This window comes from Macrosteles quadrilineatus, unplaced genomic scaffold, assembly GCF_028750875.1.
Source record: "Macrosteles quadrilineatus isolate MER2022 unplaced genomic scaffold, UCM_ALF_1.0 Scaffold_7__1_contigs__length_78375512, whole genome shotgun sequence".
Taxonomy (NCBI): domain Eukaryota; kingdom Metazoa; phylum Arthropoda; class Insecta; order Hemiptera; family Cicadellidae; genus Macrosteles; species Macrosteles quadrilineatus.
The window spans coordinates 53,484,596-53,556,684 of NW_026542600.1; the positions used below are offsets into that span (position 1 = coordinate 53,484,596).

Here is a 72,089-nt window from a genome sequence, read left to right on the forward strand (position 1 = left end):
TGTCCCGTGACCAAGGTAGACGTCCAAGATATCTTTTTACCTCGAATGTTGCTCATGATTTCATCTTGACTACTGAAGATGTTCTCATTTGTGCAATGACTACAGAATATGTTTATGATTTTGCTGTGATCGTGGACGATGTACTCTATATCACACTAACCGTGGAAGACGTTCATGATTTCACTGCAACTACTGAAGATGTTATCAAGTTTGCTGTGACCGCAGAGTATGTTCTAGATTTTACCATGACCATGGAAGATGTTTACGGTTTCACCAAGATCGTTGATTATGTTCTCAAACTTACCTTGACCGCGGAATATGTTCTTGATTTTGCCATGACTACTAAAGGTGTTCTCAATTTTGGCGTGACTGCAGAAGACGTTTATGATTTTGCCGTGATAACTGAAGATGTTATCTATTTTTCCGTGACCACAGAAGATGTTCCCGTTCTTGCCGTGACCGCGGAAGACGTTCTCAAACTTACCTTGACCGCGGAAGATGTTTTTGATCTTGCCTTGACCTCGAAAGATGTTCTTGAATTTTGCCGCGACCTCGAAAGGTGTTGATGATTTCACCATGTTCACGGATGACGATCATAATTTTACCTTGATCGCAGACGGTAAAAAAGGTTTTCCCAGCGTGAGTTCAAAATTCTCGCATAGTTCCTGATTCAAGAAATTTATGCAAACTTCCCGTAATCCTCAGCCTGTATGGTCACCCTGGTAGGATCTTAAAGGGGGGGGGGGCTCGAGCCCCTTCTTGCCCATATGGATGGACGCCCATGGGTGAGAAGTATATCTTAGAAGAAAATTAATTTTATAACAATAATTTCTTACGATAACATATTTGTTAATGAATGTTAAAAATAAATGTTTTGGTTATCTGATGGAAAAATGTTCATAGCAAAAACATTTGTATCTTGAAGACCAATGGATCACCTAATTTTATTACTTCAGAACAAAGCTTGAAAGAATACATTTGATATAAAATCCATATTTGCTCATTATTTAGTAATGAAAAATTAAAAATTGCACTGGTTTGTTATTCAGTATCTGTTTTCAATTATTGTGTAAAAACACTGCAAACATTTGTATTGCACAATGTAATTGTAAATACTCTTGATTTGGGTTTATTGTGTTGAGTATAAAAGTTAATAAATTTTGAAATTAGTTCTGTAACTATATTGTATCATATTTATCAATAACTAACCTTTGCTTTTATATTTCTCACTTGTAAGAAATTATTCTAGTGGTTTGGATTTAAAATGATTGTAGCAGCAATTGATTGTAATGTGTTGTTTGAAACAACACCGAATTAGATGAGTACCAGAATGTACAACTATTTTGTTTGAGTGAGTTGGTACCACTGGCCGGTGGTGTGACCTAAATGCAGGCACCTGATTCGTGGAGAGTTTTACAGGTGATTCACCTACACTACTTGTTCCTACTGCAACGTTTATTTTTAAGAAATGAAATTTGCAAGTTATCGAATAAAACACATTTACATTTTATGGGATAAGAGAAATGTTGGTTGAATTAGAGTTATGGACTAACACCCCTACCAACCACGCCCGTGATACTCACAGGTGTTCAGTTGAAAACTTAGATCTCATTCTTGACCAATAAGTTTTCTCCTAAAAGTGTACACCTAGGCCGTTTATTTTTTCTTAAACATGTAGCTAAATGTCAATTTCAATTTAACCAACAATTGGGTATAATTAAAATATATATAAGGATGGTTTAAGCTCTGTTTAAATTTCTAATTCATTTCAATAGAAACAAAATGATTAGATTTTGATTGTAGTTTATTGAAACACACTGTTGCCTGATGATAAAATAATAAATTATGTTTAGAAAAGAATGTGAATATTTGATGGAGTTTTTAGAGTATGTTTATTTTCTATAAAATAAATTACATTTTTGTTAAATAATCTCTTAGTGACTTTCCTAGATGAAGTTGGGGATGGATCTTAAATTTTATAGTTTAGACCTCTATATATTTTTTTTTATGTTCGCATTAGGTAGTAATTGTATTGCTATTTCTCACCTAAACAATACTTGTACTTATTAGTCTTGAGTCTGCCTGTATGTTTTCGAGTTGTTATATTTTTGAAAATCTGTTTTGTTTTGTCAAGCTATTCCTGTAAATTGAAAATTAAAATGATGTATGTCGTGTAACAAATAAATAAATAATGTTTTTCATAAAACAACACCAAATTAGATTAGTATCAGAATATACAAATATATTGTTTGAGTGAGTTGGTAGCAATGCCGGGTGGCGTGATACGAACACAGGCACCTGATTCGTGGATAGTTTTGCACTTACTCAGCATGAGTCATCTACTACAACACTCTATTCCTAGCCAAAGTTGATTCTCAAAAGATGAGTTTTGCAAATGATGTTGTAATAACATTTTTACTTAATTAGAGTAATTTTGGTGTGTGGAAGGGCTAACGCTCTTTCCAGCTTTCCCTGCTCAAAATTAAAACTCAATCATGACAAATAATGAATATTTCCTCCAAAATGTCTTTAACACTCAGATTTTTCTAAACATAGCTAAATTTAATTTTTTAATTTTTAATTTTAACCAACAGTAAGCTATGGTTTAAAAATATATAAAGGTGATTTGAATGAATGAATGGTTTACTACACTTTTCAAGTTTTAACCAATTTCAATATAAGAACATAATTCATATACATTTTATATTTGTATTTGGAAAACAGTTTGATTATATTGATTGGGTCTTTTTGAACTTGTTTACTAAAATCTATAAAAAAGTTTAATTACTGTTCATGAAAAATATATCTAGGTGGTTTTTCCTAAATGGAGTTTGATGGTAGGTTACAAATAATAGTTTGGATATCTGTAATCTTTTATCAGTGTAAGGTGTGTGTGGATTTAATAGATTCTATTCATGTTCTATTCATGTGTTGTGTTGAGGATCAGCAAATAATTAAAAAAATGTATTTCTTCACATTTTTATTGTAAAAATACAAATATTTTATAATGAAAATAACACCAAACTGAAATATACTTAATTGTAAGTTTTGCAAACGAACCTAAATGTGTACAAGAATCACTATTTACTTTTTAATTTTACATCTGTAGGAATTGTAATCTTAATCACTACTATGTTATTGTTGTTCTTAAATAAATGTTTAAGAATACTAAAACTCTATTATTTTCTTAGAACCCGCTTGAAATCAAATGGAAAGGTCCTCTGTTGTGTTTTGTATATTTTTCATCTCTAAGAGTAAAGGGTACAATACTCAAGGACCCAGTATTTTTTTTTTTGTATTTATTTATTTATTTGTGTATATCTGTTCTTTATTGTTCCAAACCTCAGCTTTATAACTTTTTTCATATCCCTTTTAGCCTTAAAAAACGTTGGAAGTTATTTACAATACTTGAGATAGATGTCAAATTCTATTAACTTTTATGATTTACAATCATATTCAAGTAAATCAAATTGGGTATACTGAAAAACATTTCTTTTCTCTGTTACACTACATCTATCTTTATTCCGAGCATGGTACCAACTACCAGCCATATGTAATAGAAAATATTTGGGGCAAGTGGGGTAAGTTTGTTCTTTAGCGTGTAATAAAAAAATATATAATAAACACTATCAACAAACGGACACATACTTTCTCTTATTAGCTTATCAAAAACCCTTTTAATGGGTAAGCAGTGGGAGTAACTATACACAGACATAATTTCCAAAAAAGTTTTTTGGGTTCAGGGAGACCCAAAACGAATATTTTCCACCCAAAAACTCATAGTTGTAGCGATATTTTTTAAGTTTTTTAAGTCAAAGTGGACGTAGATGATAACAAAGACATTGGCCAACAGGAAATTTACTGCATTAAAGCCCATCAAAGTTAAAAATGGAAAAGCAATAGTAAATGAAGAGACCCAAATGGAAAGATGGAAAGAATTCTTCCAAGAATTGCTTAATAGGGATGTAGAAATATAAACAGAAGAAGATCAAGGATAAGAAGAAAATATGAGCCAAAAGCAAATAGAAAACCAAAGCAAATAGAAGCAAATAGAAATAGAATGTGGAAGACCCTAGAATAAGCACAGCCACACCCACAAGAGTAGAAATATTAGTTTCACTCAAAGACTCGAAGAATGGGAAAGCATCTGGTGTAGACAGCTTAAATTGAAGCCCCCAGAGATGCTTAAATTGAATGCATTTAAACATTGTTAAAATTGTAACAGAATTTTTTTCAATGCTACCTGTTTTTTTTTACATGATTCAACTGGTAAGAGGTTTTTAAAAGAATTTTTCATGTTTGTTTGTTTTTTTAATAACAGAACAATGTTTTTTATTAAATAATTTACAACAGCCGGTCTAAAAAAATTGGCAACAGATGGGATGTCTATTTCAGGATTAAAAATTTAATGCTGAAAGTGATTTCTTTCAGGTTCTACAAGACGGGTAAGTCTTGGAAGGACAATATTTGTTTGTATTCTCTTAGGCTACTAATGCCTCATTGTAGAAGATATTGAGAAGATGACTTCACTGGGAGCCAGGGAATAGTAGACATTTAAATGTCACTATTCTCCTCACTACCCTACTTGTGCATTCACAATTTTAACATAGAAACACTATTCAGTCTGATGGGAGCAGGATATTCAGTTGCTAAGAATACCAGAGGCAAAGATGATGTACATAAAACGTTCACTAGCTTTCCATAACCAACCAGCTTGATTCTGCAATACTGTATATTGATCCATTATTACTTACCCAAGAGTTTTCAAAAGACAGTAAGTCTGTGGTCTGAATGGTTTGCTGTTATACTAGTCTGTGATCGATACAAAAAAGTTGTTTTAATATGGTCAGATATAGAATAAATAATTGTCATCTAAGCCTACTAAGTAATTTGCACCTCTCATTTAGTATTTCCAGTAGATTTGTAGTTTCCCTTGCACAGTAGTAAAATATTATAATTCTTAGAATAGAATCCTCCATTAAAACTTAACTGTTTTTATATTTACTGCTTGGATTTTTACTTTGGATACTATGAAATTGAAAAAAAATACCCCCGCCGCAGCAAACCTGCTGACTAAGCGAATTTCCATTTGTCTGAATTGATTTGTTATCAAATCTATTAAAATAACATAAGGTTTAACGAGTACCTAGGTTTGCTGCTACCTTACAAGGAATAAAGCAAGTTTTTAGTAAAATATTAATAGCTCAGTATAAAATAAATAAATTGGCCAAGTTTGATCCAAATATATCAATAAACAAGCAAACTACATCATTTTACATATTCGATATGATACATAGCTCGATACCTTTTTTATATATTCTCCATAAGAATAACATGGGAATTTTAAATTTACAATTTTTTGAATTTTCTCCGTTACCAATAACCGTACAAAAACACTTAGATATACTTAATTATTTGTTATTTATGCTCTTTAAAAAGATCTAGAGATAAATTGGGAAATTTTGTGTTTTGAGGGTCAAAAATTAGAAAAACCATTATTTACACCATATAAGCCCCCGTAAAACCCCGTTCCCATGATCCAATCATGCTGGTTCGCAAATTCATTCAAGTTTATCCTGCCTTACACCTTTACACCAAATTTAATTAAAATCGGACAAAAATTACTCAAGTTCAATTCAATTCAATTCAATTCAATTCGTTTATTCACGGCAGAAGCCATTGTACAATAATGCCATTACATACGGGAGATAACAAGCAATAATAAATACTAAATAATACCACAAGCAATAACAAATACTAAATAATACAATAGGTGAATACAAGATGCATAAGGATAGTAATACTACTGAATAGAACATACAAAATTAGTAACAGGTGGACTATGAACAAAAGAAGCTAGCATTACAAAAAGATATGCAAGAGGATATCAGGTGACGTGCGAAAGGCATAATAATAATACTGAAAGAGAAACAAGATGCATACAAATCATAATAGCAAGACATGTAATAATATTAATAAATAGTGCCATACAATAGTGAGTAAAAATCAGACTCTGGACAAACCAAAAAAGAAAGAAGCTAGCATTGCAAGTAAAAGTACAGATGGTTAACGAGCAAAGAGATATAACTGAGAATGAGACACAAGATGCATACGATATATAATAACAAGACATAATAACAATAATAATAATAGTGCATACAATGGTAATAAGTAGCTCTGACCAAGACAAACACAATAACAGGATCGACATGAATGAGAGGTGATGTATAATTAGACCAAGCATGGTCATGATTAAAAAAATAAAAATTCAAAAAAAATAAAAATTCAAGGTGCAACACTACATTGACTCACTACACGCTAGGCTCACAACACTCAAAAATGCATCTCTTCTGAAGGCAGTAGGACGAACCCCGAAGTTATTGCGTTCACGGACGTATATATATATATATATATATATATATATATAAATCTATATATATTATTACTATTTATATATATATATATATATATATATATACATATATAAAAATTTGATCGATTGGTGTTTTTGGACTCTGGGGACATCAAAATGAAAAAGTAAATCGGTCCCGGACCTAGGTCTTACCGTGCCACCTACGGTAATAGCTACTTCCCTATAAGGAAATTCGCTAAAATTACCTCGAAGAGAGAATAACTTAGTTTTACGCAGTTGGAATATATTGCTTTGAATCTAAAATCAGAAAATAAAGCAAATAAGGAACCCCTTGTCATAGCAAGCTAGTCCTCCCAAAATCGTCCCATAATAACTGAAGCTATTAAGCTATGCTTCAGCACGTGAAGTACACCATAAATAGATTAGTAGAACTGATTTTAAATCCAATAAGTCTCCAAACAAAATTACAAAAGTGGTTATGATAGTTCCTACTTGAGGGACCTCGATACCTTTTACTTGATACTTGTTTTTATCGTCAATAACAACTAATACTCCAGTTCAATTTGTTGGTAACATTACTAGATAGGTACTTGTTTTTTAGTGGTTGTTAGCGATTCTTGTTTTCAATTGTTTTTATTAATAATTTTTCAATTGTCGATAGCAATGATTATGTTTACTGTCAGCAACAATATTCATTTACTGTCAGCAACAATATTCATTTTAGATTACCTTTTATTGTTGTTGCTTGAGTTATTGTAGATAAGATGTCTTCAAGGATCTTCTTCTTGTCACTTCTTCTTATCTTCTTATCACAGTAAATAGTCTATACTGTATTTAGAAGAATACTAGCTGCTGTACCCGGAGAGGACACTGAAGCGAAAATTTTGATCTTTAATTTTGTTGTATAAAATAGTTACATATTCCCCTTTGGTTTCAGGAACATAACTCAATTGAAACTCTTAGTTTGAACAAATATCTTTTTTAAGGCTAGGCTAACTTATAAGGCTACCTAGTGCGAATGATACATATAAAGTAAATAAGGAAAAATAATCGCACTACATAAGGCAATCTAGTAAAGCAAAAAGTCAGTTTATATTGATTTCACATATAATTGATTTGTTTTACCGTGGCTACTGAGATATGCAAAGTTCAAACTTGATCTGCAGATCAGTGTGTATATATCACAATAATAAGCAAAAATAAACTAATGGAAAACTTGTATTACCTTTTGTTAGAAAGCCAACCACTAACTATTGTTAATCAGGGCACAAATGTCATCAACAATTTTAATATAAATCAACAACAATACATAACAGTTATTATTTTAACTTGTTCCACACCGTAGTTCAAAACGTGTATGCATTTACATTAATTTACATAATCATTTAAAACATTGAGTAAAGAAACATAGTTAGTTTCAGATATTTAATTGATTTTAGAAACAAAAGTCAATTGCGTGCAGCTTAGTTTTGTGCTTTTCTCCATAGTCTAATTAAGGCAAAAACACAATTAAGGTAAAAACACAACTACTAAGGAGGTTTCTGCAAATGTAAAAAAAGTGAATGTGAAGTAATTGATAGAAGAAAATATAAGTAGTAGTCACAGAATAAAAGTAGGTATAGTTGAAATTTAGTTTGTAAATTGAATTAAAACACAAATAAAAGTACAAACATTGAGTCAGTTAATTTTTAAAACTGTACCAGTACATATATCTCTGTATAAGTTTTTAAACCTATAAAAATCCTGATCCAAACATTTGTTTATCAGTTCAAATTTGTAAACAAAAAGCTACCATATCAAAATGGACATATTTTGTGGACTTGTTCCCTGGGCTAAGACAAACATAAAACACCGTATAAGTATGGGTCTAAAGTGCCTAGATTTCTGTCTGTCAGTCTGTTTGTGATTTTTATAAATTATTTTATATCTTGGGAATTTTTCAAGATAGAGATTTAAAATTTCGTAGGAATGTGTAGTTCTGAAATTAAAAAAAACAACTGTGAAAATTTAGTTCCAATATCTTTAGCCCTTTCAATATGGTGGCCATTTAAAATCTTTAATGCCAAATTTCATGAAAACCTTAAATATTAAAAAAAAATCTTTACCTGACCAAAAGGATAGAGGATTTTAATACAAATCAAATGAGACCTTGTTTGGTTAATTTCGGTTGAAAAATAACTGAGTTATCAGTTTTTTTCTACATTCGGATACGCAATTTAATAGGACTACCATACAGTACTTGAGTACATGGTAGTCCATTTTGCGTATCCGAATGTAGAAAAAACTGATAACTCAGTTATTTTTCATCCGATTTTAACAAAAAAGGTCTCATTTGATTTGTATTAAAATTCTCTATCCTTTTATAAAGGCAAGATAAACATTAAAAATGTGGAATAAAAAGTTTTTGCATATTAAACAACGGCTGAAACGGCTTAAGATATTGGAATAAAATTTTCACAGTTCATTTTACTTTCAGAACTACACATTCATACGGAATTTTAAATCTCTATCTTAAAAAACTCCCAAGATATAAAATAATTTATAAAAATCACAAACAGACCGACAGACAGAAATCTAGGCACTTTAGACCCATACTTATACGGTGTTTTATGTTTGTCTTAGCCCAGGGAACAAGTTCACAAAATATGTCAAGACAATTCGGAAACACCCTGTATATTAGTATAGATTTATACTTGTGTGCCACTATAGCAATGCGATGACGTACACGCGACTGAGTCACGGGAGGTCTTTCTTCTTCCAAAACGGAGGAAGAAAGGCAGATGAAATGAATAGGGTGACACAAACATCTTACCTACTCAAGAACTACAGGCTACAACAACAAAGGTTATTTAATATAATTCAAGCTCTCGAAACTGGGATAGGAAAAATATATATTAATATTTATCAAACACATACCTCAGTAAATGTTCCTTTCTTGGTTTGTTCCCAGTTGGAGGATGTTTCTCTAAGAATCCAAAGGAACACCAGACTAATGATGGACTACCAAAGACACAATCGCGTGAAGGAGACGCATGGACGTAAACAAGCCGAACATCTCAACTATATGGTGCTGTTGTGGTCTTCTGTCGTTACTATTTCCATATTACTCGTATCTGTAGTTCAAGTCTTGATCCTTAAAAAACTATTCGATGGTATTATAAACGGGCGTGGAAAAGAGCCAAAGCTGAGGTCTTTTATAATGAGCGATTATCATTGATTGTTTTCTAATTGTAACAAACCCTTGTTTCTTTAAATTGATTTGTGTTTGTGATCGTAATAAAATTATAATATAACAATTTCAGCATCTTCTATTATTAATATGTTGCACCTGTTTATTTCATGAAGAGTGTGTATTGTGTGATTGATAGGAAACTTATTTTTTGGTTATCCTAATTCTTGTTGCAAATTGGGTATGTTAATTAAACATCATTAGCAATCTAACTTCTTTAAGGGATAAAACTAAAATTGTAAAAACTATGATTTAAATGATTTAAATTACTGAATGAATTTAATCTATAGCTCTTTAATTTTATGTGCTTTCCTTGGAAAAAAAATAATCTTAAGTAGGTGACAGTTTGGAATAATTTGCAGGGGGCAGCTCATCACAAAATTGTATCAAGATACAACAGACTTTAAAGCTGCCTCCAAACTGTCTATGGTTCAGTTTTTCTAGTCTGCAACAAAAATTTTATATTAACGGAAAAAATGATATCTTACAAATAATTTGGCATGATCACATTTGGTGTAAAGTAAACTATTAATTTAATAGTGTGCAACTGGTGTTATAATCATGATAACAATTGTTTGAGTTTGTATGAGTATTATATTATATTATTGTAACAGTATATATTTGTATATTAGTATTAGTTGATGTCAGTATTTTAGCAACATTGAGTGTTGCACATTTGATCTGTCACTATCTACTGAAATGAAATTAGAACATACTTTTGATTAAATTAAATGATTAAATTGATCTTTATTTTATGGGATTTTAAATATTCTTTGATTTTTATAAATCACAACTTTATGGCAAATGTTATTCCTATGTATGTAATAGATACATTACTGAGAAATTGTCTAAAACCCTAAATCAATCCATATCTAATCATATAGAGAAAGACTAAACATAGTTTACATAATGTTTTTGGTAAGCTATGTTTACAAATCATACAAGTTAGAAAATGGTTTTGCTTGCTGATTATGAGTTTGAAGACTGATTATAGGTTGTTTAACTGGGATTTTTTTTTAGTTGTTCCATCCTTGAACTGGTTTTTGAGGTGAATGACTTTTGCTTCAGTTGATCAGCTGCTAGCCTGCTAACCTCTCCGTTAAACATTGTTCAGCACTGAAATATATGGTTTTACTTATAAAAATTGAAAATTATAATGCTCTCAAATGATATTCAGGGTTATATTCAGGGTTTCATGAATATTATATTCAAATCTAATCAATAAACATCAATGGGAATTTTATTGGTGAGTAGAAGAGTAGATTTTTGGTTATGTTTAAGGAATTCCCCTGTAGATGTAATTGTTCTCTTATACATTTAGTTTTAAAAGGTTCTGTTAATAATAACAACTTATAAGTGCTTTCTGCTTAGTATCAATTTATATTCTAAGACATTGTTATGAGTAAGGAAGACTTTTAAAATAATATTCCGGCATGTTATTGACTTATAAGAAAGTACAAATTAATTTAATTTGATATGTTTTTTTTATATGAAGGGGCTTCAATTGCTTCTAATAATAAGAATCAAAATAGTATCATAACAAAGATTTAAATGATCAATAATTCATTAAACATAGCCAGTTTCCGGGTTGTTACAGTGCTCGCCTTACAATCAAAAGGTTGCTAGTTCGGAGCTGAGAACAATCATTAGCTTTTTGATGGCTCGAAAACAAGTCCAGTTGTCTTTGATCGAGTTTTTAACCAATAGTCCTGGCTAACAAAACAGCTGATCTTAGTAACAAAGGTAAATAATAAGGCAAGACATCTCATGTGAAACTACCGCTTAAACATTTGCATTCAATTTAAATTAAAGTACCACCTAGATACGGTACCCGATTGGACACACTAACTTGCTTCAGTAAAGTACTGCATTTAAGATTTCGGCTACAATCCCAGCTTTTGAAAAAAGCATGCTTGAGCAATCGAGCCCACAACATGTTGAATGTAAAAAGACATTTAAAATATTATCAGTTGGTTTTTACTAGAAGAAGTTCTTCATGTATGTACTCCATATTTAAGTACCGGTAACCTTTACCTTAATTGTTATTTTTATATAGCTCTTAAAGCTAAACTTGCTAAACGTTGGCTTTGAACAAATGAGACTTGGCATTATCACTCAATTGGTGATTGACAGGATCTTAACCTTGATTTTAATGACTCAAGTCAAATGACTAGAGCAGCTACCTTTAAAGGTCCTTTAAAATATTGCAATTATTTTTTTTACTATTTTGTAGAGCTTGACATAAAATAATCTAGTATTTCGGATCATTGTTTTACGCTTAGTGGTTATGAAATATTCCAAAATATAACTTACATTTAAAACTAAAGTTATTCTTATCCCCAATAAATAGAATGTTTTTGTAATGTAAGCCTACCGGTATGGAAAATATACAGTATTTAATGAATTTATAAGAAATAGTTTGAAATGCATCTCAAATTTTCCTGGACCAACAAACTTGCAAGTATAAAGCAAATTTAATTTTCATTTTATTGCATTTAAATGCTATAAATCGGTAAATACTCATGCTATCTCGAGTGTTACTTCTATTGGCATGTCTTGCAGCTTCATTTGAAGGTCATCAAGAAATGAAGAGGCCAGACATCTAGTACTGGCCTCATGATTCAGATGAGAGTTGAAACTAGTTTCCTGCAAGGTCCTAGATTACATGAATGCAGGTATTTACACCAATTTATTTAATTTCTTATGTGGATGGAGCTCTTATTTTAAAATGTTCAAAAGGAAATAAAACCATACTTAGCTTAGTCAACATAATTTTTATCAATGAACAAGTATTTGAATAACTAGATGATTTACTAAAAAAATACGTCCAATGAATAGATTGCGGTTAACGTTGGAATTTGGAGTCCAACGGAAACTGGTAGCAACTAATATCCAAACTGTACAAAATGTATGACTTGTATTACAATTTAATCTTTGATATTATACTTCGTGGGTGTGCTAATTTATTAAAATCTTACTTTCTATTCCAGGGATCTTTTTTCTAATATGAAAAAGTGAATGTTATAATAATCATGATTAAAGTGAAAGTAACTTTGATTTCGTTGGTATTATTGATGACTGAAGTGGATCCAGCTCGTATTCTTATAGTACTTCCATTCCCAGCCCACAGCCACCATATATTTAGCACGGCTATAATGAAGGCATTGGTGCAAAGAGGACACCATATTGTAGAGTACAGCCCTATACCTCCTGTGAAGCCCATAATTAATCATACGTATGTGGAAATTCACACCAGATTTGAAAAAGAGTTGTGTAAGTATGGTAAAATATACTCTTACAGTAGTTTGATACTTTTTTCAAGCAATTACATACATTTTGATGTGTCTAAAATTGGCGATATGGTTTTGGAGATATATGTCAAGGATTGAACGGTAGATTCCCTTTTGCTTTGTGTCTTTTTGGTTGATACTTCAGATGATACAATGCTTACGAATAACACATGTATAATATACATCGATGATCACACCACAGGCAAGAGAAACGACACTGTGTTCTCTTGGCTGTGCTCACACAACACACACACACACAAACATGTGCTGTTTTGTCGAAAGTTATGTAAACAAAAAAGTCAGAACTCATCTGCATGTAGTATCATTGACTATTGGATACTGACGAAGTAGACATCCCATATATGGACCAGCTGTCACCATTTTTTTATTAAAAAAAAGAGTATAGTTGTGTGAGCCAGTCACAAAATTCACTACTGTCGAACATAGTTGATGGGTCATAACAGTCTCTACAGCTCACAATAAGTTGTTCCATCAGTTTGACTAGTTAAAAAAACATTGTTTATTCGTTTTTTTTATTTTTAAGAGGTTGGCGGCTTCTTTTAACCTTGCATATGCCCGTCCACATATACTAACTGCCCGTACGTAGAACGTATCCAGCAAAGCAAGGGGTGAGCCGGTACAGTACAAAGGTGAACTGTACTGATAAAAATCAATCATATTTAAATCAACCCAATCTGTTGGTGGCTTACATTAACTAGAATGTTTTTGATTAAAAAAACTAGGTAGCGATAACTTTAATACAGGGATAGAATGTCTGGTGGTATCAATAATCAAAGCTAGTATGTACAGATTTCACTTGCGGTTTTCCATTTTGTATAGTATAGTTCTGTAGTATCGCACATATGATGTGTAGTTTTTAAGATTAGCCATTCTTTTTGGTATTCACTGATAGGTTAATTTGTTTTTAGGGGCGTTGGGTTTTAGGTCTCTGAATGTATGGGAGACTACTGCACAACTCCATGAAATATATTTATGAACTAAACAGAAAGTAGTAGGCTACCCTGATTTGGAAATGACCGAATTTGAATTTTAAAATAGTAAACAGATAGTTTACCCTGTAGATTATAAAATTTAAAACATTAGTAGAAAGTGTAGTTGAATGAACAAGTAAGATAATAAAGCGGTTTTTAATGAGAAGAGACATTATTTTTAGATGTACGATAACATTTAAATATCCAGCAGTGTATTTTCACTAATAATAAAACAATCAATTTATACAACTAATATAGTATCTATTAGTACATTACTAATAAATAATGAAAGCATAGATATCTGTATAGGAACAATCAGCTTAATTTTACAGTTTGTTATGTGTTATTTAGTGTTTTTGTATATTTTGTTGGATGCGTATAAAAATAAAATAAAGTTGAAGTTCTTACAATTTGCCTAGGACTGTGAACTTACTCTTACAAGCAGAGTTTGAAAAGGACCAAATTGTGTCAAATCCTTCTATTTACTATTAATTCAAGGATGGTTGCTACTACACAAAACTCAGACTAATATACTTCTCAAAGCCCAGACAAAATAACTTAGTTATTTAAACAAAACAAAAAAATCTATCTGTTAAATTATCCTTTTGCTAGTCTTTCCAGAACTCTTCTTTTTCCTTGAATGGCCGGAAAAGCAGATCATAAGCAAGGAAGTGATTGTGAAGTATTGTGGATTGGGTTCGTTCAGACTCTTGGTTAAGCAACGGTCTATCTTATTAATACTACAAGAGGTTGTTTAATATGCAAAAACTTTTTATTCCACATTTTTAATGTTTATCTTCAAAAATTACTTATTTTAGTCTATTAACGTTAAATCATAATGGCACATCATTAAACTGTAAAATTAAACCGTTGAAGATGATAATGTAATTTAGTGTTTTCCATTTCAGCTGGATGGAGCTACGAGGGTTTCATACATCAAACAACACATTTGGACAAAAGTTTCTTCGGATGTAAATTTAGGAGAATATGGGAGATGAACTACCCAATTTGTGAAGACACATTTAGCCATCCCAACATACAGAAGTTATTGAAGTCCCAAGAAGCCTTTGATTTAGTCATGGTCGAATCGACATTCGGACAAGAATCGTTGCTAGCACTTGGGCACAGATTTTCAGCACCAACAATCGCAATAGAGACTCTACTCCCTTTCAGTATTCTCAACAGACAAGCTGGGAACTCGTTAGATATCTCTTCAGTACCTGATCTAACATCCCCTGTTTTTGAAAATGATCCAATGTCATTTATGGACAGAGTTTTAAATTTAATTTCCGTGTCATTGACATTGTTCCAGCATCATTATATCCACTTGCCATTGCAAGAAGAAATTGTAAAAAAGTACTTCAACGAACCCTTACCACCCTTGGCTGATATGGTATTGAATGTTTCTCTCTATCTCTCAAATTCTTATCCCACGACTATAAGTCATGTGCGACCCTATACTCAGAACATTGTTCACATAGGAGGAATCACAATTTCACCAGACAGGGCTGATCTTCCTCAGGTAAAAAGGAGTTTTTAAATTGCCGATACAGTAGACTCACTCTTATCCAGACTCCTTAACCGGACATCAGTTTAACCGGACTACAGTCGGCGCAGCACATCGGTTTAACTGGACTAGATCAGCAGAAAGTGGACGGTACTGAAACGACTGTCCTCGTGGGAAAGATTTGAGACCAATGATCACGTGTCTAAATATGTAATAATCATTTTGGCTTATACGGTATGCATTTAAACAGTCCGTTTTAACAATTCTTTGGGGTGCAGGTTTAACCGGAAAACACGTTATCCGGACTGGCCTCAGTCCTTAGGAGTCCGAATAAGAGGGAGTCTACTGTAGTCAACAATTTTTATTTACACAGAAAATTCTATGGATCCAGTGAAGCTTGGAAACAGATAAAGTAGACAGAATAGTAAAAGTACTCATCTAAAATTAAAAATATACTGAATAACCATAAAACCACCTCTCTGATAAAATTTATATTTTAATCAATTTTGTACCTTTTTACCCAATCCAATCTTCAACCCAAGTTCCTATAAAGTTTTACCCAAGTTGTTCACCAATGTTTCTCAACCCAAGTTTCTACTGTGTTGATAGTCACACAATTTATCACACATCTTTTCTCCTTGGTACTGTGTAACAGTTTCAAGTGAGGAAAACATATGAATAGAAAGTTGTAAATCATTTTGATGTCTTGTTAAGGTTACAGTTTTCATTAGTTAAAATATATATATATATGCTTTCAAGAGTAATATTTGTAGGATATGCAGTTTATGCAATAATAGTTATAAGAGTGTAAGACTAAGTTAGAGGCAAATGAGGTAAAGTTGTCAACTGTTGTACAAAAGCAACTTAGTATAGTTAATTAGATCAGAACATCATACGGAATTACTCTTTATTTTGAAATCTTTTTTTAGGACATATTGAGGTTCATGGACAACGCTAAAGAAGGAGTTGTATTCTTCAGCCTTGGAACAGTTGTTCCCCTCCATCTCATGCCAAAAGACATAATACAGATTTTCATAAACGTGTTCAAGAAAATGCCGCAGAGAATAATATGGAAAATATCCCAGTTAGATCCTTCTTTTGATGTACCTAAGAACGTAATGGTTAAAAAGTGGGCCCCACAAGCTGGAATATTAGGTAAATTTAAGATTAAGTAAAGATTTAAGAAATTAATTTAGTTCATTTAATTTTAAGATTTAAGTTTAATTCAAGCAACGCTCATTTACTGGCGTTTTTTTTTCTTGTTTTCAAGGGAAGACTCTAGGTCAGGATTTAAATTGTAAATAAGCAGGATAGTAGCTATAGCTACCCTTACTTTTAAAGAAGTATTCATAGAGATAGATGGAAATGGAAGTTTGGTTTTGTTAGTCTTGATGGTCCTTAGGTCTCAAAGAGCTAAAAACACAAGTAACTAACACAGTGCAGGCAACCCTTCTAGACATATTTGATTACCCAAAATATTATTTTTCTAAAGTTCATCAAGTATCATCTAGTTTTTAATAATTCAGATTAATGTGCTGATGACAGAAGACAAAGTTTAATTGTACATAACCCCTGAACAGATTAATTATAAAAGTAATTCCCAAACTGGTACATGGTCATTTTATAGTGAAATTCCTTAATATATCCTCTGGGGGAGTGAGCTGGTCTGATGGTAGAGCGCAGGACTTCGGTCCCTGAGGTCCCGGGGTCAAATCCTGCCAACCACCAATGGATTTTATCTAAGTGATAATGCCATAACCTCTAGGTCTAGCCAGAAGTAATGTGACAAACAATCCCAGGCTCGTGCCTAGCGTCCTAAGACAAAAAATCTAAATTATCCTCTAACAAAAGTAAAGCTGTTATAGTTTATCTTTAAAAACTACATATTTATCATTTTGGTGACTGTTTCAGCACATCCGAACTGTAAAGCCTTTATTACTCATGGAGGTCTGATGAGTACCCATGAAGCCTTACATTCTGGTGTACCGACTGTGGGAATCCCCTTCTTCGCCGACCAACCCTTCAATGTAAAATTCATGGAACATCGAGGAGTTGGAAAACAAGTTAACTTTTTCTCCCTTTCAGAAGAAACGCTCAGCAAGGCTTTGAATTTGATTTTGAGCGACCCTAAGTAAGTAATATAAATATTTTTCTTTGGGAAAATTATAATATAGCCTACATGTATAAATATCCAATGTTGCTTAATAAAAAAATCTAATACCTATATAAAAATATGATTACCTTTTATTAAATTGTTTGTCAGATACTTTTATGGCGTGGGTGGTTTAGGACAGTAGTTAAGAGCTGAACTAGCCTGGGGAATTAGATTCAAATCCCACTATTCACTGAAGTATTTTAACAATATCATGATATTACAGTTACAGCCTAGCTTAACCTGAAGGTCTACCCATCTTTTGAAAAATGATAGACCTCTCAAACATAGATAATTTTCTTTGTATTGAGATTTCCTTCCACTAAAATCATATTTTAATAATGTATTTATTACACAGTAATTCCAGGAATACAAACTTTTAACACATTTAATTTGAAAATCTATCATTAATATTTACTAACAAAAACACCTTAGTTTGATATTTGAGTTAACTTATATATCAATGTGTTTTTATAAATATACTGATTAAGAGGTTAACTGTATAATCATAAGTCAACTTACTGTCAAGTACTGTCAGTGTCTCTGATAGTAATTGTATGATTTTCTTTCCAAGTTCAGAGGCTTTTGTGTCTTAAAGAGACAGGAAAAAGGAACCAAGATGTAAGAGAAGTTGCACGAAAATGATTTTCAAATAATTAATCAGTTGATTTTGGTTTATACCTAGCGACTACCCTATATTTTAAAATACAAAATAGACATTGATAAGCAATTTTGTAACAGATGCCCTATCAATAGCTTTCATTTATTTACTTTTTCTAGGGCCACTTTACGAACTTATACTATCTTATCGATTTCCAGGTACAAACAGAACGCTATGAAACTCTCTAAGGTTTACCGAGACCGACCATATACAGCAGATGAATCAGCAGTGTTTTGGGTAGAGTATGTTCTGAAGTACAGAGGAGCTCAGCATCTTAGACCAACATCAGCAACTATGTCATTTCTTCAGCTTTATCTGCTTGACATAATGGCAGCCATTATTGTTATATTGTTGTGTGCAGGATTCATCATATATTCAACTGTTAAAGCATTGTTAACCATGATTCAAAGGAATCGTAAAACACAAAGCAATAAAAAGAAATTGAGAAAATAAAGTAATATAATATTTTACAATTTTGTTTCAGTGCAAAACTACCATCTATTCTGTACTGTTAAGGTAGATATAATGTTTTTAGTGTAAGTAGCTCTTAAATAATCCCTAACTGGGAGAGGGATAGGTAATAGTGCACTTATACAACATAAAATATTAAATCAAAATCAATACACAAAAAAGTTTATTTATACAACAAATTAAATGTAAAAAAATCGTAGCTTAGAGAGATAAATTTATGAAATATTTTATTCAGATGAAATTTTATGAAAACAAAAGTTAACAGACAAAAATGGCAATAATTCCCTTAACAAAAAGAATTATCTTTTATGCATGATTGTGCTTTGTAAAGAAAAATTAGATTTTTGTAACCAAAATACAAATACTACATCACAAAATACTTTTGATATACAGGGTGACAAAAAAGTCTGGAAACGGCTTAATATCTTTTTAACTAAATCCGTTAGAAAATTCAAAACTTTTACATAAACTTACATATATGAAAACTACTGTTTGCAAGCATTACCATTTTTTTACCTTCACCAGGGGACGGCCCATGAGGAGTAGGTACATAATCTTTAATGTAAGCATAGGTTTATATGCACATCATTTTAAAGGTCTGGTCAAGTGGAGTTCATTTCCGTAAACCGCGTCAAAAAAGGTTCATCCGTTACAAAATGGCGGCAGTCCAAAGTTCTTGCGGGAAATACTTTCACAGGCCTTTGTATTGGTAAATACTCGTATTAAACATTACCTTGAGAGCTGATATTGTATTTTAAAGTCAACTAGCTCACAGACTAAGTTTATTCAATCTTCAAAACTAATTTAACCGGTTTTCAGATTTCCCGGCTAATGTTGACTAAGAGTATTTTACCTGTGCAGGTATATTCCGCAAGAACTTTGGACTGCCACCATTTTGTAACGAATGAACCGTTATTGACGCGGTTTCCGGCAATGAACTCCACTTGACCAGACCGTTAAAATGGTGTGCATATCAACCTATGCTTACATTAAAAATTATGTACCTACTCCTCATGGGCCGTCCCCTGATGAAGTGAAAAAAATTGTAATGCTTGCAAAAAGTAGTTTTCATTCATATAAGTTGATGTAAAAAGGTTAGAATTTTCTAATGAATTTAGTTTAAAAGATATCAAGCCGTTTCCAGACTTTTTTGTCACCCTGTATATACAAAACACGTATTAATAGAGAACAATAATCATTGGACATTATTCAAATTAATCAAGTGAAGAACACGATGAATAGTACACTGTATAAGCATTAACTATACATTTTTCACTAGGACCGTATTTAGAATACAGTTGGCCACCGGCTGCTAACATCAGAGAGGCCCTTCTATGATTTGTCAGTAGGCCTATGTAGTTGGAACCTGGAACTGCAGTGGTTTAAATACATGTTGTGTTGCTTAAACCACAGAAAACGTACTATACGTTTTCTGTGCTTAAACTGGAAGACCTTTTTTGCTAAGCCTCTTGTTTTCCACGATCAGATCGGTGAATATAAATAAGAGGTCCATTTTATTTTTCAATAATTATATTAGGGGTCTGGGGGCCAATCTTGTTTATTTCAGGTCAGGTAAAAATCTTGACCTTCGGGTATCGGGCAAAAATCAGGTTGGGTTTAAATCGGGTTGCTAAAATCGGGTTGCTTTGAAAAGTATTGTTTTTAACATTAATTTTGTTTAATAATCGGTCCAAAAAACTTGCTGTGAAAATGAATGATACTGTCCTCGGTCACGACGAAATCGTGGACAAGAAACATTTAAAACCGTTATTGATCACGGAGTTCTACGCGTCCTTTTATCACTAAGAAATCGTGGCTATCTTCTGAGATCGCGGAGTAAGCGTAAACATCTCCTCGTCCACGGCGGAATAGTGAACAACTTTCGCGATCGCGGGGACAACATTATCGTCTCCCGCGTTCGTGGCAAAATCGTGAACACGAAACGAAATAAACAAATCATGCCATGAACAAATAAATTGAATTAATGACATTGCGTATTAATATCTTTGGTGGTTAGGTGGAAGAATGATTGTAAGCAGTTCCAAAAAATAAAAGTTATCAAATTTATACTCATGAAAAATCTTTTTTTTACTCAAGTCTTCATATTACTAGCGAGTTGTGATTATTAGACCACCCGTTAGTAAAGTTGACTGTTAGTGGCCTACTATCCACGAGTGACATAGTAATAACAATACTAAAACTATGAGGTTTTGATTATAAACATTTTTATTTCGTTAAGAATAGTATAATTATTTTTGAGCTGGATCGCAATCCTTCTACCACTTAATCATAAAATATATTGGTGTTGAATTAATTAATCTATATAATCCATTCATGGCACGAATTACTACCACGAATCTGTCGTGGTCTGCATATTGAATCTGTTTGAATTATTAAAACAAACATGCCTTTGACTGGCTTATTAGTTTAGCCGTGTAGTATATTTATTATGTAATTTAGTCAAATCTGTATCAGAAACTCATTTTCTCTTCATGCATTTTCACTCCGTATGAACATACAGTCTTCACTTTGTGAAATAACGGCCACGACAAGAATGTTCTCTGGCCCAAAAAAATCATGCAGACTGAATGAGTCTTTATTTACTAGATGTATTACAATACTATGTTAGTATTTGAAAATAGAGGCATAACTTTTAAATTTTAAAATTTGATTTTAAAGCAAAACAAGTTATTTTAATTTTTAAGTGTTAAATAATAATAGTTGTCGATGAACTAAAAACAAATTAAAGCTGCCTAGAAGCCAGATTTCTCCTTTAAACCAATTGCAATGCACTTATTGCCATCTCTTACAGGTTTCTAACTAATCAGAAAACCTACAAAACAGATATTAGTGTGACAATTTAACACATTTAGTAAATAAGGTATGTTATTAAATCTCCGCTATCCACTTCAAAGGCTTATTTATACAGGGTGACAAAAAAGTCTGGAAACGGCTTAATATATTTTTAACCAAATCCGTTAGAAAATTCAAACCTTTCACATAAACTTACATGTTTGAAAACTACCTTTTCAAAGCATTATCATTTTTTACCTCTACCAGGGGACGACCCATGAGGAGTAGGTTTATAATCTTTAATGTAAGCATAGTTTAAAATGCACATCATTTTAAATGTCTGGTCAAGTGGAGTTCATTGCCGGAAACCGCGTCAAAAAAGGTTCATCCGTTACAAAATGGCGGCAGTCCAAAGTTGTTGCGGAATATACCTGCACAGGCCTTAGTATTGGTAAATACTAATAATCAACATTAGCCGGGAAATCTGAAACCCGGTGAAATTTTTTTTGAAGATTGAATAAACTTAGTCTATGAGCTAGTTGACTTTAAAATACAATTTTAGCTCTCAAGCTAATGTTTAATACGAGTATTTACCAATACTAAGGCCTGTGCAGGTATATTCCGCAAGAACTTTGGACTGCCGCCATTTTGTAACGGATGAACCTTTTTTGACGCGGTTTCCAGCAATGAACTCCATTTGACCAGCCCTTTAAAATGATGTGCATATAAACCTATGCTTACATTAAAGATTACATACCTACTCCTCATGGGCCGTCCCCTAGTGAAGGTAAAAAAATGGTAATGCTTGCAAAAAGTAGTTTACATACATATAAGTTGATGTAAAAGTTTAGGATTTTCTAACGAGTTTAGTTAAAAAGTTATTAAGCCGTTTCCAGACTTTTTTATCACCCTGTATATATATATATATTATGTTTATTATGCAAGTCCTTTTTGTTGTTTTACTGTATTCAGGTAAATAATGACGATATACTAAGACTAAGACCGCTAAGACGATCATTTGACACATTTCAAGTAGACGATCATTGTAGCAGAACTTATGATTTATTGAGGTTCCTGTTAAACTTTTTACTAGTGTACATGACGCTCGAATTCGAAAAATTGCGAAGTATTACAGGCGTTATTTTAAAAGGAATAACAGTCATAATTTCCGATGACTTTAAAGAGTCAACTCAAAGATTATGGAATACTCACGATGTACATAACAGTTCGATATAATCAACATTGATTGTGTATATATTATCATAATTTTCAAAAGCTTATCTGGTTTTTTAGTGTTTCTACAAATGTTTCCCACTCATAGTCGCATTAGGTTGTCTATAATAACGATTATAAATTCTAAAAAAATCTATTTCTTCTACTTGGTAGTGTGATATGACATTCCTATGTTTCCATAGTTTGCAAATCGGCTCTTTCAATGATTGCTCAAGAAATGCAGCACAGTGTTAGTTCAGTTTTTTAGTATATCAAATAGTCCAGGCTTTCTCGCTTTCTTCCAGTATAATATTTACGCCAACAAAAATTCAAATAGCAAATACTTCATTTCAACCAAATCAGTAAATGTTTGTAGTACACGTTTCCTTAAATTTCAACCAAAATATTAACAGCAATTAAATAATAAAGCTGATCATAATGTAAACAAATATGTTCTTCATAAGGATAACATAGGAACTTTAAAAGCCACGGAGGCAGAGCCCAAAGGGACTTTTTCAAAAATGTAAGGTCAGTTTGCAAATCTACTCACCTTAACGAGCATTTTGGCAAAACATGTGGGGTTAAATCTTAAAACAAAAAAGCCTTATTGTTTACAAAGTTTCATGTAGGGTATTAATAATATAGATGTTTGTTTTGTTTAAGCATTACATTAAATTTTTTATATACAGATACACAAAACGACAAAGATTTATGTTGGCGCCTGTCTAAAACCTTCGAACACTTTATTCTAAAACTTAGTTCTTTATTGGCTGTCATTTTGCCTAACTCGTTCGTCGTGTCGTTTGTCGTTGTTCTACTTTTACATTTGTCTAATGTTTACTGTTCCACTTTTAAGTTTCATCGTTCGTATTTAAGTCGGTTGGTCAGCCGTCTTCTGATTTTCATCAGTTATTTGTTTGTTTGTTTATTTAAGTATATACTTATTTTTATTAAATGCCAGCAACAGAGCCCGTTGTGGTTAAATACAGCGATCTCTAGGAAGATGATGGTAATGAAATCCATACACCAGTTTACTCACTAATAATTATTGGTTACAGATTAAGCACATAGCTTTAGGAACACACAAAAAATAAGGAACACACTTTAACCACAAATGCGAAATGTGAACAACAACATGTAAATAAATAAAGAAAGATCATTGAAACAACAATACAACAAATCAGCTGTTTATTAACAAATGTTTCATATGATCAGATGATGCATACCGGCAAACCCATAACTGTTACAAATCTTTAAAAAAATTTTACTTTTATAATTATTTGCAAATCTACAATAGAATCTACAATACGGTACAGTAGAACTGCAGATTTAGCTTTACAAAATTTAACAAACATTCTCTAATTCAGTATTTTCTAACAACTATAATTTTGAAGGTTGCTTAGCCTATCAAACCAAAAGCCATAACAACTTTTAAATAGTGGGGAAATCGACCAAAGTGGATGGTTATATTCTGAAATAGAATAACGTTTTTACAATCTACTATTATTTATTTCTTGAAAATACTCAATAAAGGAAGCCTGAAGTTGGCTACAAATAGAAACTTGAAAATGGAAACTTGAAAAAAAATCGTTTTTAATGTATTCTTGTTTTTCTTTCCTTTTCACCACAAGTATTTAATAAAAATCTCACTTTTATAATTATTTGCAACTCTACATGAATTAGAGAACTGTACATTTAGTTGTACAAAGTTTAACAAAAATATCTCTAGCTTAGTTTTTACTCACCACTACAAATTCGGAGGTTACTTAGCTTTTTTGCAAATAACTGAGAAAATTGAACATAATGGAAGGTGTGGAAGATAATGTTCTGAAAGAGAATAAAAGTCCCTACAAATTGCTATTAGGCATTTCTCGGAAATACTCAATAAATGCAGGCAAAAGTTGTCTCCAAATAAAAAAAATGTCTAAAACCCCGTTTTCAATGTATTTATTACGGTATGTATTTTTTACCATAAATAATAATAAAATCAAACTTTCATAATTATTTTTCGAATCTACACGAATTAAGCTTTCCAACGACCCATTAATAATTAATAAAATCGGTCTACTAGAGCTGTACATTTGGTTGTACAACAATTTTTAAAACTGAATTATATATAAGTAAATATGTAGAGTTATAGTAACTAATTTGATTTTAGTCATTCGTTTGTCCTACCTATATTTGTTGTTTATTTATTTATATTTTTCACTGCACAGTCACCTTTTTACAGAAATACAAGACAAGATTTGAGGCTCATCACTTAATAGCCCTCTATCCGTTACTTCATTGCCGATCAGCTGATATGCAATGTTGCAATTTTCCCTACACGGTTTAGTGCTGTATGGAATTTCTTGTAAATAAGACACAACATATGGGGTTTTCGCAAGCTCAAAGAGTATGCGTTGTGGGCCTAATTTCTCTCTTTTTTACAGATCAGGTTCACCTAAATTTGTATCAAATCTATAAATAGTTGAGTTATTTTGTAATAGAACCACACCTGGAATAACTATTTGTGTATTAAGAGCGAAAAGTATGTTATTGCTGCTCGAGAACTGTCTAGATGGCCGCACAAATCTTGAGCTGAATGTGGCCATGCATTTCGAGATCTTTTTTGGCTGTTTGTGCTTGTAACACGTTACAAGATTTATTCCTACCATTATAATTATCTTGTACCCGATACGCAGCTGTGGTTGGTCTAGAAACGACCACAGCTGTCAATTTAAAGCAAAACAAATTATTTTAATTTTCCAAGTGTTAAATATTGAACACAAGGATCAGCTGATTAGCGAGCGGGAATGAGAACGGCAATGAGCTTTGTTATTGTGAGTACTGTTTAGGTATGACGATGTGATAATTTTCATGTAGTGGTAGGAGAACATATTTTGCATAAAACAAATAATTTACTTGCAATTTATTCTTCTAAAATACGCACTCTTTGAGCTTGCAATAACACCATGTTGAGTCTTGGTAACAACAGATTTACAAAACACTAAACCTAGTAGACACAAAATTCAACAATGATATCAGCTGATTGGCAATAATGTAAATAAAACAGGTATACCAAATTATGAGCTAGTTTTGTCCGCAAAAATTCTCTCGGTACTTGCAATTCGGGTCGCGTAAAAAAACACCCTGTATTTACTGACTTAGTTTTGCTCGTTATGTTAAGAATCCAATCGATGGTGATTTCATCATATCTGAGGAAGATGCAATCCACAAATTACCATCTCCGAGGCTTTTTGACACTAATATACATGTTTGGAATATTTTAAACTTGTTTGGATACATTTTTTAGTTCATGGAGCAAAAAGATAAGTCTGCTAGTTTTTCAGTTGTTCTGAGTGGCGAAGGGGGGACAAACAAACAGTGCTGCGTCATGTTAGTGGCTTATGACAACGAACTATTGTACGTAGTGAGTTGGTTGTCTTATCAATGTTGTACTGTCAGCATCACTCCAGCTGGCCGATCCACCAAACAACCTCTTCTAATATACATTTGTCTCCAACAAGATTTACTACTCGTGTCATTGAGATTCGACGGACTGCTTGGAAAGTGTTTTTTTTTTTTTTTTGGGGGGGGATTAACAGAGGAATCCACCCTAATAGGGGCATCTCTCTTCTAATGCAGTTTTTTTCTCAGTCTACAGTTAGTAAGGATCACAGAAGTTAATTTAATTATAAATCCCTTTAAAGTTGTTAACATTTCAAAATACCGTTTGAGTATTCTATTAAAACTTTCGTATCAAAGAGAATATCTTCATTTTATTGCATGAGAACTGTGTCTTACATTTAAAAAGACATCACTTTTAAAAACTTACAGAAAAGTCAACTTTGAGTTACGCTGAGACCAAACTGTGTGTTTCCTCTCACTACGATGGTGCTATAATATCATAGTGGCTTAGGCCGTGGTATGGACATAGATTTTAACAGAATAAAGATGTTTTTCACTTAACGTATTTTGTTTTTTGCATATTTATCCATGGCAGCATATGTATAACATTACTTTAAATTAGAAACCTAAATCTATACATATAATACGTGAAGCCGTTTTTTGTTAACGCGACTCCTCCCTTATTTGTGGACCAATTTCGACGTTTAAGGTGTCAAAAGATTCGTCTCAATATGTAGTTTTGCAATAAGGTTTTAGAATTTTAAAATGCCAACTCTTAAGGGCGTGAGACCCTCTCAAAAGTCGGGTTTTCCCCATAAGAAATACATAGAACAAATTTAAAAACAAAAATCAGCTGTTTATAAAAATAAACTCATTAGCTTTTTGGGAGTAAATATTAATGTTTGCAATATTCAGTAGGTTAAGACCAAGTTAAACAGTTAATCAGTTTTGTTGGAAGAACAGAAAATGCCTCAAGTTCAAATAAGAAATATTGAAAACGGGAATACAATTAATAATAAGATATCTTAATGAGGAGAGTAGAAATATAGAGAGGCCTGGTCTAACAGACCCCCATCCAGATACAAATTCACTTAGTGAGATGAATAATATTTGACAGTTCTGCTATACATCGATGGTTCTGCTATGCAACTCACTTTGGAAGTGAAAAAATATACGAAGCACATAGTGTTGTCACGGTGGTAAAGTAAACTCGCCTAATGTCAGATCAAATGAATGCATGCAAGAAATGTTTACTTCTGACACTGACAGATCGAGATATTTCAAAACATTTAGTAGAAACTATAATAATGCCTTGACTATGATAAGTCCAAGTCGTAAGAATAATCTTGGCGGACCTTTTGTTTTTATTGTAAATTTTTGTATTTCTTGCTCTACTTCAATTGAGAAAAAAACGCAAATGGATTGTTTAATTCTAGGTTATGTTGTCAGTTCCTCGGAAAAACGTATGCAAGGTTTTTTGACTGAATTTACCAACACAATCTAGACATTTCAAGTCAAAAATAAGATGTTTCAACAACTCATTTGCTATTGAAAGTTTTAGTGGCAATATTAGACCAAACATAAGTGAAGGAATTAGTGTTTATGTATTCAACGATCGAGTTGTTACGGTCAAGATTATTTTTATGATTTAGAAGAGGCAAATTAAAGAGCTATATGAAAAAAAATAAAGCTGTTCATAAAGAGAATATGAAAATTGCTATCCAAATCGTATAGCTACAAGACCACCCTATTTCGACAAATGAATCCATACTTTCAAAACTTTGCGACAGGTATTTAGAGAAACTCCACTGAACAACGTGACACTGACAGACAACACGTTAAAATACGTTAACCAGCGTTCAATGGTGTTGCTGCTTTAGCCTATTCAAAGCAGATTATGGCAGTCCAGTTGGCAACCCAGAGTTTGTGGGTAAAAAATGGAGCACATGAAATGGTTGATATCACCTCATTTTTCAGGACTCTCCACAGAGAAAATTCGTTTGATTAGAAGGATGTCTCAAATCAAAGAAATAAAATGACCCAACTTAAATTACTAAACTCAGGTTATCAGTAAGGCAACAGTTTTTTTCAATTCTCAATGCTGGAAAAACTTTGTTGCAAGATGTTAACTCGAATTGAAGCTGATCGTTTAGCATTCATTAGAAGTTATCAGTTAATACTGAGAGCAGAAATAATGTGGTGAACCTTGACGACGTGCAAACAGAGATATTTAAAATTAGTTTCTAACAAGTGTTTAAACAGCTCTTAAGATGTAGCTACAATTACTCGAATTTAAGCATTAAGTTTTCCTCGGCGTTATGTTTCATACTATGCGGCTCACTGAGCCGCATGGGTTTTCTAGTAAATATATATTTTAGGTATACGCTACAAACACTTAACAGCTTTGTGGAAGTACCATTCAATATTTTAAAAACTATCTTGTTTGAGCTTTGTTGGCGAGCTAATTAGCTATCTTTACGTACTCTTATATGATCTTCTCCAACTATGATTAGCACAAGTTCCGTTTCAGCTACGAATCAAGCATAGACAAACTGATACTTGGCTAGATTAAGTATTTTAAAACCACACAATGCTGAAATACGACATTTTATTACATATTAAAAACTAATACCATTGACTATATATAGGGTGTTCATTTGAAAACTTTCCATATCTGTTGTGTGCAAAGGTAAGGCTTTTAACACTGGTTTGTTCTCATTTCCCCCTAATTTGGACATGCCAAATCCAATAAAATTATTTTCAATTTTGAAAAATGCCCCAAAAGGACTACTTTTAATTTGGGGGGTAGGGGTGCTTTTTGAGGAATGTTCAAATGTGACATGGGTTGTGTGATACATCAAGTTAAAGGTCTAATCACCCCGATCATTTTGGTGGAAAAAAGGTTTAATTATCTTTAACCGTATTTACAGGGTGGGTCAACACGTTTTAAAAAAGGACTTTGAAGTTAAGTACCTTATTACCCTAACTACTGAACGGAACAGCGCCAAATTTCTTCCCAAGCTTATTCTTGAGCTACTCTTTAAGATAACTTGTAGTAAGGGCATTTTCCATGTTATTTTCTAATTTTAAAAAATCTCAAATTTTAAGAATAAAAGAAAGCTGAAAACTCAAAATTCTTAAATAGCAAGGTATAACAAATTTCATACCACGTGAAAGGTCCTTTTTTTAACAAACATTTTACGTATTTAAGTTTTCTTTCTATTCTCTTACCGTTTAAAAATTGCAGTAGCTAGTTACAATTTTACCATAGAAAATTATGTTTTTCTACTGGGGTCATCATCAGACTTAGAAGGGTAGAAGGGCCATTGCCGGGTTGAAACCGGACGCCGCCCATCGGTGACATTAACCACATGACGGGTTTAGGTATTGTAACCTATAGTAATAATATAAGTTGTGATCAGGAGGCAAAAAACAACAAAATGTAGACATTGTAAGTAACTCATACAATGAAACATATAGCAGTATTTGTTATATACTTGACATATTTCTTGAGATTTTAGCTATCTAAAGAACAGCTGTTTTTTTTTCATTTTCGATTTTAAGATGTAGATTACTCCACGAGCAATTGATTTTCTGAAAATAATTACCTGTTATTATGTTGTATATTGTCATTGTTATTTAATAACTGCTACGGTGACCTACAAGGATATAGCCACAAAACATTGTACAATAGAATACAATAAAAAAATGGTGATATAAAATCAATAAGAAAAAACTAAGTATTAAACATTAAAAACTAAAAAACTAAAAACTAAAAATTAAAATATTATTGTCAGGACCACGTAAGTTTGCAGTTGGTGGCAGCCAATCACAAGACAAGGCTAGAGCGACGTTGCCACATCGCCCGTTGACAACACTTAATTAAAATATACTAAGCAATATTTTCAAATCAGCTGGTATATTAGATTTGGAAACACTGCACGGTTCTCATTGGTTAATTCAAAACCATATGGTAAATAGGCTCCTCCCTCAACTGCAAACTTACGTGGTCCCGACAGTAAAAACTAAGTAGGTTTTAGTTAGTATTTATTTTACTATACTAGAGTATCGAACTCAAAGTTTAACCTTTATTTTTTTGGGACATGGTCGTGTATAACTTAAATTTTTAAAGTCAATGTTGAGCTGCAGTAGTTACTTTATAAGCAGAACAATGAAGACGATGGACGAATTCACCACAGGAAACGCTGCGAGTTGCGATATTTTTATCCCAGGTCCAGACAGAATACCACGAAATAGTCACCTTTGTCAGATACCGCTCTTGTCAACAGCTGTGCTTATACTGCACGAAAGTCTGCACTGCTGATAGTCGGTAATAGTGCTGATAGCACGTGCGCAGTATCATCAGCTAGTGCTTCGCATCCGGTGACATCACCACCAGGACCAAAGCGGCCATCTTCTTCAGCTCTCTTTGATTGCAGGTCCGGGTTCATGGTGAATACCACGCTGGGCTGCAAACAACTTCGGAACCCCCTTGCCTAGGGTAGTGTGAAGGCCCTCCCATAAAATTAGTTTTATTTTGAAAAGGAAAAATCAGAACACGAGTTTTAACGCTGTTTAGAAGTTAAAATAGTGATTAGACTCCCTGAGTTGCCGGAAGACTGCCCCCCGGACAACTACCCACCCAAGCAGGTTCCTACGTCATGTTAACGTCAGAGATCGGGGTGCAGTTTTCCAGTCACGGACACTCGAGTTTCGTTCCCAAACGGTTCTAAACTAACCTAACGTAACTAACCAAACTTGCTATAACATTTCAAAATTCTGTTTGATATTCCCCACATGCCTTTTCTGATGATAATTATTACGTATAAAAAAAATGAACTCGAGCTGCTTAATACATAGCATCACATTTTGCTATGGGGGTAGTATCCCAGTCGCGGACGTGGTTTTATATTGGTTAGTTGGAAAATTCGTCAAGTCACGTTTCATCTGGGGTGGTTTTCCGTGGGGTAGTATTTCACATCCCCGACTTTGTATATGTTTTTGAAAACAAACTAAAAAATTAAAAACAAATTTAGCACCCCTGAGAATATTAAAACCATTACAAAAGTTGCGTTGGTTATTGTGTTATAATACCATTTATTAGTGTAATAATATATAATTTGGATGATAGCTTTGATTTATCACTAAATAAAAATACTATCCAACCCTCTGACAAAAAGAAGTGGTTTGACCCTCCGTGAAACTAGGTTGAATGTGACTGGATGCCTTGGACAAGGCTGTCGCCTTAATGGAGCTCATAAATCAATCTGTAAAACAACATAAAGGCATAAATAATGCACTGACAATATAAAATAAATATAGTATTTAGTTTTTCAAATAATTATAGTTTTTTCATGAATTGCGTGAAATTTATCTAGGAATGTAGTTGTGAGCTAGCTTTACACATTTAGTATAATGCTATTGAATCCAAAATGTTTTTAAACCATAGCATTAAAGGTTTATTTTGCTTTTGACTAGTTTTCATGTATTTAAGTGATTAACTAGAGAAAAATACTTGCAATTACCAAGCATGAGTTTAGAACCGTCGCAGTTTAAAGTGATTACTTTTAAATTTTAAGTAGTGTTCTAATTGGAAAACATAGCATGTTAAGAACAACACTTCCCGTACTAATATGTTGGTATGGATATTTTAAATGATAACATCAGGATAGTGATAATTAAAAGTGATAATTTTAATTAGTTTAGTTATATAATTAATTTATTTTTATTTTTTTTTTGTGATAATTTTAAAGTTGTGAGTCGGTGGCTCTGTCGGTAGCGTCGCGGACTTCGGGCCCAAGGCAGTAGTGTCGTGGGTTCGGATCCTGGTCACTGCCACTGAAATTTATCAGTACAGTTCACCTTTGTACTGTACCGTCTCACTCCTTGCTTTACTGTAAACGATCCACACCCGGGCGCTTAGTCTATGTGGACGGGCAAATGCAAGGTTAAAAAAGGCCGCCAACCTCTTAAAAAAAAGTAGACCTGTAGTAGAGGGAGTTTTTTTAACTCAACCCAAACCCAAGTATCAAATCAAAATAGCTTTTATTTAGTAGAAAATAGACAATGTTTACAACAACTAATGTATACAATAGAAATCAGCTTTAAGATAACTGTATAGCTAAAAAATAAACGAAATTAATCCCACATGGGATAACCCGTGCGTGGGAATGAGTCCTATTATGTTATGATAAGAAAGATATCAGAATGAATGTGGTATCGTAAGACACTTTTTAAAGACAAAATTATAGCCCATATGTTGGTAAAACTGTTGTCATTACTACACTACAAATCAGCTAATATGCATTGTTGCAAAGGTTTAGATAAGTTTTAGTATTATTTAGAATACATAGGGGTTTTGCTAGCTCAAAGAGAATCTCTTGTACGTTAAAATTAAATCATTGGTTTTATGTCAATATAGGTTTGAAATTAAGTTCCCATGTTTGGTTCTAGCATCTAAAAAATTACTATTCATAGAGTTGTCAAAATAAAGGAGACCAGACATGTAGGGGGAAAACGTAGATCTACAATGCATACTATACTTGAGCTTACAAAGATACCACGTTGAGTTTTATTTACAATAAATTCTCAATAACCTCTCAGATAACGATGCAACATCATATCAGCTGATCGGCAGACGGCAATGAAGTAAAGGAAACAGGGATACAACATACTACTGGTTATGTCGTTAAAAAGTGTCTCACGGAGGTTGTATTTATTTGGGTTACGTTTAAAAATCACCCTGCATAAACAAATTCTACTACGATCCACATCATGGCCGGAGTTAAACTAAACACGCATCAACAGAAAATATTAATTTGAATATATAGAGTTGATGAAACAGTGTATTTCATGTTTTTTTTTTATGGCGACATCCTATCAATTATCACCCTTCTTGGGCCTTATCTTTACAGTAGTTTGTAAAATGTATGATTATTATTCATCTAGTCTTTAACATCGGCATAATACTTATCAATTCATAATCAACCTGTAATTATTATTAATTATTATTAAGCTACATGTCTGTACATTATTAATATGTTATATTGGTTTTGATTTTTCGAGGCTCTTGTTTTCAGCATGTAAAAACTGTGAATCTATTTTAAATAAACCATCGATTAAAGGAGTAGACCGTTTTTGTCATAGCTGTAAGCTGTTATTTTACAATTATACTTAAGTAGAATTTTGTTAATTCACCAATGTTTATGTAGTATTTTATTATAAATTTTATGATGATTTCAAAAATGACCTTCAAATTAATGATTAATATGATTTTTACACAGTAATATTAGTTTATGTCATAACAACTTCAATTATTACTTTTTTCATAATTTATATGTTATTTTCTCATTATTTGAGTTCGAAACTTCAAACAGGCATCATTCAATCAAAGATGTAGTCACTTATGACCAGACACCCTGCATAAATGGTATTGTTTTTCCAAATGTATAACCTAATTTCAATTTTATTGCGATTTATTTTAAAGCATGAGTTCAAAATTTAATACCATATCGTGTACGGTGTAAATATCAATTTAAACTAATTTAATACACGTTATGTATGTTGAACGTTTGATTGTAAAATCAAAAGTACACATACACATATTATACGATAATCCCCATAAAATGATGTTCTTGTTGTTAGATACTTCAAAAATTGTTTTATCGTAGTTTAAACGCAGTAAAGAATTATTTACATGATCCAGATTTTTAATTAATCAATGATATACCTATTTACATTTCATGCTACCACGCTTACATTTCATCACCATTTTTAGGAATCAGGTTTAAGTAGGCATGCTATGATGGTAATATACACCAATCCTGTATATTCGTATACAAGTTTGTATTTTTGAACTTTCCTTGCAACAAAAACCAGCAAATTTATACAATCTGATTTTAGAGATATATATAATATAATATATGTTATAAATATAATATATGTTAACAGAAATGCAGTTAAATTTATCTTTCTAACATCCATCGTTCTCCAAGTACAGTAAATGCATGTCCAATGTTTTTAGCGTAACTAACGTTTTTTCCCCTTTAACATTCAAGTCCCAAACACATAAAATTAACCTTTGGGACTGTGCAACAATTGATAAAGATATTTAAACTAGTTTGCTCGTTATAGAATTACTATTACGCTAATTACTTTAGAAACAATTAATTGTTTTTTTGATATATTACGCTTTAGGGCACATAGTAGAAACATAATTTCCTAAAGGTTTTACACGAAATTGTATTTTGGACGATACTGAAAGTGAAACCACTGCTCAAGTAAAATTCCTGGGTCGGTTGTTGGACGAGAACTTGTGTTTTAAACCCCAGATTGATTCTGTCTGTAGAAAGATCAGTTCAGGAATTTTTCTTCTGCGCCAACTAGCAAAATTTTCAAACAAAGTGGTACTTCTTACTGTTTACTATGGCGTACTTTATCCACACATGATATATGCAATTGCACTATGGGGTGGTGAAAGTACAAGAACCCATTTCCACTATCGCCTTCAAAGGAGAGCTATCAGAATAATTCACGCCCTTCCCTACAAACATACTTGTAGAGCTGTATTCAAAACTTCCGCCATTCTAACTTTTCCTTGTTCAGGACATTCTGGAAGTCCTCACTTTTCTGAAGTCAAATTATTATCTTTTTCACACCGCAACCACCCACTCATATCTGCTTCGCAATACTTTCAATCTGGGAATTCCAGTCCATTCAACCATATTCTTTGAAAGACATCTAAATTATAATGCCATCAAACTGTTCAATGCTCTCCCTCTTCAAATAAAGTCCACGTCAGATCCGGGATGCTTCAAAAGGCACTTGAGGTAATCTTTCGCGGGTAAAGGCTAGTACAGTGTCCGCGCCTTTCTCGCTGACGGACAGTCCTCATGAATTTTAATTTTAATTAATATTTAAAAAAATTAGTTAATAGTTATTTTTAGTAAATTTGACTTGGCTAATGCATTTGAAATGTTGATCTAGCCTAATAAATGAGTTATTTAGTTATTATTGGGGTTTTTAATCAATCAGAGCTGAACATTGCTTGGATTGTTTATTTAAATGTTAAGTAATTATAGATGAAAACGCTCCATAATTGTAGTTAATTATGATAGGTTAACTACTGAACTACTATTTTCAATACTATCCCCGATTGGACCTGATGATGGCTAGTTTATAACATCCATAACAAAATATAACACAAGGGTGAACAGCCTAACTGTGCCACCAATGGGATCTAAGAAACTATGCCATTTAACAAACCTTTAGAGGGGACTACACCTATATAGGTAAAAAAACCTGTAAATTGATTTAGCCAATAATAAACAATCTTCAACTTAGAAAGTTCTTATCGGTGTTGGGATTATATTTTACGTGCAGTTTTAAGACTTTTTGCACCCAGTTGTTTCTTTCTAAACCTAACCGTTCAAGAGATATTAGTTGTGGAAATTCAATTCTCTGCCAAAAGTAAATACAAGGATAGCCTTTGATATACTTGATTTCATCAATGGCTTTAAAAATGTCAAATGTTTTACAACAAAATGATTTCAAACAAATGAATATACCTTAGAATGCAATATTTGAAAAACTCGTAGAACTGTATAAAATTTTGAAATGCTCATTCCTGGTATTGGCGTGAAGCATCCTCAGTGTACAAACTGTTGGAAGACGTCCGTATAGTACCAACACATACAATAGTCTAGAGAATTTATCTTATAAATCATGTACTTTGCATTGAATTGTAATTATAAGGACCCAGCTGTCATTGATGATTGCGCTATTAATAATAATTGTCCTGACTAATGGAACAGCTGATCTTAGTAACAAAGCTACAAAGAACATCTCACCCCATTCTAAACTCATCCTTCACTCATATTTAAGTTAAATACTACTCTAGATGGCGTCCCCATCTCAATTAATAAACCATTAATAATTAATAATATTCACAACTATGTATTTAATAAAAATATTCGTTGTAGAACACACTAAAAACATTAAAATTCATACTAAATTCATATTCTCTTAACAATAACCGAGGTAAATTTTCTTCCACAACGTTGGTAGTTATAGTTGGTCATCAGGTTGAACTTCCCGCCTATTTTTGACTCCTCCCAGGTAAAATTCAACCAATCAGAGAGCTCGCTGATGAGGTAGTTGAGGTGAAGTTATGTTGAGAGGAGAAGTTGGAGGGGCGAAATGTTGATACAGTATCAGTCACAGTGGTCCTCGGTTCAGTTCAGCGCGTGAAGGAACACTTCTGGAGTTATCAGTGGTAGTGTCAGTTTCAGTTCAGTGAGGTGTCAAGAAGACTTCCCTAAGATGAGGAGGAGAGATTCTGAAGATGAAGAAGAACCTGTCAGGCCTGTAAAGAAGGAGGTAAGAAGTGTTTACTTTTACCACTTATTAATAATTTTAGTTCTGATTTAATTTGATTGTTTGTCATTGTATCTATTTGTTACCTAGCTCGTGCCTGTCATAAGGTAAGAACTTTTTGAAATAAGTTTGACAGGACGCTGATGACTTGTTGGATTTAGTTTCCTTCGATGGAAAAGTAAAACATATCTACTTTCACCTTTTTAAATTAATTCCATTGCTTTTTTATTTAACTATTTAGTTTTTCCAATTAATTGCTACGTACCTAATGCCTGGTGTAAGTTATTATTAGAATAATGATACATAGGGTGCTGTTGACTTGTGTTTGGGACTACACTTGAAGAAGGCGTTGAAGACTGGAAGACATTTCGTGTAATTAGTGCACCTATTAATGGAAAGATTAAACATAGGTATATCACTATTGCCAATAGGGTATGACTATTTTCATTTAATATACGTTTGTGCATAGCTTGTGCCCACCACATCTTTTCACAAAATGTGTTCAAGATCTCAAATTATACGGTGGGATACCAACATAAGAACTTATGAATGGAAATTTTCATTTGACTACTTCACAATTTTTTAGGAAATACAGTTTACTATCCATAAAATACATTACTGTTGTCAAAAGACTGCTTTAATATACACATTATGGTTTACAGTAATCCTTTTAATGTTTTAATTCCGACAACCGTTACTGTTTAGGTAATCAGCTGTTAACTTGTTCATCAGCTGTTATCTTTCATATCAACGCAAAAATGTGCCCAATGATCACGAAAAAAGTGACCGAATGTGCCGAGAGTAGAATTTGATTGTGACTTATTGTTGTTTTGATGTAATTTTGCTTCTGATTTAAATAATTCAAAATAGTATATTACGTTACTAGTCCTGAAAATAAGTGTTTACCGGACGAGTGTGGTCGTTCCCGTGCGAGACGAAGTCGAGTACGGGATTACCATACGAGTCCGGTACACACATTTTGGACGAGTTACGTACGATAGTTTACGCCATACTACTTAATCCGTACAAATCCTTATATATTTCCACCAACTAAAGGACTAATAAACACTAGTCATAACCTCTGAGAGAGGTTATGTTTTTGTTTATAACCACTAATTGCCACGAAAATACAGTATAATCAGCTGATTGGTGTCCGGTAAAACTCATTGCAGAACAGTATTACGCAATGAAACCCCATTTGAATAAGCTGGCGGCAAACAGCTGTTTTCTGGACTAAATCCTTGCGTGGAAAGTTCATCAAAATAATGTAGTGTGGCGTAATAGTATATTACGTTACTAGTCCTGAAAATAAGTGTTTACCGGACGAGTGTGGTTGTTCCCGTGCGAGACGAAGTCGAGTACGGGATTACCATACGAGTCCGGTACACACATTTTGGACGAGTTACGTACGATAGTTTACGCCATACTACTAAATCTGTACAAATCCTTATATATTTCCACCAACTAAAGGACTAAAAATCACTAAGACCAACTAAGTAGAGGTTATGTTTTTGTTTATAACCAACCACTCATTGCCACCTAAATACAGTATAATCAGCTGATTGGTGTCCGGTAAAACTCATTGCAGAACAGTAGTACGCAATGAAACCCCATTTGAATAAGCTGGCGGCAAACAGCTGTTTTCTGGACTAAATCCTTGCGTGGGAAGTTCGTCAAAATAATGTAGTGTGGTGTAAATACATTTACGCCACACTAAATTATTTTGACGAACTTCCCACGCAAGGATTTAGTCCAGAAAACAGCTGTTTGCCGCCAGCTTATTCAAATGGGGTTTCATTGCGTACTACTGTACTGTAATGAGTTTTACACCACACTACATTATTTTGACGAACTTCCCACGCAAGGATTTAGTCCAGAAAACAGCTGTTTGCCGCCAGCTTATTCAAATGGGGTTTCATTGCGTACTACTGTACTGCAATGAGTTTTACCGGACACCAATCAGCTGATTATACTGTATTTAGGTGGCAATAAGTGGTTATAGACAAAAACATAACCTCTCTTAGAGGTTATGACTAGTGATTCTTAGTCCTTTTAGTTGGTGGAAATATATAAGGATTTGTACGGATTTAGTAATATGGCGTAAACCATCGTACGTAACTCGTCCAAAATGTGTGTACCGGACTCGTATGGTAATCCCGTACTCGACTTCGTCTCGCACGGGAACGACCACACTCGTCCGGTAAACACTTATTTTCAGGACTAGTAACGTAATATACTATTACCGGACACCAATCAGCTGATTATACTGTATTTAGGTGGCAATGAATGGTTATAAACAAAAACATAACCTCTCATGACTAGTGATTTTTAGTCCTTTAGTTGGTGGAAATATATAAGGATTTGTACAGATTTAGTAGTATGGCGTAAACTATCGTACGTAACTCGTCTAAAATGTGCGTACCGGACTCGTATGGTAATCCCGTACTCGACTTCGTCTCGCACGGTATTTTCACACTTATTTTCAGGACTAGTAACGTAATATACTATTTTTCATTTTAACTGTTAATTATTTTGTAGCCAGTAGACAATGTGATCTAAGGCATGTGCTGCTCAGCTGGTTTCGCAGATGAGAAATGTCGTAATGTTATTTGTTTAATAGGGAGTAGCTTGACAAAATAATTATTATGATAAGATGATAGCAACTTGTTGAACTTGGAGAGGGGGTTGCGAATTTCCATGACTGAAAGGATGGATTGAATCGTATTGGCGTTTATAATTATCCTTGTGTGCCAACGTTGAACAAATAGCTGTATTTAGTCTAAGTTTTACATATTTTAATTAATTTAATATGTGTACGTACATAATTTTAACTTCAGATTCAATCGTACTGTTTTACACCTTTATGGTACCTAGCCCATATCATTCACCACAAATTGGTAAACAATCTTTTTATAGGGAACAACAACAAAATAGTTTGTGATAGGTTATTGTTGACGAGTTAGTAATACGAGTAGGTAATAATTGACGAGTTATTGTTTTTGGACATACGCTTAATGAGAGGGTCAAGAGGGTTTAAGACTTAAAGGATTGTTTCAATCGGTATTAGGCTTTTATTTTTGGAACAAATGGCTCTATTTTCACCAAAAGAAGAACTTTATTTGGCGACTATATGTATTGGCATAACTGTTACAATTTAATTTGATTGTTTAACATTTTGTAATTGTTTTGTAACTATGTGCTACCTAGCACATATTGTAAGGAAACTGATTTCAACAAATAATTAGTTCAGTAAAACGCTGACGACTTGGATAGGTGCTCAAAAGTTGATTGAGCATTTCAAAGACTTAAACAAAGAATTCCATTGGGTTTTTGCATTTGTAAAAAACAAATGCAAAAACCCAATGCATGACCAAAAAGGTCAACAGAATAAAAAAATGGGTTATCTTCGAGTAAGGAAGAACCGTAGCAACATTGAATGATTTTTGAAACCTTTTTAATGTTTGTGAAAAGCCTGAAGCGGGTTTTATTAGAATTCAACTCGTATTTTGTTTTCCTTTTTACTGCCTGCCATTATAGGCCTACTTACTACTAATTTTGTTCTTTGAATATTGTTTTGGACTCTATGAAAATGTTTATTTGGGTACTTATACTTCAGTGTTAACATATAATGTACACTGAGCAACCTTTTGTGCTAGAGATATGTGAACGGTCAGATGTTTGTTAACTTTATCGTACATTTTAGAAATACAAAATATTACTTCTTTGTTTAAATCGTTCATTAGTTTTAATTTACCGTTATTTAAAAACAAAGACATTTTTCAACAACTCTGACAATGTTCCTAAACATTATTTTGTTTACATAAGTGTCAAATATAGACTACATGAAATTGAGGAGAGGAACCAACCGTATATTTTTTTAAATTCCTTCAAGAGCTCGAATTTAAACGGCTACCGTCATTTACACTTCTACATACGAATTAAAAATTTCACATTGAAATCAATGTTTTCATTCGACTTCTTCGCGAAGTTTTAAGGAAATAGAGTATAGTTTTTATCCGTAAAATACATACGTTTTGTCATACTTTTTTCAATAAACGCAAGTTATGGTTTACAGTAATTATTTTCAATGTTTAGGTAATCAGCTGTTAACAAGTTAAACAGCTGTTAACATGTTAATCAGCTGTTATCGTTCATATCAATGCTAAAGTGTGTACGATCGCGACAAAGTGACCGAATGTGCCGACAGTAGTATTTGATCGTGATGCATTTTTGTGATTTAGCTAAGGCTGTAATCTCACTTCACATTTTACACAAAATCTTTACTAATAGTTTATATTTTTAAATAAATATATCGTTACATATTATCTTACCTGATTAGTTACACAAACTGTGTATAGGCTACTAGGATTGTTAAGAGCAGTGAAAGTCAGTAAGCGGAGTGATCACGTTTCATGATATTTTATGAAGTAAGAAGTTAAAACAATGCCCCTAGCTGAAATAAAACCATTTAATAATTTGAAAATTATAATTTACTCAGGACTTAACAACTGTAGTAAAGATGTTTGTAGTACATAATTTCTATTGTATTGGTTATTTATATGTATCCCTACTAAAGTTAGCTGGTGAACCCACAGTAGTAGTTTAACCCGAACAGTTAATGTTTTCTAAATCTTTGACAGAATTTCAATCAGCATAATCTACAAAACATACAACACTTTTTGTATATTCTTTAACTTTTTTGGGAAAATACGAGCTAAACCCCCGATTCCCAAACATTCAAGAAAATCTATTCGGTGTAGTTTCTTGTATCAGAACTGAATATAATAAACTATACCGGGGGCAGAGCTTTGATCGGGAAAATCATTATTGTGCTCATTGCCATTCATCCAAACTAGCCTCCCTTAAATAATTAATCCGAAATCTGTTAACTTTTTTGTGTAAACAGCTGTTTAGATTTTGGTCGTAATTTTTTGTAACCACCATGGCAACTCTTGAGGCTATAGATTTAATACAAAATTACATCAATGCAAAATTGATCAATGCAATTCAGGAGTATGATTCGTCTTCTTTAATACTAAAGTAAAATGTTTCACCGAACAAACCAACGGATTAAACATAGCCTACACCCTAAAACTTACTTCTCATTTATAGTACAATGTAAATACATAATCCTTGTATGTAACAGCTAAACAAAGCTATGTTAAGAACGTAGGATACAAATCCTAAACACAAATTGGAACGAAACATTTAGGCACTCAAATGTCGCCAGCACGATACACTCATAAAACAGGCTTCCAATGTTTACTTTTTTAGTTTACTTGCACTGTTACTGTTTGAAGTCAAAGGTATAACCGTATGTTTATAATAGCCTAATAAAAGAGAATTCTACAATATGCCAATTAGTTAACAGCTGATTTAAATTGTTTGTTTTAACTCGCATGTACACAAGACCAATATTGTAATTCTTTTTTGTTTGCTAACTAAACATTTAATCAATTTGGACCAAATCAGCGCACTCAACCGTTTCCTTAAGAAATAAGCGTCAAAACAGTGTTTTAGATAAATATTGATTTGCCAATTGCTGGTTGGTTGAAACAGCTGATCTTTTGTTTTTTATTCACTGTTGCTTACGATCAATATTACTTGTTATGTTAATAAATACATTCAGTTGACAATGGCGCATTCAAACATTTGCAACACGAATCATACTTAAATATAATTAACTATTTTCAGTAAACTACAATTTTGACTTATGTAGACTTATGTAGGTGATGAAACTATTATGGTAGTAAAAAAGCGTAGTGAAAATAAAAGTAAAGTTACATTTTAACTATCTATAATCGTTTAATGTCGATAATCGTGTTTGAGCCTACCTAATTTGCGGGGACATTTTTGAAAACGAGGAGCATAACTTTATGCACGTTATATTTTACTGTAGTCGATGGTGATTTGAAGGGTTGCGTTCAGGAAAGAATAGAAGGAAGATCAGTGACATCACATTTATATCACAAATTGAGTCTGTTTCCCATATTCCAACTTTCCAGGATTACTTCAGGTACTGTCCAGTCTGTGACATTGACGTAATTATCGTCTGCCTCCATAACTATCAAATTAACAATATCGGATTAAACAATTTATTATTATAGTAGTTGTTATTTCATTGACATAAAATATTTCATCAATGCAATTCTTTGGATTATATAGTTAAATATATATTATGATTTTTTGACATTTTCATTTAAAAATAACTTATTTGGAAGGGCTATATTAAGTTATTTGTAGGATAAGATGGATAAATAGATAACCTCTCCACTTGTGCGGTCCTCACCATCCATACTAACTTGCTTGACCTTTGTTAATTTATAATGAATATTTCATTAGTTTTAAATAGTCTTATTTTGAGCATTAAAATGCCATAAACAGAAGTAGATTTCAATAAGATATGAACTTTCATAATATTTTCATCATTTAAAGCGTCGTCATAATTCTGCATGTAAACATTTTTCTTTGTACACTTACTAATATTATTAACATTTTTGAGTGGGTCTAGGCCTAAGTCATAAGTTTCAAAGGTTTTCTTTACTGTCATTCAATTATCAATCAATCAATTTAATCAATTATTTCAGATGGGGAGGCCACTAGGTGCGTATTTTAACCCAAATATGAGTGAAGGATGAGTGTAGGATGAGTGGCGACAAATTACATAGGCCTAATTACAAATTAATGCCACTTGCAAGATATTGGCCTAGAGTCCTTGAAGGCTTGAACCCTATGTTGTTGACTGCAAAATGTATTTATGCCTATGTTAGCTGTAGTTAATGCATTTTATTTTCAAATATGGTTAGAGCAATACTTTAAATGAATAAAACACAATCGAAATAAACCCAATTTAAGTTACAGCCTTTTATCACAGAAACACCATGAATCAACTAACTTATGTTAGGCTAGACTAATAAAAACTTTGATTTTTAACTTAGACATGTCCAAGTATCTTGTGACAAGTGAAAAAAATTACTAGAAAGAATTACTTTAATTTATTAACAGCTATTTCACCGACTCAAAATATAATATAATTAATTTAATCAAAACGGTCAACTTCGTATAAGAAACTGCGAACAGCTAAAAGGTAGCGATTATTAGCCAAAGTCCAGACTCCCTCCAATCCAGGGTCCAGGACCACCAAAATTAACGGACCTAGAGGAAAGAGTATGAACGTCATGGAATCGTACCTCTGAAGTCGAACAAGTATGACGTCACTGATCTTCCTTTTATTCTTTCCAGAACGTGACCCGTGATTTGACCCAAATCCACTCAGATCGGAAGAAATATCATTGTTGCTAGTAGATTAGCCAATCAACAAAGGTTTTAATGGATGGGATAGCAACTAAGAAGTTAAATTTACTATTCAAGTTAAAACCCAACTAGAGTATGGGTTGGGTTATACTGTATATCCTAAAATGTACCACCACGCCAAAGTTGAATAATTTAAAAAACACAGAAAATTTTTGAAATTTAAGAGCTTAAAAGTGAATAAACTCAAATAGCAAAATAGGTCATGTACTAGTCCATGATTGAAAAGGTCTTTAAACATATTTTCTACATTTAAAGTGTGCTTCTATCTCAAACGGCTTCAAAACTCTAGTTTGTATTGTTTTTAAACGGTAAACGTTGGAGTAGTGGTACACTTGGGAGTATTTTTTGGAAAGGGCGTCTTTTCATTAATCTGGGATAAGAATTGTATTCCCTTACATTAATGTAGGAGCTTGTAATAAAATGAACTGTAATACCCTGAAGTTTAGACATTTTTGAACACCCTGTACATGAACATCGAGATAAGTTAAAAAAAAAATGCATCAACATGTTCAGTGAATTTACATTTGTAAACTTTCCTAAAACTATCTCCATCCCCGAAAACCTACCCTTTGGGTGTGTTTGGGAAATTACAAAACAATTTCCCCAAATTGTACGGGGTAAAACATGGGGGGGGGGTTTAAGTTGTTTAAACGATCTACCTCGATTGGTTTGCCCACTACACATTGTGTACGGGTGGTCTGCCTCACCCTGTATGTACAGTATGTGATATTAGTTAAATCATGGTTCTTTTTCTCCATGCTACAATCAGGAAACAGCATATGAGGTTTGTTTGTGATATTTGTTCCAATTCAGTCTTCTTCATGTTATACCATGCTAGACTTAAAAGCTTAAAGTCAGCATTATACACGAAAAAATAAGTTATAATTTACAATCTTAGAGACAGAATAGTGTCAATTACAACATTTGTCGATTATAAACATCTTAAATTTTTATATGTATTGACCTGCAGCTATGTATGTATACCTGCAGCTGGGGATTTTTTGATACGAAACTCTAAATCATATCTCTGGATGGCTGTAGTTTTGCTGACTAATGTGTCACTCCAATCTTGGAAGTTAATTTGTATCTAATCCATACACAACGAAGATATTTAAATTAGCTAAATTTTGTTGCTTCGTTTGGCTGTTATCTAGCATAATGTGTATGGGCGTGTTTATGAAATGAATACCGTGTATACATTATTGTCGTTGAGCCATATAATTCAAAACCAAATGTAATTTGTGGGTTAATATGAGTATCATAAACCTTCAGTAAAACATTCAATGATTGATTTGGACAAGTTTCTCATCATAAATAAAAAAGAATACACTTTAACTTTTTAATTTGTTATGGTTCACAAAGCTACATTTTGAAGAAATATTAATCATAAGAATCTTGTTAGAGGGACTTGAGTTAAATAATTGTTGGCTAATTTTAATTACGGCGTTAAAGTCGATTTTCTTGCTGTAGATAAGTATATTCTTTTTGGGCTAGTATTCGCTGTATAGTTTATTGAAATATTTCGAACTTGGAAAATTCACTTTTGTAATCCAAAGAGTAGGCTATTCCGTAGATAATAAAGCAATTAATTAGCTTTTTTAATTACATCTAGAAATTGTTAGTATGCTGACAACTACTTTGTTTCAAGTAAAGTGCCTGCCACAACCACTTTAGAAATAGTAGATTTAAGTATCTTTGTTCTAAAAAATAATAAAAATTTTAAAATGTTGATTGTTATCTTTAAGCATCTATTGAACCTCGCAAAGTAGTTTTTTAAACTTGGTGAGGCCAAGCTGTTGTAATTTCTTTAATATTTGAATTTGAATTTAGAGCTTTCACTAAAGCACGCCTAATAATCTTCCCTGTAGCAGCAAACTTAATTACTAATGAAATTAAATGTCATTTAAACAGGAAATAAATCTAAAATATTTAATAAAATATTTTAGTGAAAATCCAATACGGCAAATGAACATCCGCTTAGTCTGCAGGTTTGCTGTGGCAGGGGTATTTATGTTTTCGGGAAGTAGCTGTAGTAGGAGAATGTACAATACAAATCTGCGTCTCAGCAAAAAGTAATTTTAAATTCAAAGTAGCAATTATTCGATCTTATAGAGTTTTTGTTAAAGCTCTTATGTAAAAATATACCACGTTACTTAGGTAACTATGAATACTTAAGTATAAGCATATCCTTAGGTAATAAGGATTTCGACTGAGGTTAACCAGAAATGAGTGTTTATTCCGTTGTTAATGAGGCTGAGTTACCACATGAAAATATATTAAAATATATGCATGCTTACGTCAATCTTAAGGACAAATGTTTTACGTATATAATTTCAAACTAGAACTTTTCATTGATAGTTTATTAAAAAAATATATAGCATTTTAAAATTTTATAAAAATTGTTAATACCATGACTACGGAACTGCTTGATTTAGCGTAATTCTGACGACATCGAAACATGTTTTAAATTACATTAACCAGTGAACCACTCCTGTTATGATGTGTTTTTTTACTGGGTATTACAAAAAAAAGTAAAAATTTTAAAGTTTCATAATTACGGAAAGTCATAAAAAGTCACCTATAACTATTAATTTCAGCCCACTTTATGATAAAGCAGAAATTTTAGGGGTCTTTTCTTAATTTGTCTATTTTAAAATTAGGTCGTTTATGACTAAACATTGAACTTACATGGATTTTACTTTACATGCAAAAAATCTTAATATCAATTCAAACAATGAATTTATATTTTATAGAACTTATATTTTCTAGTTTTAATTTTATGCATGACTAAGTTGAATGTTTATTTGTGATTTAGGAAAGAACAAGATCATTGTATGGAAATTCTGTTATGAAATTAAATAAAATTAATTGTTCAGGTATTGAAAGTACATATGGGATATTTGCTAAAATTATACTTATATTAACTTAACGCAAGCCCGTCATAATATGACCGATTTATTATGTTGGTGTCCTGATACGCCAAAAGTATTATTTATCCAAATTTGTATACTCACACACACGCACATATATGTTTTACTTTAGTAGTTTTGGTCCGATTTTGATGAATTATGACATGAACATGGGGACTGGATAAACTTGATTAAGGTCACGAATCAGCAAGATTGGGTAATAAAAACGGGGTTTTATGGGGCTTAAACATTTTAAACAATGTTTACTCTCAGAATATAAAAATGCTCAATACATACAACTATCGAGTAGAGCCTAAAATTAATAATTTTGAATACTGAAGCGTCGTTGTACATTGGTTTACATTGTTGTACATTGTTTTACATTTCAATGTTACGGAGAAAGTTCTAAAACTGTAAATTGGAATTCTTAAGTTATTCTTTTGGAGAAAAGGTTGACCGCTACAGTTACTTTGTTTATGGATATATTTTGATCAAATTCGACAAATCTACTGATCTCACTATATACTATTAAAATTTTACAAATAACATACACTTTATCGATTCATGTAGCAGCAAACCTAAGTACGTGTCAAGCCTAGCATTATTTAAATTTCGAACAAATCTGAAATGTCTGAGAAAATATTTGAACAAAAATCTAATCAGACAAATGGATATTTGCTTAATCTAAACCCCTTTCTACGGCGGGGATATTTGCTAGTATTAAATTTCACTATTAGTTTTCTGTTTATAATAACTATACTCATATTATATAATTGTTTTTCTATTTTCCAGGGCCGTCAAGTTACTCAAGGTGTAGCTTCCGACAGTGAAAACGACCGGGAGGAGGATACGTCCAACAACCCTACAACAACAACCCTACGTTGTCCGGACTGTCCTCACGCCCCTTTTGCTCAGATTTCACATCCAAGCCCACAGATGCCATCATCGTCCACGCAGGGATGTTTCCCAGCAGTGAGCTACGCATATATAGGACGTGGTACCACAAACAACATTTCAGCACTCGCTACAACAGCCAGCGGACCCTCAATGGTCCCCTACAGTGTAACAGCCAGCAGGCCCTCCGTCATCTTCGCAACCCAAGGAAATTCAAACGTCTTCCAGCCAAGAGATGCCAACTGGTCGACTGGGCCGGGCTTCGTATACACTGGTCCCAGCACTTCATCTTTTAATTACGGTCCTCCAACCTACATTGATGATCCCCCTGCCCCTGGCTGGGTCCCACTCCCACGCGTCATTGTGCCGACAGCACCGACCATCGGCATCATCAGGATGCCTATTGCCAGCCTCCCGATTCAACATTATGCGACACCCCAAGGATTCGCTGTGGGTCCTACAGTGATCAGACCTCGCCCCGTACTTCCTACTGCTACGGTAGTTCAGGTAACATGTACAATCGATAATAGTAGTTCAGTTTGGTGTCTTATTTCTGTATTATAAACTCACGTTTTTAAAGGCTTGATAAAGCAGCAGTTTGGTAGATCTTTTGCTTTTTTTAATATTTATTTTTGAAGTTGCCTTAAGCCTTAAAAGTCGACATACTAAGAGTGTCAGGAGACCGAGCTTTGCTTGGCGGGCGGTGTTAAATGTGTTTAGTAGGTAACAATATAAATAATACTTATTTATGATTTCAAACCGATTTTGGTACTCATTAAAACAATAATATTCCAAAATACTGTAAAAATACGTAATAAAATGAATGTTATGAAAAGATTTGACCATAACCAAGTACTGGAGCTAATTGTACAACCATTTAATTAACAATTGTATCAAATTAAGCCATTATAAATAAATTCGAATTACTGCCTCTGTCAACAAACATTTCAAAAAAATATTGGCATATGAAAACTGCATACCAATATAGATAGTTTGCCGAATGGCTGTCTTCAATATGTCTATATACCAGTGTACTTCTTCGTTGATAGTGTTAAAAGGGATAAAAGTAAAGAAATTCTAATAAGAGAAATAAAAATAAACTTACTACTCATTTAGTAGGCTGCAGAATTTACCCCAGGATATCTCGACTCTGTAACGTACTCTGAATTAACAGACACTTAGGAGCAGCTCCCTTATATCAGTTAGCTCAGGTCTGGAACCTTCCACTCCTACCCCGGCCTGAGCTGCTCTAGTGGTTAGAGTGCGGGACTTCAGTCCCTGAGGTCCCGGGTTCAAATCCCGCCAAACCACCAATGGATTTTATTTAAGTGATAATGCCGCAACCCCTAGGTTTAGCCTGAAGTAATGTGAAAAACAATCCCAGGCTCGTGCCTAGCGTCTTAGGAAAACCCCCTACCCCGGCCCAGCACGTGCTCTGGACTACGTGACAAGAAGCTTTCAGAACGTTCTTATCAACACGTCTTGTTCTTGCAGGCTACTCATAACTATGTTATGTTTATACTCAATGCTATTGCGAATATAATACATCAATTTCAAATCTTTAGAACAAAAGTATAAAATAAAAATGATTTTCTCAAATTTGTATCCAAAGTAAAACTATAATACAATACTACGACTACGATCAGCTGGTGCAGCGTTTCACAGCCTTTGAGTATTAATACTACGACTTAACCTGTTGATTCGTGTTAACATTCTACTTTCGTTCAACGCCTGGATTTAACCTAACCAAAAACGTGTTGTACAGTGTTTGAAAGACTAATTATTTATGTTTTATAGTAACTGTAGGAAAACATACAATGTGTAACATGAGCGCAAACTTCCTTTTATCACTAGTCCTTGAAGGTATTCTAATGTCATGGTAGTTTTGAAATTCCTTGGTTAAATCATTGCATTATGCCTACCATTTTAGCTACCGGTATTTTAAGGGTAAACTGAACATTTAAAAAGTTATTATAAGTGAAGATAAGTTTTTTTTCCTACAGTTACCTAACAATGTACATGTTCTCTCTTGATTTGAGAAAGCAAAGTGGTCAATTCGCTCATCAGTGAGACAATGTTAACATTGTCTCACTCTAATTACTTTGTCTCACTCACTCTAGATTTGCAACGTGAAGGCACGAAATAGTGAGCGCGTAACATGCAGACAAGGTCGTATGCCCGCGAAATACGTTGGCAGCACTGGCTGTAAATCAGCTGGTCAGCTGTTGTACTGTTGTATCATGTCAGATTAAAAGTTCACTTCTGTGTAAAAATATGTCACGTTTCTTTACCAATGTATTTGTTTTATGGTAACTGTAGGAAAAATATAATGTTCCACTCGAGTGCAAAGTGCAATTGCCTCACTCGAGAAACGATGTGAGTAAGTATTTCTCTCGAGTGAGTCAATTGCTCCCTTTGCTCACTAGTTGCACAAATAACTATTTTCTCTAAGTTTCCAATTCATAGTTAAGTTAATAACCCTTTAATTTCTTAACCAAATTCTTCTTTAAAAGCTGTGCCATTTTACAAGACTTTATTTTATCATACCAGAATCTACATGACATCGATACAAAATGCAGTTTGTGCTTACAGAATAGTTATTTGTGCAACTAGTGAGAAAAGTGAGCAATTGACTCACTCGAGAGAAATCCTTACTCACGAGCCGTAGGCGAGTGAGGAATGGTTTCTCGAGTGAGGCAATTGTACTTTGAACTCGAGTTGCACATTATACTTTTCCTACAGTTACCATAAAACAAATAAATTTGTGAAGAAACATAACCTATTTTTCACAGAAGTAAACTTTTAATATAACAGTAATGTGAAGTGACAAATACAACAGTACAACAGCTGACCAGCTGATTTACAGCCAGTGCTGCCAACGTATTTCGCGCGCATACGACGTTGCCTGCATGTTACGCGCTCACTATTTCGTGTCTTCACGTTGCAAATCTGGAGTGAGACAAAGTAATTAGAGTGAGACAATGTTAACATTGTCTCACTGATGAGCGAATTGGCCACTTTGCTTTCTCAAATCAGTGAGAGAACATGTACATTGTTAGGTAACTGTAGGAAAAATTAGATTTTTTATTCGAAACCAATGAATGGTAGGGGAGAAAGGGGTGAATGGGAACTTAAAAATGAATTCACAACAATCGTGGCCTCTAAGCCAATAGATGATCGAGAATTGAACCCGCCCTTTCCGCACTTGAGCCCGAAACGCTAACTAGGCTAGCAACAAATCCTTAGGTTAGACTCTTGGTTCAATATAAGAGTAATATTTTGCAGTAAAAGACACTGCGTGTTTGAAAAGTCGTATTTATTCTATTGGTAAGTAATACAACTTAAGTTTATTATCGATGCTGAGTTTATAATCAATGATCAATGGTATTAATCGGAATAAACTTTTCTTTTGTACTGTATTTCTAACAAATTAAATCTTTGTTCACGCAAAAGTTACTCGTATTATTCAAGCTTTACTATTCGCCTTAATATTTTTAATACGTATAGACGAAAAACCGATACATTAACCACATTTAATTTTCCAATTGCCAAGTATAGGATAAAGAAGTCTTCATAAAATATAATGTCTTGATGTTCCTGGTAGGTATTATGTCACAATTAATTGTCATTAATGTTACTGGGGAGCGATCTGGTGGTAGAGCTGGCGGACCCTGGCTATCACCAATCCCGCCAATCACAAATTGATTTTATCAATGTGATAATACCGCGACCCTCTGAATCATCCTGAAGTAACGTGTAGAACAGTTCCGGGCTTTATCCTATCGTCTTAGGATGAGAGGGAGGGAAATAAAAAATAATTTTACATGTCTCGCATCATTTAGATACATCAAAATGAATTTTCGGCGTTTTAAGTTTAGCAAGAATTTCCATACAAATTTGTCTAAAGAATTATAAATTTGTCTACTTCCTCAAATAGTTGTGATTGTAAAGAAAGGCAAATTTGCCCTATTGAGTGTATTTCAATATAGCGGCTAAAATAATCCCGGGACCGTTAAATATTTAAAAAAATAATCAAGATAGAGCTTGTTAAAAAGTTACTTGGCATTTAAATCATTCTAATACATTATTCTGTGATACCTTACCTTTTCAGGGGAACGACCCGCTAGGAGTCAGAATATAATCTAAAGTGTAAGCATAGGTTGATGTGTACATCAAATTAAAGGTATTCACTAACAGAATACAATTCCACAAATTTGAATGAAAATTGACAACCGAGTAGAAAATGGCAGTCGTTCAAAGAAATCATGATTCTGCCATTTTCAATCTTTGAACGGCTGTCAGTTTTCACTCAGTAGTTCTTTCTGGCTAAAATTGACAGCATTGTATTCTACTAACAAAGATCTTTAATGTGATGTGCATATTGACCTATGATTAAGTATATGATTTTCTCCTGACTTCCAGCGGGTGCCATCTGAGGAGTTGGCATAGCGGCATTGTATTTAACTAACAAAAACCTTTAATTTGATATGCATATCAACCTATGCTTACTTTCAGATTTTCTTCAGTGGGCCACCCCCAGAGGAGGTAGCGTATCAATAAATAATGTGTTACAATCATTTTAATGCTTAATATCTTAGCACCAAGTTTTGTACCAATCATGATTATTTTTTAAAATATTAAACTGTCCCGGGACTTTTTTCCACTCTGTATATACACAGAGGAGTAGTTAGCGATGTTATGATAACCCATTTTGCCATCGTTTGAATACGTATATTAACTAGACCATCAACCACACTTAATATTACAGTAAAACATGAAGTCAATTTGTAATGATAGGTATTTAGGGAGTTAACTGATGTTATAATTGAATAAAGAAATATGAATTGACAAATTGATTTACAATATAACCATGTTTGATTTACGAATCCCACTTCATGTTTTTTTTTATATTTTTCAGCCCCAAGAATATAATGAAAATCCATCGAGTACAGCTGAAGCGATGGAAGTGAACGCTTTGAATCCAATACGCAGGCCGCTCTTCCGTGCATGGGAGGATGCTCATTTGATAAACGTCATAGGTATCAATCTACGAGAAGGAGTGGGGGATGGTGGATACCATCCAGAGGATGACCAAGTAGCAAGCCCCCGGCCTATATACTCTGCAAATAATTGGCGAAGAATCCGGGAACCAAATTACCCGATATTATCTCCAGAGGACGATCAAGAAGTAATCTGTCTACATCCCAAGAATACACCATATCCATTACCTTTGCAAAGAATTGAACCAAATAATTCTCCAACATTCCGGGAGGTTGACCAAGAAGCAAGCAGTTTACATTCCATGCATATTCGACCTCCACCACCTTTGCAAAGAATGAATCCAATTAACCCGCCAAATTCTCCCGAGGTCGACGAAGAAGCAAGGCGTTTACATTCCATGCATATTCGAACTCCACCACCTTTGCAAAGAATGGAGCCAAATAACCCAACATTTGATTCGGTGGTCGACCAAGAAGCAATGCGTTTACGCTCCATGCATATACGAACTCCACCATATTTGCAAAGAATGGAACCAAATAGCTCAACAAATTCCGTGGAGGTTGACCAAGAAGCAAGGCCTTTACGTCCCATTAATCCTCATTTTGGAATAAGGTACATCCCATCGGCTCGCAGGACCGTAATATTACGCTCCCGACCTTACCCTCCACCTCGACAATCTTCGCCTCGCCCTGTCCCACCTCAACAATCTTCACGACGCCAACTTCTTCGTCGCCATCTTCCGCCCCCTCCATCCCGCCAACATCGATATCGGCAACCTCCTCCTTACCAACCTGCGCCCCGCCAACCACCACGGCACCAACCTCAACCACGCCAACCCTTGTCTCAGCGACCTCAACCTTGGTTGAACCAACATCCGTCTCGCAATCTTGTATCGATCCAGTCTTCCGCTTGCCAACATTCGGCTCGTGAACGTCCGCCTCGCCAAGATACGCTAAACCAACCTCCACCGAGTCCTGTAACCGACCACCAGAATTTGCAAGGTTATGTGGATATAAATAACAACCAACTTCCAACACCTCATATTGAACATCCAAATGGTGACCAGTTGAATTTCCAATTACGTTATGGAACGATGAATCCCGTTCCGAATCCAGTTTATCATCAGTCGGCCCCAGGGGGATCTTCTACAGTGTGAACTACAAGACTCCAAATAGTCACACAGCTGATAGTCATGGACCACACAATCATCATTGCTGGTTTGACCACAAAGTGTCAAGTTGCGACAGCGGTGGTCCAACATACTGCAGCGTTCCTAAGTCTTGAGTTCCAAATATTTCTAATATCTTTACCACCTGAATGGTGTTTAGCTTCATTATATATGTTTTATGGGGATAGTATTTTATTTAGATAATGCACCAATGTAGTTAGTTAGTACCGTAATGAATATTTTACCACTTGAAAAAATAATTAACGTATAGTTCCCAATATACGAGTACTAGTGTTACCTGTATTTGTATACTGTAAATTTGGCTGCTAATCACCAAGTTTCTACAATAAACTTTATACACTAGTCTCTTATTTAATTATTTAATGATTCAACTGATTCTAAATTTCAAAAACTATTGACCATACCACGAATTAATCACATTAGTAGGTAGATAAAATATTTTTATGTTCAATTACATTACTGTATATTATATTATGGTATATTAAATATTATCAACATTTGTATTAGTAGTTGATAGGTTTTGTTTATTCCGTCCATTTTTAGGAGTGTTAAAAATTTGTAGTGCTGATAAATAAAGATAGTATTGCAATAAAGATTATGTATACTAATATCCAGACATGTATATTGTATTTCAGAAAAATGCTGTGCCGTTCATTACAGCTTCTTTAAAAACTATTTTCTTGTTACACACATTTCACATTTTTACCAAAATTGCAACCGAGATTACAGAATTTTTATATGTATTTCGTTAATATTGCTTTGTTCATTTTAATTAAATACAGTTGTTTGAAATAATATGAGTGATTTTATTTACAGTAAATTAGCACCTGTTAGTGGTTTCTTAGTCTATGAATAAGAGAGCCTTAGTAAAATATAGTATTTAATATACCTAATCAACTCTACACACTTTGATGAATGCAAACATTTGATTAACCCAAATATTGTTATTGTGTGATGAATACAGTTAAACTAGATTCAAAAATGACGTAATTGATAAATTGTAAAAACTGCCAAGTCAAATTAAACATAACACCCATAACAACTGAACTTTAACTGGAAACAATGCGAATCAATTACCAAGTTGTCTGATTTAAAGGTCATCCTTGGTGGCTGAAAAGTAACTTGCACCCCTCCCACCCTTTTCCTTTTGAAAACTTAGAGATGTTTCGAATCGGTTTGCGGCAACCTTCTTAGAAATGAGGGGCTACAATAATTATGGCTAATTTCGAAAAATCTGCGTTTGGAAATTAACTAGGTAGGGGGTAGATCAAAACTTTCAAAAGGCAAGTATAGTACAGTTTGGTATCATTTTACAAGTCTTGACGAAACTGAAAAATTTTCATAAAGAAAACCAAAATTGGACCACTAATAACAAAATGGCACTTTAAAACTTATCTAAATCTATAATGGCCTAATCATAATCCTAATCCTAAAATGGTAGCTAAAAATTATTATGACAATGGTTATTAAAAGTAATCTTTAACTGCCATTTTGTTATTAGTCGTCCGAGTTATATTTTCTTTATGTTGATTGCTTAGTTTTGTCAAGACCTGCAAAATGATACTACACTTAAACATTAAATATACCAATCTTGACTATACTTGACATTTGAAAATTTTCAGCTACCTCCTACCACCACTGAAGGGCAAAATTTTCAAAATCAACCATCATTATTGCCCGTCATATCTGAGAAGGTTGCCGCAAACCGATTTCAAATACCTCTAATGTTTAAAAGTTAGGGGGGGGGGGTAGCAAGTTACTTTTCAGCCACTCTGAATATCAGACTATGCAATTTATGCCAGTAATGAAGGAGCTCATATAAAATTGTACATTTTGCAAGTACACAGAGGTCTAATTTTTGATTCAGTGAAAAGTGGAAACATGAAATTTGCTTAGTGTGTCATGTAGGGCGGCCTATGAGGGGTGGGGGGGGGGGGGGGTAACACCCCCAACCACCCAAAATCACCCACCAATCAGACCGCTGCCCTCAGTATCTTAGTCCGCGTCCGAATTTAACGGTGCAACCTGTTCATCATCAGTTTTGGGAACCAACGATATACCAACTCCAAAAAGCTGTAAGTAATTTAACATTAATGAAATTTTCTTAATCACTGGAAGTTAATTTAAGATAAAACAATTCGTGATCTTAGGTAAAAGTAAAAACAGTTTGTATTTGTTTGGAAGTTAAAAACTTTTACAGATGAAAATTTAGTAGAAAGATAATTCATACTAAGAGTACATCTGAGTCAACAGTCCAACAAAAAGTGTGCGCAGCAAATATTTCAAACAAAAATATAAACTATTTGGTACATACAAGGTATACAGGTTTTTGCTAATCATTTTACTGTTTTAAAACTTTTAATTTGCTTTGCAACGAAGAGTTCGTAAATTGGTTTCTCTGTCAAAATTATGCACCAAATGGCACAAGAAGAAGAAAAAAGAATCTAAAAGTTATACAGTATCTATCATATTAGGTTTTCACATAAAGAAACTCATGAAAACTCATTGAGAGCCCATCAATAACCACACTGAAAAGTTGATCATAAACTTTACGAACAATCTTATTCAAAATTCTAGTGTGTAGTTTTGTGTGTTTTAATTTTGTTACGGATTTTGCTTGTTAAAATTGTTATAACTTTTAGTACAAATCCTTGATATTTTAACTCTGTTCTAACCGAGATAAAAATTAATAAGTAATTAAAAAGTAATTATATGGAAGAATACATTTCAACAACGAAAACAGCTGATCTTAATCAGTTCTTCAAAAAGCTACACAGCTGACTTTAAATGCATTACGTAAACTGTAAATATTGAAAGGATAGTATAGCATTTGATATATCTCTGAACAAAATTCATAAGACCTGAATGTACTCAAAATGATAGTCTTATACAAGTAAATTATACTGAGCATAGCTTTTCTCTTACATAAGTTTCTGTGGAATACATTTTTCCTATACCTTCATTTGTTTAATATATTTACAATCATGAATGTGCTAATATCTTTAAACATAGGCGTCAATTTAATTGAATAATTGTTATTTTAAAAAAGTGAAACTTATTCAAAGCATATTATATTATTTTGTTTTATATTTTTCTATGATAGTTAAATTTCATCAGTTCGAGTTGCATTTTAAGAATATTATTTTAAACTTGTTATAAGAGCGGCTAATGATAATACAACTTCCCAAAACAATATAAACAACTGCATTTTTTGTAGAAGTTTCCAAATTATGTATCATATTATTAGGACCTTAAAGTAACTTAATATTATTTTTAGTATTACAAATAACTGGTAGCAAGACACTGGTAGCAGATAGTTTTAAGGTTAATATTGCTCTTTTTCTTAAATTTTACTCAAATTAATAACTTCTTTCGTACTTTTTTAAGTTAAACTTTTGTTCAACTGTGCGACTTTGCAAACATACATACCTCTAAAATGTTAATACTTCGCATTAATAGTGTTAGTAGTTAATTTAAGTAAAATCATTACACTTGAGATAGAGAATTCCGTTATAATCTTGAGTGAAAGACCCATTCCGGTCTTTTATAACTAAATAATACGTATTTTTTATTATCAATAAAAAGAACAGTAGAAGGGATTGTCGAGCTTGTAGTTCACAGCCTAAATAAATGTGAACCTCTAAGCGTTTACATTTGCATTGGAGACAGAGAGTTGGCAGCTATCTCAGAGATAATGTTGTCTAACACTCTTCCCTTCATTACGGTATGTTAAAAACTCTTACATCATAAACACCCCCTACACATCATAAGCTACTGTGAAAGCTTGAATCATATCTCCTCTGTTTTTTTGGGTGGATAAAGAAGTGGTACTTAAAATTTTCTCGAAGTATACAAATGTTCAATTAAAATTGGAATTGGAATAATTTCAAGAAATGTTATTTAGAGCATTTAAAAATGTGTAGGCCTACTATGGATACCATTCTCTGGATGATTAAATACACATTTTATTACAAACAATGACTAGAGTTATTAAAAATAATAAAAATAAATATGGGAACATCTAGGTCCGGGCTATATGAAAGTCAAAGAATAAAATTGATAGTTGTAATTAGCTAGAACTAAAAGTTTGTATTACCTTTGGCCTTTGACTGTAAGTATTGGTCATGTGCTTAACAGAGAATCTTGCTTGCAAAATATTGTTTTGAAGAACAATAATGTTTTAAAGTTTAATTGTCTATGAGTAAATGTATAACCGTTCATTCTAAATAGCTTATTTACGAAGGGAATTCGTAATTTCTCGATTACAGACAACCTGAATAAAATGTTATTTTGTTTGGCTTTTGCAAGGAATCTATATTTATAAATATTTGTTTACATATTGAATTTGTAAATTAATCTGAAAAAAATAAAACACGAAAAATCTGTAGTGTTCAAAGGAGGTATTTTCTTACATGCATTGTAAAAAACTGGATTTAAAATCATGAATACGACTATTAAACTTAATAAAAGACTTTTTGTTATACATGGTTTGATTCCCCAATATATTTTGATAGGTTTAAGTGGAACATATGTTGTAAACAATATATATTTGACTATATAATAGTGTATCACATTTTGAAATATTTGTCTCAAACATACAAATGTAATTGGATTGTTAAACATTTTCTAAAATAAAACAGTCGATCTATTTATCTAAAATGCTTGTAATACTCATTTATAGGAAAGTTCAATAACATAAAACACGATTATTTTTACTTATTTTATATATTCACTAGTGTCAAACATTTTGAAATCGGAACTAAAAATTTCAAATACACTAACAATGAACTTGACATTGATAGCTCCCTGTCTTTGCTATACAATGTCAGACATATAACACTCAACAAAAGTAAAAAAAATCACTTCAATCACAACAATTAAAAGTGTATTCAAATTATAATTCTTGTCCCGTCTTTTAACCTGTTTTTTTCAAGTGCAGAATTCATCAAAGTAATAACCATTTATACACGTGGCAACACAATCCTCATTGTATAGTATAGGCCTACATTCAATTACTGAGAAAAATTCGTATACGATGACTTTGTAACTAGGTCTGTTCTTAAGCCATATGTATTATGGACCATAATATTGAAAATTCAGGAAAGATATAACATATTTTGGTCTAAAATGTTTCGCAACCCACCCAGGACTACCGGACTATGTGAACTGAGGGATGGTGTCGGATGTTCCTTTCTGAGGCACCTTATTGGTCGAAGCCTCCAAGGCATGGACACTGGACTTCCCAGAGAACTCTCTCCATCAACGTGATCAGCGACGGTGAGTACTCTCTCAGGACGGTATATTATCAATACAGTAAATCACTAGTAAAATGCAGGGTGTCCCAGAAATCTCTATTGACCATTTAATGTATCTGTTGATTGTGGGAATTAACAATTAACTACTAATTAATAAGATACAAACTCGAAGTACCGGATGAAACTTCAATAAAAGACAGTAAAACTAACATGAATTACACAATTCAACAAATTAAAATTACCTTGAAAGGATGACACGGAGGGTTTCTGCAAATGGAGGGTTTAGTAAAGAATTGAGGATAGTCTATTAATGTCTGAATAGTGCTCACCCTTGGTCGTAGGTTGTGTAGCGTGTTGGTGTCGAATGTCCATCGGAAGAAGATCTTGCCGGCATCACAAGAGTTAACACTTTAGAGCACTTCACGAGGGTAAATTAGAAATAGCCTCGAAGTAGTATAGAATAGAGGTAATTAGGAAGAGGACAATATATAGTATAGAGACTAAAATGGCAACAAATCGGTAAAACGACCCTAGGAACGTACGTCGCGTCGAACGCTACAACGAGAACGCCATGTTTTTACCTCTTCCGCTTGGTAACCACTCTCGCCAGCAACTTCAACAACAGTTAAAAAACAGTTTTGCCAACCACGCAAATGAGAATTTCTTAAAGCTAACACTTTTTTAAAAAATATACCAGCAAACACTGGAAAACATTGAATTAAAACTAAACCATGTCATTCGTGGACCAAAGACAACTAAGATATCACGTAGACAATTTCCAAAACTCAAAAGTACAACCACAATGATGTGTTTTCTCAAAACCTTTTTTTATTTGTTAACATTTTTTGTGGTAAATTGAAATTTGGTACATGGATCAATAATGCAAATAGCTATGTTGGAAAAAGTATTATTTTTTTATAATGTATAGTTTTAAATGTAGACCTTTAATATTTTAAAGATTACTTAAAAACTACACTGCCAAAAAACTATTGAGGTCATTGTCACACATTATCGTCAGCAAATGTTAATAGATTTCTAACCACACCAAATAAAATAAAATCGATTAAAAATAAAGGTCGGGAAAAAGTTCAGGGAAACCCTGTGAGTAGTCCAAACGTAGTAGGTGGAAACACAACAGGTATACAAGTTCATAGATGGTTTAATAGAGACTACATTTTAGAATATCCATTTAATCTATCGACAGATTCTGTCCCATAATGTTAGGTGCAAGTTTTAGGGATGTAGTATATGTAAGACATGACCACAACAATACATTAGACATAGTTAAACCATGTAACTACAATACATGTACAACAATACATGTAAGACATAGTAGAGGGATCATATAATTACAATTTTCCAAGCAATATGTTACACTGTTAGCATAATAAAAAAATATATATAATCTTATGTAATAATTAATCGTGCTAGTAATAAACAAGTAAATAAGCAATTATTACGAATACATCCAATAACTCAAATCCGTTTATCTCAATGAAGTTTTATTATATTTTGTAAAGTTTTTAACAAAAAAGTCGCTATACGAAAAGTATTTTTTTCTTTATCAGGTATTAGTAGGTAAAGTCCATTTACATAAAATAAAATCTAGGATATAAAGTTAAATAAAACACAAGGAGGAATACGGTATATCTTTCAATTGCATAAATAGGGATTTTACAACTAAAATAAACAATGTTACTATAAATTAAACCTGATCATTACCAAACAAAGCACTACCATAGCAATGTTTTGCCAAATTTGTATAATATTTTCATTGAATGATTTGTTCTGGATTGAATTTAAAACATATGCGAATAAAACACTAAAATATAAATCGTAGACAAAACATTTTCCGGGTCTCAATGCTAGGATGAAACAAAATAATGTTATTTTTAAGCAGTAATTACTATTCAGATATTTGTCCTAATCCTATGAAAGCTGCTGGATTACATAAATATGTCAAATATTCTAAAGGTTGCTGGTTCAATCTCGCGCTTAGCCAATTTTCAACACATATGCCATTTGTCATTTTATTTACTTTATTTACCTACCAAAGTTTAAGAGCTAATTTACAATAAATATAAAAAGATAACGTATTCTAGCTTCTTAAGTACATATAATTGATTGTCTGGGAGCACAATCATCATATAGCCATATAATAATCATTGGTCCGCAATCAGTAATAATAATAATAATCAAACAAAAGGTCACTTTTAGATCGTAACGAAACCACAGTTTGGACCGTTCCCTCGAAAATTATAATTTTGTTAATTGCAAAAAAATAATACATAATAATAAATGCAATGATAAACCAATAGAGAGTTAATATGTGAGTCTATGAAAATGTAATGTATAACCTCATAACCTATATACTAATTACATTAGGAGAAATATTCTAAAAATGTCTTCTCTCCCACTCTATGACTTGATCGGGGATGGACAGTATTTGTTACAACCCCTACGAAGCCGTTACAATTAAGTAAGTTTGTTCAATTAAGTAAATGGTTCCAACACGCTCAGATGGCTCATGAACACTTTTACTCTCCCTGCTCGATTTTAACTTTTCTAAAATTCTTCTTTATATGTTTACGATGCATTGTTATGACGAAAATATCGTTTAAAATAGTTTAGATGGTTAAATTTATTTCTAGAACAGTGTGAAATTAAGATATTATACGGTAGAGGATATTTTAACAAATAATCAGAGTTCATGTACATTCAATTATGATTGCAGTAATTGTGCAGTTTTTAGGTGAAAGTGCTTTAAAAATAAAGGAATGTGCTTTTACAACGGTTTTCCTTCGCTAATAGGTTGAATTCAAACTGATTCATTAGATTTCCTAGTAACCGGTTCAAGACTAACGAAGCAGTTTAAGGAAACAAATTTAAAACAACCTTAACCTGTCAAAAACACTCTCTCGCACCAAAGAAAGTTTACACCTCCATAACTCCTAATTAGAGTTGCTTTGAGCCTTGCCTCAAAAAGAGTTTTAATGCTTTCGATTTTGTAAATACCTGTTTCAATCTACACCATAAATTTAGAATCGAACATTTCATACCTACAAACAAATACTACGAGGGAATTATTCTATAATAATGTTAATGCCCTCACAACTGTTGGTTCGTGCTATTGGTTCGTTGATAAAATTTCCCTCCTACAATATTAATAGTAATATTGTAGGGGGAAAATTTTATTATCATTTAAGATGCCGGGTGTATCTAATGTGTTTCACTTTAGAATTCATTAAACAACTTAATCCACAGTGACTAAAAAATTCGTGTATATTTAAATGACGATCTAGTAACAGGGTTATCTGTCTAATTTTCCTCGTTTTATTTCCTACCAATAAGTATATGGAGGAAGTATTGTTTTCGTCAGAGTTTTCAAATTTGTGTTTTGAGTTGATATAGGGGGGGGGGGTTTGAGTCACCCTGAACCCCCTAAAAGGGGTTGTGAAGTTATGTGTTTGTGTTTGTGTGTGTTGTATAGAGCTACAGACCGCACCATTGGTCAGATTTTGATGATATTCATTACCTACTCAAGTTATCTCCAGGGGCTTTTTTAAATTTTGATTTCTATTTACGATTTCCCAATAAAATGACTAGAAAATTTTATTTATAAAAAACTAACAGACTAAAACCAACTGTGGTCAAGTTTTTATTAATAAATTTAGTAGGTCACCTTTGAGCTAAACAAAATTGTGCAACCTCCATTGTAGTAAAAATTATGGCTCAAAATGTATTGCAACATTCGTGATTTTACAAATAAAATATCATACTAACTCCCACAACTTACCCCATGGGTAAGCATAATAAGTGGTTTAAGGTAAGCCTCGTTGACAGGCTAGTGGGAGAAAGTATGAGTTATTTCACTGAGCATATCGGATTTTCGTTTGAGAGGGATGAGTTCGATTCCCAGCACGTCCAGTAAAAACCAAGGTATTTATACAACTTTCCCCTGAGCATTCAAATGGAAAGTTAAAGGTCTGTTTTTTTTAAATCGATTTTGGTTGTTCAATTAGTTTTATAATTATAAACACGGGCAACTTGTCCACAGATGTTTTATAAAAATACCCACACACACACATACCATGCAAATGGTAACTAGAACTATAGTAGTTCAGTACATATTGAAACATATTCAAAAAATGTATGAACATGTTGAAAATACAGTTCTACAAGTCAGCTTTCAATATGTATTTTTTATAAAAGTTTTACAAATATAAGCAGAAATATATTCTACATCTCTGATATGATTTTTAAGTTTTCCCCAAGTTACTATCAATCTTTCTATAACTATTGACTAGAATTAGGTAGAGCGAATAATCAATACATTTACTAGTCCCACATGTGGAAGCATATGTCCTTGTACGTTTATCTTGACTCGACAACGAGCGAGAATATGCTGACCATTGTGTGACTCATTCTTCGTAAAAAGTTTATCTTTCTGTAGTCACTGTCTAATAATTTGCTGGCAAAACAATCACGCTCTACTAAAACATTTGGAAACTATTTAAGTAATTTTCACTAAAATCGATAAACCACAATTCGCGACACAATTGAAGATCGTATTTATAATTTATCTTTTCTTATTTGTAAACATTACTATTACTTTAATGAAATCATAGTGAAACATAAATTATAGCACAATTATATATTTCACCCCTTAAGTATATGTTGAATGAATGTAATGAAGAATAAAGTAATACAGGGCGTTTATAAATGAATCATCAGGTTTTAAAACATTTTATTGAAGTTTGTGTTAAACAAATACGGATATAAAATATATCAACAGAAAGGAGAACTCTTAAATTTTTCATAGATTCCCCACAAGTGCCCAATAAGCCATTATACTGTGAATTGTCCCAAACACCGGCTAGCATTGCAAGGTTGGTTGATTCTACAGCATTGAAAATTCGTCCACGGAGCTCTTGAAGCGTTTGAGGCTTTGGCGGTACATAAATTTTGTCTTCTACATAGCCCCATAGAAAAAAATACACACCGTAAGATCAGGTGATCCAGGGAGCCATTTGAGAAAGCTCAAGTCATTATCGTTACATCTGCCAATCCACCTCTGAGGTAGCTTCTCACTGAAGTTACGTACGATCATAGATATTAAGGAGGAGGAGGAGGAGGAAGAGTTCTCAAACTAGCGATACAGCAAACATGCTTTGGTACGTAGGAGGAGTCCGTCTTGAATGCCACCGAAATTCACGCTGGAAGGTTATTAAAGATGAACTTGGGTCATAAAAAAAACACAAAATGTTTTTTCTTTAATTGTAATAATTTTGAAAAAGAAGCAAACACGCCCAAGAAAAAATACCAAGACTGATTATTCGACAGATTATTATAAAACTTGGAATCATGCTTTTTAAGAACATTTATCAAATATTAATGTGGGACAAGAATTGGCTGAGGTACATGTCATTAAAACCTGAGTATTCTTTTATAAACACCCTGTATTTTATTTCCAATCTATTGTAAGAAATAGTACATTTAATTGTTTACCAATTTCAAATAATACAGCAAATAATTTCTATCTAATTACTATCTAAATCTAAATTGTAGTGTGGTGGCACTCTATCCTCTTTAAAATAGACAGGGCCATTCCCCATCTCAATGTCACCCAACTATGGGAAAAAATACTCATCTAATATGTCACATTAAATTGTACCGTTTATATCCCCTGAAGTACCGACCACTACCTGGGAAGAGGTCAAATTTCGCTTAGATTTATGCCAGGCTGGTGCTCATATTGAGTTATACTAAGTTTCTAATACAACTTGAGAATTTAAGCTTTAAATACATATATAAAACATTCAACATAGTCTCTTATTTGGTATCAGTATTCGCCTTTAAAATGTTTCAGTTCTCTTTCGGACACCCGGTATAAAAGAATGGAAACTATATAAATAATATGAACAAAAAGAATAACCTTTTGAAGTTTAAAGTAAAGTCTACATACGAAGGAACTGATTGTAGATACAGGTTGCGGAAATTAAGGATTTTTACGGTAGCCTCAAAAATCGAATATATGATAATATATAAATGGCTAGCTGTGTGGTTGAGGCCCTAGTGGGACATTTAACTGTTACAAAAGACTACACACGCCTTTTAAATCACAAGCCTTTGTAACCAGAACGAAAATCTATGAAATAAGCCACGTAAAACACCTATTTTTATGTTGTAGTACTTTAGAGACATTTTCAAATAGCGGCAACTCAATCAAAACTCAAACCACCCATGATTGAACCAACCCATCAATGTTTAAGGAGTTCCTCAAACACCTTCTAGTTGATGGTTAGATCCTGAGGAAATTAAGTAGCTTTTTAATAGTTCGTAACTAGACTAAGCTGTTATTGATAATTTGATCACTTGGCTTTAATTAAATGGCCTTGACTACAGATAACCGGTGGCTTTAGTCAGCAACAAAGCTATACAACCCATCCTGATCCTTTCTACACTTGTCGTTCTCTCATGCCCAGCATCAAATACCCAGAAATGTTTCACTGTCTTGATGTTAATTTAATGGATAATGGTGTAAATTATTTCAATTTGATTAATTTACTTTATCTTGTAGTATAAATAGCCACCAATTAATAGCATTTAAAACCTGTCATAGCACTAATTACTTTTATTTAATCTTACAACATAAACAGCTTGACTTGCAAAAGTGGGAACCCGTGTTAGGCTTTAGCAACTGTCAATACAATTTTAGATGTTTCTCTGGCATATTTGTTTCTCATATTCTTTAAATTGGTGTCGTATTTATCTTTCGGGCACTGCAAATAATTATGAAATTTAAACAATTATAATTGCAGATTATTTATTTGTGTTGTTTTTGATGTACTTGTTATATTGTATTTTTGTCATTACTGATTACCAAATTGGAATTTTAGTCAATTTCATTGTTTAGGTGTCTGTAGCTTGTTGCTCTAACAGCTATCATCAAAATGAAATAAGATGTGTTTAACGAGGTATACAATATCAAAGGAAATAACTACATACTGTGTTGTATTCAATGATATTGTGTAAGGTGTTATTGGAGATGATTTGCACGCAATCCAGCTCCATAAAATAAAACCCTAACCTACGGAGAAAACACCTTTGTCGGATGGTTAAACAAAGATTAACATATTCATCGATACCCAAACTCTATCGGTTTATTAAAATTGGCGATACTTATCAATTTACAGGGTGTCTGATAATTAATGTTTTAGACAATTATGTGACTAACCTCTGCCATCTAGATAAATGCAAATGTAATTAAAATTGTTGTCTTGATAAAAGTTGTAACTTTTAAGATGAAACTCAAGTGGAATCTCAATCAACACCCCAATGTATTATTGTTTAAAAACTAAAAACATGTCATAAATAAATATTGAATCAACAATCTGTGTTATTTAAACACGATAATACTGGTTTGTGCATAACAACTACCATTATATTCTGACTGTTTTTGTTAGGAGGAATGGACATAATCTAGCCACTATGGTTATGTAGTTTGACACACAATTTGTTTATTTCTTATTGCCAGAAGGGTTTTTAGCGAATTTCCCTATAGGGAAGTAAGCTATTACCGTAGGTGGCATGGTAAGACCTAGACCCGGGACCGATTTACTTTTTCAATTTGATGTCCCCAGAGGCCAAAAACACAATTCGTTAAAATTTTTATATATGTATATATATATATATATATATATATAAATATATATATAGAGATATATATATAGATTTATATATATAGAGATATATATATAGATTTATATATATAGAGATATATATATAGATTTATATATATAGAGATATATATATAGATTTATATATATATGTGTGTCCGTGAACGCGATAACTTGAGTAATTTTTTTCCGATTTTGATGAAATTTGGTTTAAAGGTGTAAAGCAGGATAAAACTTGAATTAGTTCGCGAACCAGCATGATCGGACTATGGGACTATCGTTTATGGGGTAAAAATAGGGTTTTCCCATTTTTGACCCTAAAAACACAAAATTTCACAATTACTTTCCAAACCATTATGTAGAGCTTAAAGAAACAAATAATTTAGTATATTGAAGCGTTATTATGCGCCTAAGAGTTACGGAGATAATTAAAAAAATTGTAATTTAAAATTCCCATGTTATTCTTATGGAAAATAAGTCAACTGTTGTAGTTTGCTTATTTATGAACATATTTTGATCAAATTTGGAAAATACATTAATTTCTTACTAAACTACAGTACCTATTAACATTTTACATTAAAAACACTTTTTTACCCTCCATGTTGCAGCAAACCTAAGTACTCGTTAAGCTAATTCTATTTAAATAGGGAGTAAATGTGATATATTTAAGGAGACATTTTAGTGTAAATCCAATGAGGCAAATGGAAATTCGCTAAGTCTGCAGGTTTGCTGCGGCGGGAGTATTTATGGTTTCTCTCATCCAAAGAGTCTGCATGGACTGTAAAGGTCGTACATTTAAACTATTGAAATGCTCCACTTTTTTAATGGTTTAATGATTCATAAGATGAAAAAGTATAGTAAAAAGCTTTTTATAACAATTAATTTCTCACCAGAGGTTAAGTATAACGGGCTCCTTGTAACTATCTTAAACTGTGTTCTTAAAGTCCATAAGTGTTTTGGGTATACTGCGTAAGGAAAACTCTAAAACTATCTTAAACTACAGGAGAGTGGAGCGAATGAACAATACACTGACTCCAACAGGTAATTTAACTTTAACAAACTAATATCAGCCCGGGCGTAAATATTCAATCCTATGTATTACAACGAGCAACATAATATTCATGTATTGTATGGATCGTGGTACAACAACTTTGATATACGTTGAAATGTTCGAAGTGCTTCAAAGTTACTATAAGTTACGACTTACAGTGTTAACAAATGAAAGGTCGATGTATTAAACTGTTTTGATAAATAAACACTAAACACTGAAAATATTTAGTTTTTAAAGTAAACATCATTTGTTTTACAAAATCCTTCGTATAAATAGTTCGATAGGTCGTTTATTTAGACATAGAATTTTAAGTTTGGTTAACACATCATCAATATCTGTGCAAATTCTATGTCTAACTTAAAAACTTAAGTGCCTACAGACGTATACTGTTGAAACAACATTGTTTTCTTTATTTAAAGGTCCTAAAACTAAAATTTCTTTTGTTTGGTTTTTTTGTTTTACGATACAATCTGTAGCTCTTGTAGTAGCTACTTCCTCAGGTGTTCGATAATTTTTTATAAGGTGTTTTTCTGGAGAGGGCCGCCACTTTAAACTGTGGAATAACCAAAGTTTCGGTTAGGTTATGTTAGTTTATAGCTCTACTCACACGTTTTTTATTTACTGAACAGAGATAACTACAAAAACTGAAAAACACAAAACTTAACTGTGGTTTTCCACAGTTTAAATAGTGGCGGCCCTCAACTGAAAAAGACCCGAATTATCAAATAAACCCTAGCCTAGTTGTTGAGGTCTTGGAAATCAGTGCAAGAGGGTTTGGTTTGATCTACGTCACATAAACAAATATTTGAAGTGTTTGGACAGTTTTTACGAAAGCGTGTGAAATTAATTCATATGAAATGGTACTAACATATACGCTAATAAATAATAATAAAAACATCCAAAATACTAAATAAACATTACTCTTCAGACAACTCCAGCTTACTTCCTTTATCTTCATTTTTTGGAGCAGCGATCTGACTGGTATAATACCCTTAAAGGTCGTGATAATGGAAACTGATGTAAAATTATCTTGTTGGATTTTTTACGTGAAATGGGCACTAGGGGACAATCACCTTCTTCTCTTTATACACACAAAAGACCAATTTCGAACAGATTTTTGTTAATCAATCAAATACAATAGGTATTTCATACCCTACCACCAATGAGGAAAATCGTATTGAATGACGGGAAAATCCTATTAAAGTTAGACCAAACACACAATTATAATCAAATTTTTTCAACTCTGGCAACGTTAGGTTACTTGAGTTGAAAACATTTGATTACGCTTTTGTATCCACTATTCATAGCCCTTTCACCACAAATATCGTTATCTTCATAATTGTACCTCTCTTTTTACACGAAATGCATACCTTTTGGGGCCAATTAGGTAGTTTCAAGCAATAAAAAAGCGTCGAATGAAAACACTCGTAATTTTTGTAACGTCATACACATTTTCCGTAACGCAATTTACCCCTTAAGCCTCTGTTTATGTAGATATTTTTTCTTTCTATTTTTTTACAAGCTTCTTCTTTATAAACTCTAATTACGTTTTATTTGTTAGGAAGTACTTCTCACTGCTCATTTTTATAAACTTGTAAATACCATGTCATTTATTTGTAGTTGTGTGAAATAAAAATTGTATTTATTATGTTACAGTTGTATTTATGTTGTATTTATATTGTATAGGTTTTATGTTGCTGAAGATATTCAATATAACTCTAAAGTTCACATTTTTACACTATTTGAAAACATAAGTATCTACGATAGTCACAACACTCAAATGGATTTTTATAAAGTTCAAATATTTATTAAATATACCAAAGTCATTTATTTAGTTTGGCCGAAAAAATTTCCCCTTCATAAATAATAATTTTGTCTATGAGTTTTCAACAGGCTCTTTTACTGAAACAATGTTAGAAGTTAGACGATATAATGTACCAAAACGATACCTAGTATAAACAATTTAAATATACTTAGGATACTTTTACTTTTCACTCAAGGGGAAAAATTGGAAACTTTCCAATTATCCAGTTTAAATCGTCACTAAATGGCAAAAACGTAAGCCGATTGGTTCCCCTATTTTCCCCCGTTATTTTATGGATTTTCATTTCAAAATCACCGTTAAAAATACTTAATTTCGAATAATGAAAAAAAGCCTGGATATACCCCTGGATTGCCCTAATACCAAATTTAATCAACATCAAACCATAGGCGTGGTCTGTAGCTCTGTACACAAACACACTTCGAAAATATTTTTTTTATTTAGAGGGGTCCAAATCGGACGATTCTGCCAAAAACTCAAACTTGGAAAATTTTGACGGAAACAATCCCTTCTACATATACTATATAAACGGGGAGAGAGAATAAAAATTGATTTCTGTGTTACATAACAGTTACATTTTTTGTAGGGTTGAACCCCAAGGTTATAACAGGATATTACAAAGCTTGTAACATCATAATATATCACCTTTTTTAGAAATGTTAGCAAAGGTAGGATGTTCGTGTAACGGGGGATCCAAAAAAAGCTCTAAGGGAGAAACAAAATTTGTGGCTAAACACAGTGTGCCTAAACTAAGTGTGCCTAAACACAGTGTGTCTACAGGTTACCTAAACACAGTGTGCCTACAGTGTACCTAAACACAGTGTGCCTAAACTAAGTGTGCCTAAACACAGTGTGTCTACAGTGTACCTAAACACAGTGTGCCTACAGTGTACCTAAACACAGTGTGCCTAAACTAAGTGTGCCTAAACACAGTGTGTCTACAGTGTACCTAAACACAGTGTGCCTACAGTGTACCTAAACACAGTGTGCCTACAGTGTACCTAAACACAGTGTGCCTACAGTGTACCTAAACAGAGTGTGTCTACAGTGTGCCTAAACACCGTGTGCCTACAGTGTACCTAAACAGAGTGTGTCTAAAGTGTACCTAAACAGAGTGTGTCTACAGTGTGCCTAAACACAGTGTGCCTACAGTGTACCTAAACAGAGTGTGTCTAAAGTGTACCTAAACAGAGTGTGTCTACAGTGTGCCTAAACACCGTGTGCCTAAGAATCAGTTCTGATGATTTTGGATTTGGAATGTTTTAGAGAATCTCCAAAGAAAAAAAAAACCTTTTTGAAACATCTACTGAATTATAATTAACTTAACCAATCTTGAGTTGGAGTTAAAAATACGAACTTTGTATTTTTAATGATTTAGAGTTTCATCCAAAAGTTTTATTAATAGCTGCATACCGACCACCATCAACACTGTATTACGATTTCTTATACAGAATAACAGAATGTCTGAATAAATATGCTAACCGACACAGTACAGTTGTTGTCATGGGAGACCTCAATATTAATTTAGCTTGTGATACAGTTCCGGCGCAAAAACTCATTACCTACATGGCATCCTTTGACTTGCAAAATATTATAACGTCATATACTAGAGAAGCAAATGGATCTCGCAGTCTTATTGATTGATCATGTGTTTACTGATAATAAGAGTGTTGATAGCTCAGTTATCATATCAGGACTCTCTGACCACAGTGCCCAAACTGCAACTTTTCATTTTAATAACATCAGTCAAACCCCAAAAGCCCTATATAAATATGAGAGACTTTTTTCAAACTCAAATATAGAATCGTTCTCGTATCATCTATCTAAGGAAACTTGGGATGAAATATATAATGCAGCAGATTTGCAAACAAAGTTTGGAGATTTTTTATCAAAAATTACCCACTTGTTCAAAAACTCTTTCCCAATGAAAAAAAAGAAAATAAATAAGAATAAACCTCGAAAAAAGTCCATTCAAATTAAATAACAAAAGTCAAAGAACAGCTACTCGTTTTATACAACATGACAAAACATCTTGAATCCTCCCATTATTTGAGTCAAAATTACAGAAAAATGAAAACTCAGTATAGACGATTAATAAGAGAGAAAAGGTCTGAGGCAACACTTCAAAGAATAGAGAAGTCCGATATCAAAGCTAAAGCAATATGGGATATAATAAACCAGAGTAGACAGTCCTCTAATATGAAACCCTCGGAAATAATTCTTGAGAATGGAGACCATGAGCCGATCAGTGACCCCAAAGAAGTGTCCAACAAGCTAAATACATACTTTGCAGACATAGGGAAACATTTTAACCCCCCCCCCCAATAACTCTCCAAATTCACACATGATTAACCCCAGCTCCATGGTTCTATATCCAACAACTGAGGAGGAGATCTTAGATACGATCAAAAGCTTAAAAAACAAGAAATCGGCTGGTGTTGATGAGATATCACCCTTCTTATTAAAAAAGGTTGCAGCTTGCATAGCAAAGCCATTATGCCACTTAGTTAATGTTTCATTTTTAAATGGTT

The 72,089-nt window shown here is 33.0% G+C and overlaps 2 protein-coding genes across 2 annotated transcripts; both read left to right on the forward strand.

Moving 5' to 3' along the window:
- Window positions 1–10,683: 10,683 nt before the first annotated feature.
- Window positions 10,684–18,657, forward strand: LOC128998981 (UDP-glycosyltransferase UGT5-like). The gene is made up of 7 exons (XM_054425338.1): window positions 10,684–10,848; window positions 12,165–12,277; window positions 12,593–12,875; window positions 14,793–15,406; window positions 16,321–16,546; window positions 17,303–17,522; window positions 18,363–18,657. The coding sequence occupies exons 3-7, from the start codon at window positions 12,635–12,637 to the stop codon at window positions 18,655–18,657; spliced, it is 1,596 nt and encodes a 531-aa protein (XP_054281313.1). The 5' UTR covers window positions 10,684–10,848; window positions 12,165–12,277; window positions 12,593–12,634.
- A 17,733-nt stretch (window positions 18,658–36,390) lies between these two features.
- LOC128998983 (uncharacterized) lies at window positions 36,391–53,718 on the forward strand. The gene is made up of 3 exons (XM_054425339.1): window positions 36,391–36,447; window positions 47,460–48,068; window positions 52,480–53,718. Exons 1-3 carry the CDS (start codon window positions 36,391–36,393, stop codon window positions 53,716–53,718), a joined length of 1,905 nt encoding a protein of 634 aa, XP_054281314.1.
- The last annotated feature ends 18,371 nt before the right edge of the window (window positions 53,719–72,089 follow it).

Excerpts from the sequence above, each read along its gene's own strand:
- LOC128998981 (XM_054425338.1), top strand. The coding sequence starts at position 12,635 with ATGATTAAAGTGAAAGTAACTTTGATTTCGTTGGTATTATTGATGACT. Across the intron at positions 15,407-16,320 it reads ACAGGGCTGATCTTCCTCAG|GACATATTGAGGTTCATGGA; the intron begins GTAAAAAGGAGT and ends ATCTTTTTTTAG. Across the intron at positions 17,523-18,362 it reads TTGATTTTGAGCGACCCTAA|GTACAAACAGAACGCTATGA; the intron begins GTAAGTAATATA and ends ATCGATTTCCAG.
- LOC128998983 (XM_054425339.1), top strand. The coding sequence starts at position 36,391 with ATGAGGAGGAGAGATTCTGAAGATGAAGAAGAACCTGTCAGGCCTGTA. Across the intron at positions 36,448-47,459 it reads TCAGGCCTGTAAAGAAGGAG|GGCCGTCAAGTTACTCAAGG; the intron begins GTAAGAAGTGTT and ends TCTATTTTCCAG. Across the intron at positions 48,069-52,479 it reads CTACTGCTACGGTAGTTCAG|CCCCAAGAATATAATGAAAA; the intron begins GTAACATGTACA and ends TATATTTTTCAG.